We start from the raw sequence: 72,089 nt of genomic DNA on the forward strand, positions 1-72,089 counted from the left end.
TGTGCGTAGATCAGTTTTTCTCTCTTGACTGTTGGTCATTAGCCAAACACAAGCTTGAGATGTATGATTTCCTTGTGACCATTTGCGTGATGCAGTTTTTCTGTCAGAAACAAAGCTCACTGAGAATTCTGTGCCAAACATTCTTTCAGCCATTCCCCAAGGCTTTGCGATTGCAAGATTGTATAGGCAATCACAGAACGGGGTGAGAGCGCCATTATTTTTAAACAGACTGTGCTCTGCACTTTTACTGAATGATCCATTTCATGGTGTGAGGCAACCTTTTTCTCTATAAACGTTTCCAGTAAATTCAACCTAGGAGGGTCTTTGGTCTATTACCCTTCTGGCCTGACATCTAGCTTCATAAAATCCCCAGCTGATGCACTGTAGCCATTTCTCCTGAGCTATTTTGACTTTATAGTAATCACAGACCTTATTTTCTATTTTGATGATACCAAGTGTCCCATGGCAGCCGCTTTGGTTACAGATTTGGAGTGCCTCCATCTCTCTCAATCAGTCTCTTTTACCACTCATAGGCTTGGAGACAGCCTTGATCCAATATTTTCCAACATGACCAACATATCCATTTATCCCCCTCTTCCTCTCCTGTGGTCTGATTACTACACTATTTCCTTTAAGGGTCACCTTGTTAAACCCTCACCTGTCTTCTCTTCTGGTCAGAAAATAAGGACACAGAAGTGGCCCAGGGTGACCCCTGCCAGTATTACCCAGGGGTTGGATGTGAATCATCCTACCCTTTACAGTTGTGTTGACACTGCTAATCTGCAATTGGATAGTTGGATATCTGGTACACTGGATCAAATTGCTCCGCTGGCAGATCAAATAATACGAAGAGCTAAACCTTAGGGTGATTGGTTTATTGACAAATTGCTTTCTCCTAAAAATAACTGCAAGTGCCTAGAGCATGTGTGGCAAAGAGACTTTGACCCTGCCAGCAAGGCTAATTATCAGTCAGCCCTCAAAGTATTTGTTGTACACACTTTACAGGTAGACACAGAGTCTGTCACATTTTTCGTTGCCCCCATTAGTTGTACAGACCATTGACAGTCCTTTTTGTATTTTTATATTGTGAATAAGGGGTTAGTCTGTCCTTTGGTCTTTAAATAATTTTCCCCTTAGACCCTCCACCAACCTTGTTTTTGACGTTGATGAAGTCCTCAAAGTATACCACAGCCGCATTAGGCATATCCGTTGTAATTTTTATACCAACAAAATAGCAGCTGTCCACAACTAACCTTGATAATATTTTTCTATTTTTAAGCATTTAGCTTTCTTGGCCTGAGTCTCAGCCTCTACCCCACCTTCAGAGGAGGACTGTAACACTCTTGCTTAGTTCCTATTAGCTAAAGTGGCAACATCTAGTCCTTTTTTTATGAGGCTTCCAGAGAAATTCTGTCCCTCAACCTTTGGTTCGAACCCTCAGCCGACAGCACCAGGCTGTTACAGTTTAAGTCTATTGAATCTGATGGAGTTTCCTCCCTGATAGCGTCAGTCAAGTCTGGCTTGCCACTCAATCCAGCATCCCGCTCTATCCAGGAACAGGGAGTGGAAGTGGTTCTACCTGTGTTTTGTGAGTTACTTAATAGGCTGTATGCTGCGACCAGGTTCCACCTCTGCTAGACCCAACTAAGCCTGAAATGTATTGGCTTATCTCACTGGTCCTTTTCTCTTCCAAGGTTGCAGGAAAATATGTCAACCAGCAGCTTCTGATGTTTATTGAGGCCAAGGAGTTACTTCACAGAACACAGTTGTGCTTCAGCCCCCTTTACAGGATAGAGTCTGCCCTTTTGCTTGCCTCAGAATTTACCTGTCAAATTCTTGACAAGGGTTATACCACAGAATTGCTGATGTTGGACCTCAGTGCGCCTTTCGGCACAGTGTCTCGCAACTTCTTAATCGAGCGGTTGATGAGCTATGGTGTTGTCATAAGTCATTGCAGTGGTTCGCCTCCTACCTGCAGAAATGAATCTTTAATGTGTTTCAAAAACCTTTCCACTCACAGGTTTTTCCACTGTAGCAAGGGGTGCCTCGGGACCCCTATCTTATTCCTACCCTATTCAACCTTTATATACGCCCCCTGGATGATATCATTGAGCTATATGGCATCAACATTATAACGTATGCCGATGATACTCAGCTGATCATCACCCTGTCACAGAATGCAGTTAGCATGGATGCCTCACTGAGGACCTGTCTGTCATAGGTCATTCAGTGGATGGATATCAATGTCTTAAACTGAATACAGGGATAACCGAGGTCCTCATTGCAGGCAAACAACCCTTGATCTGGTCCTCTCCTGGATAGACAGATTTGCTCGAGCCACGACCTCTTACAAAGCCTGAGGTTAAGAACCTATGCATTTGGATCGATGAGAAGCTCATGTTTGGCAGCCAGATCACTGCTTTTCATGAAAATGTTTCTGAATTTTGAAAACTCTCAGAAAAATCATTTGCCTCCTGCCTAAATCCTCTATGAAATAAGAACCTCAGGCACTGATTACTTCCAGGCTGGACTACTGCTATGTCTTGTACCGATGATTATCACAATTCCGACTGATGAGACAGAATTCTGCAGACCATCTGCTGCTCAACATCCCTAGATGGGCTCACATGGGGTCTCCACTTTCAAAGCTTACTGGCTACCTTTGAAGAAGCTACTTTCATGCAAAGCCCTGGCCCACTCCTACAGTATTGCTACAAACAAGGGTTCCTGCTATTTGCCCCCCTTCATCAAGTCTTACTCTCCTACAAAGAGCCTCAGGTCCTCTGGGGCCTTGCTGGCTTGTATCCCCTCTCTAAAAAGAGTTTGCATTGGGGGCAGCTCCTTCAGGTATTTCGCATCTAAGCTGCAGAACTCCCTTCCTCGTCAATCACAACAGGCTCCGGAGGAATCACTGTTTCGCAAAAAACTAAAAACTTGGGCCTGATTACGATGGCGATGGCGGTAATACCGTCACATGTAGGCTGCCAGAGGTGGGTTCACCGCCATCGTAAGTCCATTCACCGACCACCAGATTGTGATGACGGCCAGTGTGATGGCAGGTGGAAAGCCCGACCATTACGGGCCCAACAGAGGCAATCTTTACGATTGCCTGTCGAACCCGCCCGCATCCTAAGAATGGTGGCAGTGCCTAGCAGGCACCGTCCAACAGATTAGGATGCTGCATCCCTTCCAGCATTTCCATGGCGGTTCAACCACCATGGAAAGGTTGGCGGGGAAATACTTTAGGGGCTCATTGCAGGCCCAAATTTGTCCAAGCTGGTAGTTTGTGCACTTGTGCCCCCCTACATTTCCATGCCCCATGTGGCAGGCACGTAGTGCAGGGAAATATAAAGAGTACATATTTAACATTGCAGCGGGTGCTACAGCTAACAGCACCTGCTGCAATGTTAAAAATAGCAGATGCGACCGCCAAAGTGGCATCGTAATAACCCCTGTGCGACTGCCGCGCTGTAGGCGGGCGGTCCCACTCCCCCACACGATGGCGGACAGCCCATCTGCCATCGTAATGAGCCCCTTGGTTATTTGGAGAAGTCTGATTCCTATACTTCTTATTTCTGCTATCTTCTGGATCTCCGTGAGGTAGACCTTCTGTGCTGGGACACGTCATTCGAAATAAGTACGTGCTATACAAATCACATTATTATAATATTTATAATGCTAAGGAATCAGAAACGTATGTTTAGCGATGATTTCCCATGGTGAAAAATCCTGGAATCACAATTAGCATACCAGCATATTTTTAATTGGTACATTTTGTAAGTTGTATATTTTGGTATCATCCATTTCATTAATTCTGCCCCAAAAAAAGCATTTTGCCTGTCTGAAGAGGGTTGGGAGAGGCCTGTGCCCTCCTGTAACTGTATCCAATGGAGCTAAAAGAGTATGTATCTCGAGGTGCCTGCTTAGGACTTTAATAGCAAGTTTGCCAGATGAAGTGTAAAAGTGGACATGAACTCTGTGTTCACAACATAGGCAATATACAATCTTCTTGGCAACTCATATGTGATATGAATACATTAACAATTATTTGCATGGCAATTCCGTGATGATAATAGATCTTAACTATTTCAACATACAACAAATACATTCATCTCAGTTGCCAAATTGTATTGGATGTCAATAATTATTAAAAAATACTGACTTATGTTTGTTTATGAAAACAAAATCCACAGACACCATTGTAAATGTATATAATTGTTGCTGTTATGAACTTGGCGTTCTCTTCTGTGCGAGAATCACATTACATCAAGCAGATTGTGGCCCATACTCATTCATTACTGACCAGACCTGCATATCTGCCTGACACATGCATTCTTAGGCAGTCTGCACACCCAATCTCGCTTCTATTATTTGTTGTGAGTTTCTGATCATCTTTTAGTGTTTTGTTGTTACGTAAAAATAGTAACATGAAACATGGACTTTTCGATGTTTTGCATATCTTGATGTTCCATGTGGGCCAACAAGATGATATCGCCCATTAGAGGAGCCATGAATGGCACAATAGATGTTATCTCTTACCCAACATGTGGTAACATCATTACTCCAACGACACTGTTGATGTACACCTCTAGCTAACACGTGTTGTTCTCTATTTAGATGCTGTAGACTGCACCAAGTGCCACGAGGACGAATGGCCGAACGACGCCCAGGATCTGTGTTTTCCAAAAGCAGTGGAATTCCTCTCCCTCCAGGAACCTCTGGGTTTGTCATTATCCATTGTGGCTGCAGTGGCTCTGCTCCTTCCACTCGTCATTTTTTTCATCTTCATAAAGCACATGGACACCCCAATTGTGAAAGCCAACAGCAGAGAGCTCAGTTTCCTCCTCCTTTTTTCTCTCCTCCTTTGCTTTCTTTCCTCCTTTCTTTTCTTTGGCCAACCAGGTTCGGTCACCTGTCTGCTGCGCCAGGTGACCTTTGGCATCAGCTTCGTTCTCTGTATCTCCTGCGTCCTGGGGAAGACCTGTATGGTGCTTTTGGCTTTTCATATCAGGAGGCCATCAAGTCAACTTAAAAGATGGCTTGGACCTGGCTTCCCCAAACTAATCATCACTGGCTGCACTTCCGTCCAGGCTGTGGGGTGCACTCTTTGGCTTGTCATTGCTCCACCTTTTCCTGTAAAGAATACTGCTTCTGTACCAGGCACAATAATCCTGGAGTGTAATGAGGGGTCCTCTGCAGCCTTCTGGTGCATGCTGGGAATCATGGGATTTCTGGCCATGGTCAGCTTCCTCATTGCCTTCATATCCAGGAAGCTTCCTGACAGCTTTAACGAGGCCAGGTTCATTACCTTCAGCATGCTGGTTTTTGTCAGTGTGTGGCTGTCCTTCATCCCTGCCTACCTCAGTGCCCAGGGGAAAAACATGGTGGCTGTAGAGGTTTTCGCCATCTTGTCATCCAGCAGCGGCCTGATGTCCTGTATCTTCATCCCCAAGTGTTACATCATTCTCCTGAGACCTGACATGAACACGAAAGACTTTCTCATGGGGAGAGGTGCGTTGAGGCCTCCAAAAAGTAACTAACATGGAACAGTGACTTATAAATAGGATGCAATGCAAAGTGCTATACAGTATAGGTATTTTGCAGACCACCAAAACATTTTGCATTGGTAGGGCCAAGGCCAATAGCTGAGTTCCTTCCTCAGGGCACTAGACTCTGAAGTGAATTGCAGTATAATTTTTGTGAGCGGTATTGAGCATTTTGATCCTTATAATTATTATTCACACTATCAACCTTCGTCTGGATGTCTTATACATCCTAAGGGCCAGATGTAGGTAAACTCCAATTTACCACTTCTTAAATACCGAATCATACCGATTCGGTATTTGAGAAGTGGTAAATTGGAGGGGGGGAGATGTGGGTATTTCAGAATCGGTAAATACCGAATCTGTATCCCCCATTGATTCCTATGGGCCTTGAAGCCCATAGGAATCAAAGGGCATTACCGAATCGGTATTTACCGATTCGGTAATTACCGATTTCTGCAAGGGTGACACCCCCTAGCACCCCCAATACATGCTTGGGTGCCATGTGGCAGGCATAAATGCCCTAGGGGCAGGTCTGCCTGCCACATGGCATAGGTGTGCATGCACACATGTGCATGCACACCAGAATCGGTATTTTACCATGAAGTTGTATTTCATGGTAAAATACCGATTCGGTAACAGCTGTGGGACTCAGAAGAGTCCCACCTACATTAGGAATTTACCGAATCGGTAGAATTACCGAATTTGTATTTTACCGATTAGGTAATTTTACCGATTCGGTAAATGTGCATTTACCTACATATGCCCTTGGAAACGGGCACCTACATACCAAATGGCCATTTACCGGTCGGAAACGGCGGGCCCAAGTCTCTTGCTCCATCCTATGAAACTTATTAGATGTGTGCAATGGACCCTCTTAGAGCCGTAAAACTTTATTTGCATCCAATAATGCCTCAATTATGCATCCAAAAAAGGGCTTCTATCAGGCATAAAAGGTTTTAACTGCACGTCATTCTTTGCTACTTTTGCATACTATATATATTTTTTTTGCAGTTTTATATAGCCCAAACTCCACTCGGAGGTATCAGAGTGTTTTACGTGAGCACCAGTTGCACTGCAGACAGACACATTCAGTTTTTTATGCACAGTGAGATTAAGTGATTTGGCACAAACTACAGGATGTTTGAGCCTTCCGCCAGACTCGAAGCTGGTTCCCCAGCTTTACAGGCAGCCGCTCCGGCTTTTGAGCCACAGCCTCATTACCAAGCCACTTGCAGGTAGAGGACGTGGGTGACTCAGCCCATGCATACCCTGTAAATTAGTGAAAACCCACAAAAATGTGTTTTTGGGAAGAATTTTACACGTCAAATGAAATGTTTTCTCTGAGGAGAATAAACATCAAAAAGAAGCAGTGCTCCTTGCACATTGGTATACAGTCCACAGTTATGCGAAAGTGGCAAAGAATAACGTGGATTTAAAAATTTTTACCCTGATATAAGCCCTTTTGTTGATGCTTAATTGAGTAAATTCTGGATTTAAATTTAGGTCTGCCCTTCCACAGTCCGTAAATACACACTGTGTACGATTATGAAGTAGGGAAATCACATTCCCTACATTAATGTGCTTTCGGCAAAGCACATGACTCACATAAAAGTATGCCCAGAAAGCTGCGACCGGTGAAGCTGTCCAGCCTTCTACTCTCTTTGTGAATCAAGCCACACTGTGTACTGGAAACATGTACATACCAACATGCATCATGGCATTTTCAGATGTTTAATGTTAGTCACTATTAAAACTGGCAAAAAAACATACTCGCTGGCATTTTCTAAATCTTGAGATATATATTATTAGACTTGGCATCTTTTGGCGTGTTTCCCCAGAGATTTTGCTTTCTGACCTCCCGGTTTTTACTCTGTTTGTGCTGGCTTAGTGTTTCTGCACACTTTTCTCATTGCTGATCAGTGGTAAAGTGCAAGTTCTCCTGTGGTACACTGTTTTATGGATTGGTGTTTCCATGATTGGCCTATTTGATTTATGTGTCAGTCCCCAGTAAAGTGCACTGCGCGTGCCAGGGCCTGTAGATCAAATGCTGTTGGTGGGCTGAAGCACTGGATTGTGCCACCCACCCAAACAGCCTGTAAATGTAACTCTGGCCTGCCATTGTAGAGCCTGTGCGCAGTCTGGTACTGCCATGTCGACTTGGCAAGTGCACCCACTTGCCAGGCCCTAACCTTTCCTTTTCTTACATGCCAGCCACCCCTAAGGTAGGCCCAAGGTTTCCCTGTGGGCAGGGTGCAGTGTATGTGAAAGGTAGGACATGCCCTGGTGTGTGCAGCATGTCCTGATAGTGAATTACTGTCAATTTCGTTTTTCACAATCGCAAGCCTACCTGTTCCCCATAGGACAGAAGGGGAAGTTTGTTTATAACATCTTATAAACAACTAGCCCTGGGAACTAGGTAGGAAAATAAAGTTTAGTATGCCTGAACTCAGAACCTAAAGATGCATCTTTTAGTAAAGGTGATTTTTACATTCTGTGTTTGAAATACCCCTTTTAGAAAGTACGTATTTACTTGCTCAGTCATCCCCAGTGCCTCTGCTGGAATGTGGATTGCCTGTCTGGGTTTTGGATGACAGAAGGCTGGGGAGCAGGAGTGGCTCCAGATAGTCTAGGTGGGCCAGGAAAGGGCTGAATACACCTGGGCTGCGATTGGGGAAGGGAGAGGAGATTTCCTCACACCTCAAAGGGGCTGGTCTGCCTCTGACAATGCTCTCTTCACCTCCTGCCAAGAGCACACCAGAGAAAACAGAACTGGTGCTGGCTGGGCACAGACACTCTCTGCCTAAGAGATCAAAGGATTTTGGGATATGAATATTGAGGCCCAGACCGCTGAACTTTAGAACTCTTTTGGATCAAGAAGACTGCCAAGAAGAAGAGCTGAAGAAGCTGTGAGGAGGAACTACCACTTTGCTGTGTGCTTTGCTGTGTTGGCCTGCAGAGGCTGCTTCTGTCTTGGTAAGTGAAAGGACTGGACGGAACTTTCTGTAATCTACATTTGTTAGTTTCTCCAAGGGTTTGAGGTAGAACTTGCCCCCTGTTCAAGAAGTCTCAGGAACAACAAAGACTTCAAGCTTTTCTGCCCTTAGCACTGGGGACTGTGTGTTTCTTGCTGCAACAGAGGAAAAAGCAACCCAACGCTGTCTACGACGCCTCTGATGACTTCGTGTCCTGAAGGCACCGTAGAGGTCACTGCCGCAATGCGGCACCGTGACCCTAGTCTCACTGATTATGCCTGCTGACGCCGCCACCAAGCCGCCCCTGTGGGCCCACACTCCGCACTGCCATGCTTCCTGACAATGCCTTTGTATCCCCAATGACAACGCTCCACGCCGCAATCTATGCCGCAGCTTGCACCGTGGTTTGAGAGCACCGCTCGTAAAGTTACAAGATGCACCGCTCTCATTCCGCACCTCAGCCTTGGCCTACTGACGCCGGCACCATCAACTCCAGTTCGTTAGCTGACGACAGTGCTTCAGCCACGACAATGCCACTGCTTGCACCATGACCTACCCGCACCGCAACGAGCACTGCCTTCACCTCACACCGTGACCCTGGTCTCACCGATGAAGCCATCTCACACCGCCACCAAGCCGCTGCTAGCACCGTGACCTCAGGGCACCACACGCTGCATCGCTGCACTTCGCACCACAGCACCCGACTCTTGCCGACACCAGGGCTCCTGACTTTAAAAAAGGGTATTTTGACCAGCAACATGTGTGACTTCAAGGGCCTGACGACTCCTTCACGGAACTCTGGAACTGACGCCTGCAGACGCCATGCTTTGGAAATCTCAACGAGAGGTCATCAACGCCCTGCATTCCTAAAAGATATTGTTTGCGGGTCTTCCTGATACTGCAGCTGGCCCTCAACGCAGCGGTCAGTCAGAACTAAGCATGGACGGATTTCGCGGATCCACGATCCGCGAATTTGCGGATTTGCGGATCCGCAAAATTCTCGAATTTGCGGATTCGCGGATTTTGCGGATTTTTTTAATGGGGGGGGGTCTTCTGTGCGAGTTCAAGTGCCTCTTGTGTGTATAAATGGTCAGAGACCGATCAGAGCAGCAGATGAAGAGAAAGAAGCTCCTGGTCACAGGAACAGCACGAGGATTGCGCTCGTGAAAGTCAAGGATACAAAGGCCTCTATCCAGCATCACAGCTGATTTTCGACGGTAGATTTGGGAAGAAGGCACACCTGTCCAGCCTCGACAATGCTCACGATTGTTTTTGGGCTGATGAATGAGTCACTGAATTTGAGCTTCAACTAGTTCCAGCGGCCATGTGTGTGTTACTATGTAATCGCCCGGAAAGGTCCCTTGAGTGAGCTGTCCATCCATCATCCTGGGCTGTGCTCGAGCACCTGCTTTATTTTATCTATTAGTGCTTCCTGTTGAAGCTAACTTAGTAACTATTTTAGGATGGCGCTGGCAGCTTGCCGGCGCCATCCTAAAATAGTTACAACAACAACTTCAAGCTTGAAGGCTTAAACTTTTGCCCCCCGAATCCGCCGCTCGCGGATTCGCGGATTTTCGGTAAATTCGCGGGAGTTCGCGGATTGCGGATTTACTGAAAATCCGCATTATCTGCGAGCGGAACGGATTTTGCGCTCACACTTAGTCAGAACAGTTCGGATTTTTGACATCCAGGAACTGCTTTTCAAGCATATTTTGATAACTGAAGATTTTTAGGTACTATATTGTGGATTTTTATCATTTTTGGTATTGTCTTAAGTATATAAAAATATTGGATATTTTTGTAAACTGGTGTGGTATCCTTTTTGTCGTGCTTACACTGTATTATTGTTGGTTATGTACAAATGCTTTACACACTGCTTTTAAGATGAGCCTGACTGCTCGTGCCAAGCTACCAAGGGGGTGAGCAGGGGTTATTTTAGGAATGTAACTCCCTTATCCTGACTAGAATGGGGGCTTCTGCCCGACTTTGGCACATGCCATAGCCGACCAAAAATCCCATTTCTAACATATATTGAATAGCACTACAAGATAATCCTGTTTTTCTGCAACTTCTTAATTTCCCAATAAAAATGGTCTCTAATGGTCAGAATTTGTTGTCCAGCAGTCTACTGTATTTTATGATGCTTTCTCTTTTATGGTTCATTAGTGCATAAACCGAATAAAGATTTGTGTTGAGTTCAAATTTTGCTTTGATTGTCGCTGTCAAAAGATCAGGAGATCTCAACCTATGAGATTTCCCCATAAATCTTTAATTCATTTTCCCATTGTTTGAAATGGTGGCGTCTAGTTGGCAGAGGTAGATCCCTTTGTCCAAATGGGGACCATTGCTTCTAGTGACCTTGGGCATGGTGGCGTAGCAGTACTACGCGGAGGTCCATGTAGTTGGGAACAAACTCCGCTCCGCCACCTGCCTCCACCCCCCTTATTAACAATTAATCCTACATTAATACAAAAAGTAAAATAAAAGACACTTACCTGTATGCAGCGTCCCCGGGCTACCTTCCTCCTCTTTCACGCCGTAAGGGTAATTCTTGCAAAAACTGCGCATGCATGCGCAAGCGCACATGTGCATTTCTGGCAAAAAATGCGCATGTGCGCATGTGCAGTTTTGGCATTTAATAAGAATTTGACTTTAAAAAAGGTTTCAAACAATTCGGCCCATAGAATACTATGGATGCATGATTTCTCTCAAAGTACCTGTAGTTGCGACAAAATTCACAAGGCCAAACAGCTGCAGAGATGGAAAGCGTTGAAAAACAAAGTGATGCATCAGTTCCTGAGACCATGGGGAGGCCACGTGACAGTTCTGCGGCATGCAGGAGAACTGATGCTTCGAATCCGGTCTGTAGGGGTAGGAGATACTACGATTCTGAAACGTTTCTGGTCCGCTGATGATGGGCAGGTAAAAACTTGCCGTACAGGTACATTGCATGGAAATCCAGGATGCGGCGTCCATCGATGCAGCAGCTTCGAGCTGCACTTTGTCGGTTTCTTCAGCTGCGACCCCTCTATGTGATGGTTCTTGCAGCGGCTATAGGGACTGCATGGGTTTTAGCAGCAGCTCATTGATGCATGAAGATTCTTCTCCCACAGAGGTGCGCCATCGGAAAACCTGCAGCAAGAAGAGCAATATGTCGATTTTTTTGTAGTTGCGTTGCTTTTCCACTTCCCAACAGCAGGAACAATCTCCAGAGGCCCATAACAGTCACAGGCAGCTCTTGCAGGTAAGAACTCCCAGCAAGGAAGTTCAGGGCAGCTGGGTTGAAGTTTTTGTGTCCCTGAGACTTCATAACAGGAGGCCAGCACACACAGGCCCTTGGACATCTTCCTCAAGCAGAGGACACAGCACACAGCAAAGTCCTAATCCTTTCCTTGGCAGAATCAGCTGCTGAAGGCCTAACCCAGAAAGCACACAGCAAAGGGGCAGAACTTCTCCATCAGTTTCTCTAGCCCTTCTCCCTGGCATAGGTTCCTTTTGAATTCCAGAAATGATCTAAAGTTATTTACCGATTCAGTAATTGACATTGATTCCTATGGGCCTTGAGGCCCATAGGAATCAATGTCAATTACCGAATTGGTAAAAACCGATTCGGTAAAATTACCAAATTGTCAAGGGGGACAGGGTGTCACTTTGACACCCTGTTGCACCCCTGATTCTGGCTTGTGTGCCATGTGGCACACATACATGCCCTAAGGGTGTCCATGCACAGATGTGCATGTACACAGGAATTCTTTATTTACCATGAAATAGTATTTCATGGTAAATAACGAATTCTTAAGGGCCTGTAGCACTGTTTTCAGTGCCACCTACATCTAGATTTACCGATTCCGTAAATTTACCGATTCGGTATTTTACCCCATCGGTAAATATTAGGCCCCCTACATCTCAATCTCCAAATACCAGTCGGTAACGGACGAAATCGGCCGTTATCAACCGGTATTTGGCGACCTACATCTGGCCCTTAGTTGGGATTAAATGAAAAACACTCCAGAAATATGCTGCTAGGGACAACAATCCTAAGATTAAATGTCAGTATTTAGGAGGTACCTTCGTTTCAACCACATTGCCTGGAGGAATTCAGAGATTACAGTCACAAACAATGGGTCCATATCGGATTTTAAAATTCTGAATATGACGGAGTAATCCCTTATGCCCAAATTCCTACAAAGTTGTATAATCCATTTCTCCTATCCTGTTTGTAAGCCGGGCAAAAAATGACCACATGGATTTCAGTTTCCTCCTCCACATGGCAACCGTGGCACAGGTAACAAGCCTCGTCAAACCACTTATTTGTTGTTGCAAATAGTGGGAGGGTGCTAAATCTAAATTGGAGGAAGAGCCTCCTAGTAAGCGGAGGATGTATTGTGTCCAAAACCTGTTCAAAGCAGTATTATGATTTAAAATTCAAAAACCCATAGGTCAAACTTGAAGTGGTACCCACTTGATTTAGGCCGACAAATTATAATCTTTCAGCTGTTCAGCTAAAGTTTTTTTTGGGGTAGCTAAGCATCCCTCGACCGGAGAGACCCATAGATCCTCTCTGCCAATGAGGCGGAAGGAATCTCTCACAAAGGACAGCCATGGTATATTTCGCACAGCTCCTGGTATCAGTAGGAGTGACTTGAGTTCCTCCCTGTAGTGGCTCAGTTCAGCTGCGCTCCATAGCCGATACCAGTATAACAGCGGTCAGCTCACAATTAGGTCTGCTACTGGGAGGATACCCAGGTCCATCCTAAGTGGGACCAACGGAGTATTAGTCGGCAACGCCATAATACTTCTGAGATATTTATTTTCAGTGGTCGTTAATGTATTTATTTTACTGTGCCCCCAAAGCTCCGCCCCATACATGGCCGTCGAGCATGCTTGAACTTTATAAATCTCCAATTGGGGGCTAATTGCCTTCAGTGCACTACCATTATGCACTTTCCTTAGACCCCCTATTGTGTGAGCAAGCCTCAAATTTGCCTTTTCGATTTGGGGAGCCCAAGACATTTTATCATTTAAGGTCAGTCCCAAATATTCGAAGATATGAACTCATTCCAACGGAATAACATCCATTACTGGATGGGGATAGGTAAAATATTTAGCATTAAACACCAAGGGCCAGATATGGGTCCACAATTACTGGTCGGTAACGGCCGATTTCGTCCGTTACCGACCTGTAATTGGTTTTTGAGATGTAGGGGCCCTTATTTTACAGAATCAGTAAATTTACCGATTCTGTAAACTACAGAATCGGTAATGTTACCGATTCGGTAAATCCCAGATGTAGGTAGCACTGTTTACAGTGCTACAGGCCTTCAGAATTCGGTATTTTACCACCCAATACAATTGGGTGGTAAAATACCAAATTCAGGTGTACATGCACATCTGTGCATGTACACCTGTGCCATGTGACACACAGAGATGCCCTTAGGACATGTATGTGTGCCACATGTCACACAAGCCTGTACTTGGGGTGCTAGAGGGCGTCAAAGTGACACCCCCTGCACCCTTGCAGGATTCGGTATTTACCGATTCAGTAAATACCGAATCGGTATTTACCATTGATTCCAATGGGCTTCAAGGCTCATAGGAATCAATGGGCAATACCGATTCGGTATTTACCGAATCATACCGATTCGGTAATTCTAAAATTAGAATTACCTACATCTGCCCCCTTCCTATTTACGGACTCTTAAATACCGAATCGGTATGATTCGGTATTTAAGAGTAGGTAAATCGGAATTACCTACATCGGGGCCCAAGTATTTTGCTTTATTGATGTTAACTAAAAGTTTTCTCTTTTTTTACAGAACTGGGTAAATTCCCTTAATACTCGCTGCATCCCCATGGGTGTCTTTGAGAGGAGCAGGGTATCATCTGCAAACATTAGTGCAGGAAATTTACGTGGACCTATCTTTGGGGAATCCAGATCTTTTGCACAATACAGATCTTCCACAAGGCCATTGAGGAAGAGTGAAAAGAGGGTTGGCGCCAGGACACAGCCCTGGCGAACCCCCTTATCAACAGGAAAGGGGGCAGTCAATTGTGCATCCTTTCCATATCTCACTCTGGCATAAGTGCCCTCATGGAGGCATTGCAATTGTAAGCAGAGGTAAGGAGGAACCCCCATGTTTGATAAGATATTCCATAACTGGTCTCGATCAACTATGTCGAACGCTGACTTTAAGTCAACGAAGGTGAGATATAGACTCCCCTGTTCAAGGACCACTTGCTTCCAGTGGATCAGCTGCAATCTAAACAGCTGATCCACCGTAGACATCTTGGCACCTGAAACCCGCTTGTAATGGGGTGAATATATCTTGATCTTCCATCCATTCCTGCAATCTCCCTAACAGCAACCTCCCATACAGTTTTTGAGGAACGTCGATAAGGCTAATAGGCCTATAATTTGACGGTTCCAATGGGGAGCCTTTCTTAAAGATTGGGACAATCTCAGCACCTGCCCACGTCAATAGTGCAGGTAGACCATACTGGATTGCATTAAATAATGCTAGGAGATATGGGGCCCAAATTAGCTGCTCACTTTTAAATAAATCGCCCGGTATTTTTTCCAATCCTGGGGCTTTATTGGGCTGCAATTTGGCCAAAGCAGATGTCAACTCTCCCATAACAAATGGGGGTGCATCACATAGGTTTTGAAGATTAAAGTTACAAAATGGAGCTTTATTAATATTTGAGTCAAGAAGGGAGCAGGAATACAGATCCTTAAAGTACGAGAGCCAGGCACCTTCATCGATATTAGGGTCAAGTGTGGTTCTACCTTCCACTTTCCCATGGTGGACCAAATTCCAAAAACTTTTGCTATCTTTTTGGTCAAGGGCCATCTTGATCTCTTGCCACTTTCCTGTTTCCCATTCGATTTTTGCATTTAAAATAATACTCTTGTATGCCTTCCTAGCCTCCCTAACACGGGAGGGATCAGCCCCTTTCAGTTCGGCCAACAGGGTTTGTTTTGCTACCCTACAAGCTTTCGTGTGCCATAGTTTCCTAGCACCACCAGATTTATGATTCATGGTGCCACTCTTAAAAAAGAAGCCAGCCAGAACCTCAGTCAATTCTTGGTGGAGCACTCCTAACTCACTATCGAACCCGGGATATGTTAGTTTCCCAGCTATATCACTAGTTCTCTCTAAAACTGGAATAACACTGGCATATCATTTGGACACTAATTTGTCGGATTGTTTTAACTTAGTCCATCTGATACGCCTACCTCCCTCCACAATCGTCAGATTGTTTTGGAACACCTCATCGCTAGCTCCTCTTTGACCAGACCACTGAAATTCCCAGAACATAACTACAGGGTTGTGATCACTCTCACATCTTTCTCCTACAGCAAAATCCACCACATTGTGCCATAGCTCCACACTGATCATAATATAATCGATAACCGTGGTCTGGCCAGACCTCTTAAAGTTTGGTCGACCAGGATTATTGCTAGGGAAACGGCTATTACAGGCCCTCAGTGAGAAACTCAAAGTCAGGGAAGTTATCTGTAGGGCCAGCGGAGTCCATCGATTAGCAGAATACATATTGGGAGGGGGGATTGACCAGGTAGAGTCCTCTACATCAGTAATTGTATGGGTGACTCCGTTTAATGGCGCAAAGTGACAGTTGAAATCTCCACAGATTATAAAATTTAGATTTCCTGCCAGTCTATCTAGAACACTTGACAAACTGACTATCGTTGGAGATGTCCCACCATACTGGACCAGTCGAGAATAAACATTTACAATAGCAAGTTTTTTCAAGTTCTTATGGGACAATAGGATGCAGGTTATATCTAAAGAGTATGTCTCAACTCGTTTGACCTTGCATCCTAGATGTGAGGCAACCCATATACAAAGACCCCCTGACGGTCTCCCCATGGTACCCTTAACAGCACCCTCGCAATAAGCCACAAAGCCTGCCTGTATTGTGGTTCTACCGCCCAGGTTTCCTGGAACACACATATTTCATGGGAATCAATGTCTTATATAATATGATGAAAAGAATAAAAGAAGGGTACCATCTAGATTATAGATACCTGAACAGTTTCACAATAAGAATGAGAGAAGAAAGAGGAAGAGAAAGGAGAAGGAAAGGGAAAGGAAGGAAAGAGAAAGGACTATCAAATAAATATCAGTGAGAAGAAGAGTATGTAGATAGAAAAGTAGCAAAAGGTAGCCATAGTAAATCAGATATGATTTTTTGAGGTACAGATAAAGATGAAGCAATAGAGATTCTATGTTTTTCACAAATAAGATTCCAACAAATTAACATACACAGTTTTGAATTATCTTTCAGCAAGTGAGAATAACTTTAGATGCAGGAGCAATAAAAAGGTCAAGCAATTTCAATTTCAATACTGTTTCATGAAAATCATCTGATAAGGAACCAAGAAACTTATTTTGAATTGATAACTGGGTGCAAAAAAGAAAAATCTTGAAACACTTGGCCCATATGAGTTAACACAATTTTCATACAATAGTACAACAAATGAGGCAATGTACCATTTGAGGAAAGACATGACAAGCAGAGAGGTAAAGACAAAGGAGTGATTGTATGTATAAATACTGGTGTCTTAACAGCTCTAGTGTATAGAAAGAATAGAGATTGAATAATGTTAGTGGCTTTTGAGGTGAAAACTATTTTTTGCCATAATTCATCCAATTTTTTAGATGAGAGAGTGATGGAGAGATCTAGTTCCCAAAGTAATTCAATTGGGGATTTAGGTCTCACAGAGATAGAGGTGAATACAAGTTTGTATATAAAGGAAGCTTTATGGTTATAATCTGAGGAGATGTTGCGTAAAGGGGTTGAGTGAGTAAATGAGGTGATACTGGTAGGGAAGTTTTTGGTTGAAATGAATGATTGAAGTGCCTGTGACAATTGAGAATATTGAGAAAAACAAGAAGAAGGTAGATCATAACAATCTTGTACTATATTAAAAGGTACAACAGAATTGTTAGATACAAGCTGGTGGACATACAGACTATTCTTTTCTTTACAGTGTTTGAAAAAGAAGCATTTATGTTGAAACTTAATACATTTATTGTACCAAATTGAAGATGCAAGGAAGGCGTGATAATAATCAGAACAATCATAAAAAGTGTATGTAGCAAGTGTTTGGAGTATTTTAAAATGGGATGTTTAGATTTAAAGGTACATTTGGACATGAAACAAACATCATAAAAAGAAAGGTCATCTAATAGAGAGTGTTCTAAACAAATCCAGCTAGGTATCAGAACATCGTGGTGTTGTCTGTCAAGTGCATACATCTGCCTGAGTAAAAAAGCAGTATTATACAGTTTGAAATTAGGAAATCGTACACCACCTTCATTTTTTGACTTGACTAATTTAGTTAAATCAATACGTGCAGGTTCGTTATTCATTAGAAATTTAGTACAAATGGAGTTAATTTGATTAAAATAGTAATTAGGAATTTTAAAGGGCAGCATAGAGAGAAGGAATATAATAAGTGGTACAATAATCATTGTAATGGTACCTAATCTGCCCCACCAAGATACAGCAGCAGGGACCATGAGGAGAGTGATTTTTGAATTTTTCTTTTCGAATCATTAAAGTAATGAGTAAGGGTTTGAGAGATAGTAGAGGAAAACCACATGCCAAGATACTTAATTTTGGATGGGCACCATTTACATTTAGTATTAGAAAACATACGTTGTTAGCATATAGAATTTAAGGGTAATATTTCAGTTTTTGAAAAATGTAATTTATAACCTGATATTTATTAGTATAAGTCAATTCCCTGCAGGAAGGGGGGGTAAGGAAATTAAGGGATTAGAAAGGTATATCAGGATATCATCTGCATAAGCACATAATTTATTTTGTGGGAACTGTGGCGGAAACCAGTTATTGAGTGATTCTGTTGAATACATTCCTGAAAGGGTTCTAGAAATAGAATGAATAAGAGAGGAGAAAGGGGACCTCATTGCCGAGTGCCTCTGTATAGTTTAAAATAAGGGAATACGGCACCATTAACAAATATACATGCACGGGGATCAGGATACAATAATTTAATGAATGAAATACATTTGGGGCCGAATCCAAACCACTTAAGGCTTTTAAACATAAATTGCCAATGTATGTCGTCAAAAGCTTTTTCAGCATCAAGGGACAATGCAGCTAAGGGATCAAGATCACTTTTCCCCAATGAGAGGATATTAGAAAACATTCTAGCATTTTCTGATTAAAGCCTACCTTTGATAAAGCCAAACTGATTGTGTTAAATGATTTGGGGAATAACCCCCTCCAGCCTAGAGGCAAGACATTTTGCAAACATTTTGCAATCATAATTAATTAATGAGATTGGATGGTAATTATGACAAAGAGACAGATGTTTATCAGGTTCAGGGAGGATCACAATAAGAGCATCAAGGCAGGAACCTTCAGGGTTCAAATGCAATAAAAAGGATGTAAAAAGCTTGAGTAAGTGTGGAGGACAAATGGACGAAAAAGAGGACATATGTTCAATAGAGAAGCCATAGGGACCAGGAGGTTTAGCTCTTTTTAAGAATTTTATTGCATCTCAAATCTCCTAAAGAGTTACATATTTTTCCAGGAGTGCCATGGCATCCATAATGAGGCATGGAGAGGGAAGACTACTATCAAAGAATTACTGAGTATCATTATCAGCGGGATGTGTTTCTTCCATATATAAAGAATGTTAATAAGACTGAAATGCCTCAACAATGCCCGAGTCAGAATGTAATAAGGTATTAGTAAGAGTATTAAGGATGGGGACAATGGTTTTCCTTCCTGATTTGAATTTAAATAATTACCCGCTTTTTGTTTTGTTCCCCCATGTTACTTAGATTTTATTTTAAGTCGAATGTTGCAGTGTTCATTTGTAGCTAATTTGTTTAAGTCAGATTTAGCTTTGATTAAGTCGCAGAGGTGCACAGGGGATTTGGAAGTATAATAAGTGTTTTAAAGCGTTTTTATGTGGTTGCAGGAGGAGAAGTACTGAGAGTTCAACAGTTATTTTTTTAACAGTATATTTGATGGTAAAAACTCTGAACGAGGACTTGAAGGCATCCCAGTTGTTATGCACAAAAGTATCACTTAATTTGTGAAATTGAAAGAATTATTGTATAAAGGAAGTAGCATTAAAAATATAAGTCTGGTCAAAAAAAAAGGAGTTATTAAATCTCCATCTAGTCTGTTTGGAGGTGGCAAGAGACAAATCAAGCGAGGGAAGTAAAGGTTTTGAAATTAAAACATAATCAATACGAGATATAGTGTGGTGAACATTAGAGTAGAATGTAAATTCATAGTTATCAGGATTACTAGTCCTCCAAGCATCATAGAGTGGACAAGAGGCAATAGCAGATTAGAACATTCAATAAGATTTATCTGGTTTAAATTTATAATCAGATTTCCTGTCAGAGAAAGGATCGAGAGAATATTAAAATCTCCAGCAAAAAAAATACTGGGGTTAGAAATTGAAGATCATTTTAGTTTGATATTATACCAAAAAACTGTGTCAGATTTAACTGGCCCATAGATGTTAAAGAAGGTGATTATGGCATGAAGTATTACCCGTCATCCACTCGCATCATTTTCAATTGACAGAATTTGCAATTTCAAAGATTTATGACAGAGGATGCAAACACCAACTTTACGGTTAACAGCTGGGGAAACACAACCTGGCCTACCCATTGATGCTTAAGTTTGAGAGATTCAACATCCTTATAGTGGGTTTTCTGAAAATAAGCAATCTGACAATCAAGTTTTGATGGTTGATAAAGTACCTTTTGACGCTTAAGGGGGTTACCCAAACCACGAACATTCCACGTTACAAAATTAAACATATTAATGTTTCAGAGACTGGGGATAATAACAATGATGACGAACTGCAAGAAACAGCAATGAACGCAAAAGACATTGGTCATAATGGACAGGCGACACAATTAATAAAACCACACTCAAACAAATAAAATAAGCAGTCAAATAAATATAAATATAAAGAGGGGGAAGAAGAAAGAGATGAGGAAGGCAGAAGTGAAAAAGAGGATACAGGAGAAAATGAAAGAAACGAGAATAAATGAAGAAAGGAAAAACGAGGCCAGATCAAGGACAGGAAGCCAGATCTGTAATGTAAAGAGGAAGAAGCGAGAACTGGGCATGTCAGCATCAAGGAGATCAACAGTGAAGAGAGATGGAACTGAAAAAGATGAGAAAAATATAGAGAATAAGATAGTACAGAATATGTTGAGAAAATAAGATAATATACAGTAAGATAATTACACCGCGTACGTCATCATAAAAGTATAAAATACAGCAAAGACCTTAACAATAACAAAAAATGAATAGTAAAACAATAACATTATAATAATTTAGTATTACATCTTTTTATTGTGCAGCACTGAAAAACACAGCATCTCACAACCCAAATGCATCTGTCGGGGTACGCGGAGACAGTTCAAGAGCGTGAATACGGCCAGTAGCTGCGTCCAGCACGAGTGTTAACACAGCAAGCCGCCTACAACCCAGCTGGGCCGGCCGCGTCATAAAAGCTGAGGTGCATATGCAAGCGACTCTGACAATCGAGGACAAGTCTGCAAGAATAACTGAGGAAAGAAAAAACAAGCCCCAACCCCCACCCCCACCTCCCACAACCACCCAACTCCTTGTCCGCAGCGCAAAGACTATTACAATAGGGGATCACAACCCTAGTGGGTGCCATCGGTTGTGCAGCTCTCTCGGCGCCCTGCGTTTGTGTGGCCGCGTCTTGGGCTCCGGGAGCGACTCGTCTTTAATTCTGAGCCAGTAGATGTGATTAACGTCTGCTTAAACGAATATTCCGCTTGATACTAGATGTGCTAGCGGCGTGCATTTACTTCTTGTTTATCCAAGAAGGCGGGAGAGAAGAATACTCGATCCCACTTGGTTTGCGATAAAACACTCGACCACTCGATGATGGACCGAGACTGGAATCGCTCGGAATAAAAGACGAGTCGCATAACCGTTGGATTTCCACTGCTTTACGCGCAAGTACTGTCCCCAGGTAAACTGTCCTGATGAGACCCGGTATCTAGAGAGGGTCGAAACGCGTCGACGAAATAGAGTAAAGAGACACACAACAAACAAAATCGTCTCATTTTATACAGTGTCCTTTTGCTTTTTTTGTTTCTGTACTGATAACCTTGATTTGAATATGTCACAACTTTTCACTGTAAATATGGTTACGGTCACCACACTTGGGGTTATGTGAATGTTTTTTTCAAAACATTTTTCAATGTTTATTCAATGGTTTTATGTGAAATGTATATAAATTGCTGATTTTTGTAGAAATAAACTGCCTAGTTCGGTGAAATAGGCTATAACCATTTGGTTGTCTAGTGAGCTTGTCAGTGTAAAATGTAATGATTGAATCATAGAAATATACAGAAGAGATAACCAGTATATAGTTTTCTATCAGACAGGGCAATTAATCAAATTGCCACAAATCTGTTATCTAAAATTCTTAATGAGTTCCTTGTGAACGCTGTTTCTTCAGTACAACTGTACTTACCCAGTTTGCAAGGACATATGGGTTGCTCTTGTTTTGTTTAATATTGACAGTGGAGAACGTCGCCGTGGTGGTCCCTCCTCAGCCACCCACCCCTCCCATTATTAAAGCAAAGTGTGGTGGTCAACCCCCCATTGCGCTATTCATGGAGGAACAGTGGTGTCGCAAACTACTTCCTGGAAAGCTGCCGCTTGCTCCTGGGCAATCGTCGCCGGGTCCGGTCTCAGGCGCGTCCCTCGCTTGCGCCTTCTTCTGACCCTCTGCCAGCCATCTTGGTTACGCTGCGTCAGTCTGTTTGGGGACCCCTGGGACGAGGCATCCTCCATGTCCGTGGGGTCTGGCATGTTAATGTTTAGGAGGGTACAGGTGTCGCTGAGATAGCGAAGTTGATGCAGTTTCCCCTGCCATTTGAAAACAATCCAGAAGGGCTGTCCCCATGAGTACGGTACCTCCTTCTTGCGCAGGAAGGCCGTTACCACCCTGAAATCACGTCTTTTTTGCAACGTGATGGCCGACAGGTCCTGATATAGAGCGATGGCAACCCCCCTGAATTGCAGAGGCTGTTTCCGCCGGGTGTCCTGGAGGATACGTTCCTTTGTGGGAAAATCAGGGAGGTATGCCAAGATGTCTGGTGGCGGGGCTGGTGCACGCTTCGGCGGGCCCACTCTGTGTGCACGATCTATGCGAATGATGAAGTCCTCTGACTCCCCCAGAATTTCCCGGAAAAGCACCTGTAGGTATCCTGTGACGCTATTCCCTTCGGCTCCATGCGGTACATTTCTGACCCGTATATTGTTTCTCTGAGAGCGGTTCTCCAGGTCCTCTGCATGCGCCTGTAAGCCTACGTGCTGCTCCTGGAGATGGAGGACCTCCTGTTGCAGGTGCACCAGTTCCTCGCTGCGAGTGTGACCGGCATCCTCGACTGAAGCCACTCTCTCCCCTAAGCCGTCTACGTCCCTGCAGAGCTCCTGTTGTTCCCCGCCAATGTCCTGTTTGAGGGCCTGAAAATCGTCTCTGAGAGTGTTGAACAGCGATTCTAAGAAAGTGTGTGTGATGGGCGCCTCTTGTATCTCCTGCTGTTGCACCTCAGTGTTCCCTTGAGTAGGGGGGGTGTCTGAGCCTTCCCTCCCTTGGACGTAGGCTTGTGTAGCATTTCTGTGATTGTGCGGTTCGCTCTGCGGTTTGTTTTTGCCATGTTGCTCTCCAGTCTGGGGGCGTGCTATGACTCCGGGTTCCCCACGAGGGCCCTGGGTGGTCTTCGTTGCTGTCCGTCTGTGCGGTAAGTAGGTTCCTTGTGGGCCCCGCTTTTGTCACTCGGCCAGCCCAGGGGCCTCTTTCTCCCGGTCTCAGCCCACAGTGCTTGCCTACCCCTGTCTCTGCCCAGCTCAGTCTCCCGGCTCGGCGCCGGTAGTGCCCTTTTCTCTTCCCCCTGGAGGCCCGATCTCCCTGCCCCCGAGATGGCACTCCGCACTCCTCAACTCCACAATGGGGCCCTCCAGGGACCCGGTCCTGGACGGCCACCCCCTGGCTCACCGCGTTCACGAGCGCTGGATCGCCTGTCTCAGCGGGGGTCCGCTTCCACTCCGTCAGGCCTGGAGTGGGCCCCTGGGCGACACGTGGTCATTGGGTTATCAGGCTCGGTGTCTCTGTTAGAGGGCCTCCCTCCACTGCTGTTGGCCCGCTGCCCCAACTGGCACTGTGCCTCGTCCCTCGGTCCGCAGTGTCCAGCAACCCACGCTGTGTCTCCCCTTAAGGTGCGTGGAGCCACCTACGCATGCGGCCTAATTCGGCCCTGCCACATGGGCCTCGGGCCCTGTCCTGCCGGCCGTTCCACCTCTGGGGCTGGTGCCCTCCTGTCCCCCGGCGCCTCTCTCCTCCTTCGGGGGGGCCGTCCGGCCAGGCACTGCCCCCGGGTGCCCCCTTGTGGCCTCGCCGCCGTCCGTCCAGGCCCGAAGCCAGGGCCTCAATTTGCGCGGTCCGGCAGCCATTCGATGATCAGCACCGCCTCCTGCCTGCTATGTCGCAGCCGGCCCCCCTCCTTCTCGACCAGGGTGGCTCGGGTGACCGCCGATGCTGGTCTTTATGCTGTGGCCACTCCACTGTCTGCCTAGGCCCAAAGCCGGGTTCTCCGTTGGGCCGGCTTGCCTTCCGGCTGCACCCCTGTATCACCACCTAACAGTCCGGGCTCCTCTGCGCAGTGCACGCGTCGGGGCCCCGTCCACTCACCGCTATTGGCCTCTCTCCATCAAAAGGACACCCTGACGTTGTGCACTGCCTCCAGGCAGCAGCCCCGGTCGCCCGCGCTGTTTCTCCCCTCAGGGTGTGGGTGCGCTTCAGGCCGCTGCCTAGTTCCGGCCCTGCCGCGCGGGCCTTGGACACCGCCCCGGAGGCCACTCCACCCCTCGATCTGGTGCTCTCCTGTCCCCGGTGTCCTTCTCCTCTGCCGGGGAACCGCCTGGCCGGAAGCCGTCTCCCGCCGGCACTCCTGCGCGGCCTCGCCTCTGTCCGTCTAGGCCCGAAGCCGAGGCCTCAATTTGCTCCGCCCGGCGGCAGGGTGCCGGAGGGTGCCGCCGCCCGTCTGCTATGCTGCCTCGGGGCATCGCATGGGGAGCACAACTGTCGGAGCCTGCCTGCCCCCTGCGGGGGCCCGTCCTTGTGCGCCCAGACCACTGCTGGCAGCTCCATTGCTCTACGCCAGGCCGCCTCGCCTCTGGAGCCTGCCTTGCTTGTCCCCGTGTCCCGGTCCAACATGTTCTCGGGTTACTCCCCCGACCTCTCGCTCTTCCGCTGTGGGTGACCACTGTCCCACAATGCTGGGGGTCGAAATCGCCTCCTTTAGGGGGTCCCAACTGCTATTTTAAGGCTTTTATGGGTCTGGGGCCGGGGAGCCGAGGGAAACCACGTCCGTTTAGCTCGCCATCCTGGCCACGCCCCCATTATAATAATTTAGGAAACATTTAGCATTATTAAGAAGATGGAACATTTGTGTCCATGGATATTCTAGTAATAGAATGCAGGAACTGTTTTAGTTTGAGAGGATCTTCAAATGAATGAGATACTCCTTCATGGGTAATTTTACAAAGACAAGCATGTAAGGATGTAAGATGCCATAACAGATGTTCATCGACCTCAATTGCGGGCGAAGAGCTAGAAATTCTTTACGTCTAGCATTGGTAGCATTAGAAAGGTCTTGTGAGATGTAAATATTATGGCCGGACCAAACAAGACAGTGTTATTCCCTGGCAACTTTGATTACATGCATCAGGTCGGTGAATTCAAGAAAGAGCATTATAATGCCATGTGGTTTGTTGGAATGAGGTAAAAGATGACCAAGATGATGTTCATTTTGGATATTGAGAGGAGATTGAAGATGGAGAAGGTCAGATAGAAATTTCTTCAGGAAAGAGAGAAGATCCTGATCCTCAACATTTTCAGGTCGTCCATACAGTCAAACGTTTGTTCCTTATGTTACGATTTTCTAAATCCTCAACATGGAATTTGAGCTTATTAATTTCTTGCTCCAGTAGAGGGATTTTAATAGACACATCCTGAAGGTTACTTATACGCTGTTCCATTTTGGACATTTTACCTTCCATATTGATCGAACAGTCCTCAATCAGTTGCAATTTTTCATTGGTGGCATTCATGAATGGCTTTAACGCACAAAGTTCATCTAAAATTGAATCCAGGACAGGATTAGAAAATGACTGGAGCGGAGAAGGAAGGTAATTTTATGCTCTTTTTGGTTTAGTGCCAGATGAAGATGACTTCGTAAGAGAAAGTGAGTCACTAGCCATCTTGACAAAATGTTCTTGTTGATGAGGATGTTTTTTAAAAGAAGAGATCCGTCTCATAAAATGGATTTGCAGCGTTGTATGACACAGTAAGCATGCTCAACAAAGTTCGAGGGTCCCCCTACTGGGAGGGGAACAATCTAGTGCACAACAAATGGACCGTAGTCTTATTCCATAAACAGATTGTACATCAGTCTATATGTATGATTTCATAATTTTAATCTTCATGTTGTGAATATTCTCTCATATTCATGTTCAAAGTTGCAAGCAGAAATCAAAAACGTGTTACTGCACAATTTTTAAATCGACCATTGTAATGCTCAAAAAGATCCCGATGCATTTCGGGCCAGAGCCCTCTGTCAAGGGATTACTCTACAAAGAAAAGTAAACATAACCAGAATCAATCAACTGTCAAAAACAAAATGTTTAACCTTGAACTGAATCATATACTTAGCCGAGCATTAAGTGCCTAAAGGTCCGTGGCGGAAAACTAAAATGGTGTGACCAAGTTACGGAAAGTCAGCCAGATAATAGACGAAATCCCAAGGTGAACAACTGGAAGAAAGCGTGAGACAAAACGCAAAGTGAGGAAACGATGGGAACACAAATATCTTCAAAAGGGTGCCAAACCAAGATTGCGTGTGTGAATACAGCGAGCGCTGCAAAGTGCGCGGAAGAAAACTCCCAAAGGTACTTACTGAAGGAGGTTTACGTGGTGCCTCGGGGCGTGCCTGCGGGACAGTGTTACAGCTAGTCTGTGTGCTCGTGTTAGTTAAAACCCATAGCAATGAACACAAACGAAGGGTGAAGCACCTGAATATAGTGAAGATAAAGAAAGGACTATGCGGTGAAGTCTGAGTAGGGAAAATGAATCGCCATATTGGCAGTGTCAAAGAGACAGTTATGAAAAGTGAAAAAAGAGAAAAATGAAAAAAGGCACAAGCTGAATATATGTACAAAAACAATAATAAGGAACGTTATAAATAACATAAGAATCCAATGCGATCATTCAACCCGTTGGGCGCCATCGTGGAGAGAAAACGGATCCAGAAATTTTCTCGCTTAAGCAAAGTGTTCTTGTTGTTCTGGGTGATTTGTACTTGTTCCAAAACCTGGAATTTCGGTTGGGCAACAGTGTGTCTGAATTCGGTAAAATGAGAAGCTACACTGGACTTAAGATTGTTTGTGCGGATGTTACTTTTATGTTCTAAAATCCTGGTGCGGATTTTTCTCTCAGTGTGACCAACGTAACATTTGCCGCAAGGACACTTCAAAAGGTAAATAACATTGTTAGAGTTGCATGTGGCATTCACTTTGAGTTTGATGGAGTGTCCTTTCATAGGGTGACAAATGACATTTCCAGTGATGCAATTGTTGCAATTGGAGCAGTTGTAACAAGGTTTCAGTCCTTTATACACCTTCTGTGTGTCATCCTGGCTGGGTTTACATAAGATTTCTTTAAGGTTTCTTCCTCCTGTGAAAGCAAAAATGGGAGGTTGGTTGAATAACCCCTTGAAATCTGGTTCGAGTGTCAGGATGGAACAGTGTTTTCTTATGATAGCTTGAAATCGGTTAGAGGTCTTGGAATATTTGGATACGACGACCAAGCGTTCTGATTGATCTTTTGTCTTCGGTTGCAACAAGGCAGACCTGCTCTTTTTGTCACTTCTTGTCATTGCAAGGTCCAATATTGGTGTAGGGTATCCTCTGGCTTTCAACCGTTCAAGGGTGTATTTCATTTGTTTTTTGCATTCATCTTCTTTTGAAACAATACGTTTTATCCGAAGAAGTTGGGCATAGGGTAAATTGTTCTTAAGGCCAGGACGGTGAAAACTTCTGTAGTGGAGGGTGGAATTTCTATCCGTGGGTTTACGGTATACAGTTGTAGACCAATCTCCTGGACTCCTGTGAATTTCCACATCTAGGTAATGTACTTGCCTTTCACTGTGTTCCCATGTAAACTGGATTCTCTGATTGAAATGGTTCCATGTATCCAGAAAGGTATTCAGAGACTCTGTTGTACCCTCCCATAGGAGGAAAATGTCATCGATGAAGCGTAGATACAATCTGCCATGTTCCTGCCAAGTGTTTTGGCATAATATGTAAGACTCCTCAAATTGCTTCATGTAAATGTTCGCATAGCATGGAGCTGCCGAATTTCCCATGGATCTGCATCTAAATCTGATGCGGAAAGAACGTTCTCAATGGATTCAATACCTCCATCATGAGGAATGGAGGTATTGAATCCATTGAGAACGTTCTTTCCGCATCAGATTTAGATGCAGATCTGAAAGTTTTCCTAATGCAACTAACTATATTCACATTGTACCACAGTTATTTCACAGTCAAAAACAAATGGATACTACAACTCAATGGCACCGCCATGGGAAATTCGGCAGCTTCATGCTATGCGAACATTTACATGAAGCAATTTGAGGAGTCTTATATATTATGCCAAAACACTTGGCAGGAACATGGCAGATTGTATCTACGCTTCATCGATGACATTTTCCTCCTATGGGAGGGTACAACAGAGTCTCTGAATACCTTTCTGGATACATGGAACCATTTCAATCAGAGAATCCAGTTTACATGGGAACACAGTGAAAGGCAAGTACATTACCTAGATGTGGAAATTCACAGGAGTCCAGGAGATTGGTCTACAACTGTATACCGTAAACCCACGGATAGAAATTCCACCCTCCACTACAGAGGTTTTCACCGTCCTGGCCTTAAGAACAATTTACCCTATGCCCAACTTCTTCGGATAAAACGTATTGTTTCAAAAGAAGATGAATGCAAAAAACAAATGAAATACACCCTTGAACGGTTGAAAGCCAGAGGATACCCTAAACCAATATTGGACCTTGCAATGACAAGAAGTGACAAAAAGAGCAGGTCTGCCTTGTTGCAACCGAAGACAAAAGATCAATCAGAACGCTTGATCATCGTATCCAAATATTCGAAGACCTCTAACCGATTTCAAGCTATCATAAGAAAACACTGGTCCATCCTGACACTCGAACGAGATTTCAAGGGGTTATTCAACCAACCTCCCATTTTTGCTTTCACACGAGGAAGAAACCTTAAAGAAATCTTATGTAAACCCAGCCAGGATGACACACAGAAGGTGTATAAAGGACTGAAACCTTGTTACAACTGCTCCAATTGCAACAATTGCATCACTGGAAATGTAATTTGTCACCCTATGAAAGGACACTCCATCAAACTCAAAGTGAATGCCACATGCAACTCTAACAATGTTATTTACCTTTTGAAGTGTCCTTGCGGCAAATGTTACGTTGGTCACACTGAGAGAAAAATCCGCACCAGGATTTTAGAACATAAAAGTAACATCCGCACAAACAATCTTAAGTCCAGTGTAGCTTCTCATTTTACCGAATTCAGACACACTGTTGCCCAACTGAAATTCCAGGTTTTGGAACAAGTACAAATCACCCAGAACAACAAGAACACTTTGCTTAAGCGAGAAAATTTCTGGATCCGTTTTCTCTCCACGATGGCGCCCAGCGGTTTGAATGATCGCATTGAATTCTTATGTTATTTATAACCTTCCTTATTATTGTTTTTGTACATATATTCAGCTTGTGCCTTTTTTCATTTTTCTCTTTTTTCACTTTTCATAACTGTCTCTTTGACACTGCCAATATGGCGATTCATTTTCCCTACTCAGACTTCACCGCATAGTCCTTTCTTTATCTTCACTATATTCAGGTGCTTCACCCTTCGTTTGTGTTCATTGCTATGGGTTTTAACTAACACAAGCACACAGACTAGCTGTAACACTGTCCCGCAGGCACGCCGCGAGGCACCACGTAAACCTCCTTCAGTAAGTACCTTTGGGAGTTTTCTTCCGCGCACTTTGCAGCGCTCGCTGTATTCACACACGCAATCTTGGTTTGGCACCCTTTTGAAGATATTTGTGTTCCCATCGTTTCCTCACTTTGCGTTTTGTCTCACGCTTTCTTCCAGTTGTTCACCTTGGGATTTCGTCTATTATCTGGCTGACTTTCCGTAACTTGGTCACACCATTTTAGTTTTCCGCCACGGACCTTTAGGCACTTAATGCTCGGATAAGTATATGATTCAGTTCAAGGTTAAACATTTTGTTTTTGACAGTTGATTGATTCTGGTTATGTTTACTTTTCTTTGTAGAGTAATCCCTTGACAAAGGGCTCTGGCCCGAAATGCATCGGGATCTTTTTGAGGATTACAATGGTCGATTTAAAAATTGTGCAGTAACACGTTTTTGATTTCTGCTTGCAACTTTGAACATGAATATGAGAGAATATTCACAACATGAAGATTAAAATTATGAAATCATACATATAGACTGATGTACAATCTGTTTATGGAATAAGACTACGGTCCATTTGTTGTGCACTAGATTGTTCCCCTCCCAGTAGGGGGACCCTCGAACTTTGTTGCTTTTGCTCACACTGCCTGGCCAGACAGTGTCTTAATCCGGTCGCACACTACAATCCATTACCATAAGCAACCTCAAGTAACCAAACGCTGTGCGAGCTCCCACCCACTTTTGAACAGTAAGCATGCTCACAATGAATGAGTGACCATTTACTTTCCCTTAGGTTCAAATTATTTGTGAAAAAAATCAATGTTATTCAGCCTCAGCAGGAACCAGAGTAATGGAAGTAAAGGCAGTAGACAAAAAAGATAACAATATCATCTTGAGATAGTGCTGCACCATTAGACATACGCTAAGCACAGGAGTGGTAAGAGAGATGATATCTCATGTTCCTTCACATTTTAAGCGTTATGTCAAAGAAGCTTGCAAGAGGGAACATACATACATAGAAAACTGTTTTTTAAGTCACGTGTCTTCCTTGAATAAAGGCAGGTTGCAGAGGAAGGGATAAGGCATAGAAATTCTGATATCAGTTGACTCAGAAAGAAGTGAGACGCCAGCAGCCAACCTATAGTGAAATTGAGTACAGTGGCAGTATGGTATTACCACTGGAATGGCCATTAATAAAACCGTTTTCTGCCATATGACCCATTTCTCCAAACAAAACATTTCCCACAGAGGACGCGGTGGCGCGTGCACAAAAATGGCTGCCGGTCGCGTTAGGAAAATGAAATTGAGGTAAAACCGGCTGAGGGGGCTAGATAAAGACTCACCCTCCTTATTAAACGTAAGCGGCCATATCTACAAGGTCAATCCAGCTGGTTGAAAGCAATGCAGGGCTTTAGAGCGGTCAAAACCTTCTTCAAATGCAGCAATGGAGTTCAGCTCTGAGCTGACATCTCATCCCGCTTGTAAGCCACGTCCCCTTTGTGTATCATTTTGGTCTCTCTATTGTGTTGCATTGCTTCCCCCTTAATATTTGAGCTGAGGTTCGGACATGATCTTGAAGAGTTTCCACTTTGTCTGCTTGTGTCCACTGGAGGAAAGTGCCGACAGTCAGCCATGGAAAGATGCTTAAACAGTGACCACTGTAAAAACAAAGATGGTGGATCTCATAGGCAATGATGGCATTATCTCTGCTTATCGATCCGAAGATGGCTGTTGCCTATGACACTAGGGACCAGTTTGATCTTTGTTCTTCTGCCCACAACAGGTTGAATTATTTTGCGGATTCAGGAGAGAGAGCTGGTTGCCTGGCAACCTCTATACTGGCAGGTGCAGCCATCTCCTTTCATTCTTTGATGAGAGCACAGCTGGTGGGATGCCTGCAAGACAGCTTGCAGCAAACTCTGCATGGAGACGGGCAGCATTGGCCCCTCCCAACTTCACTGTGCTTGTTGAGGGGTCCACCCAGGGCAGCAGAGGAAAGTCCCCCATAATGGGCTCTGTTGATTACTGCCATTTGGTGGTCAGCTCCTTCCTCTCTACTCATTTCTCTGAGAACCTCTTTAAACACTTGTGTCAGCTGATACCAGAGACCGCACCTGTGAGTTCCCGAGGAATTCCTTAAGTGGATTAGGCAGTCTCCAGACTCATGTAAGGGTTTTTCCTTATTGATAGTTTCAGGGATGGATTGGGAACCCAAAGCAGCCTAGGCAATTTTGTAGGACCACCTCTCCCCCGAGACTAGGGGCAGAGGGGTACGAGTGTGAAGCACTGGTGCTTATATTATACAGGGACGATATTGCAGCACTGCTGCAAAACCGGACCCCATTAACAAAAAAACAGGCTTCACTGCTGCAAAACTGGCCCCAATCCTACCAGCCTCCCAGAAAAAAGCCTCATGCCTGCTTCGACCAATCTGGCCCTGCACAATTTCACGTAGCAGCAAGTCCTTGTGACGTTCCACTAAAGGATGTCCATTGTCATTCGCATGCCGTTTTTGCATCATGCAGGTGTGGTCTGTGACCCATGTGCCACGGCAGTGATTCTCCTCCTCTAGACGCAGGGGCCACCATTTTAGGTTGTGTCACTTGCGGTAAAGGTTTTCTTTTTCCCTCTTCTTTTTAATATATTTTATTACTCCTTCACCTCGACTGGTTTTTACGTCACTGGGCCAGTATTTATGGGATATACATCTTTGACCTGGCTAATGCAGCAGTGATTTGGCTCCTTCTGGCTATTTGATGTTTCCTCAGTGAAGGGGTTTCTTCCTAACATGTCTACCTACAAGTGACATTGCCTATTTGCAGCCTGGGTCTGCTTCTTTGATGTTCCTATTGTTGGAATTCTGCTATGGTCCGTCTTTGTGATGCCTAGTAGCTCTTCACAAGTGTGTCGACACTGAGGTAATTTGGTTCTGTGACCTCCTTCTTACTGGATATCTCCTTGTAATCTGCTATTCACCGAACCATTTGAGCTGACAGTCTCCTCTCTGGTGTATAGGCCGGATTCGTTCCTCACAAATCCTTACGCAGCGTCCAACTCATCATAGCAAGATGGCCAGCAATTTACATACATCCTTCAAACCGTCTTCATCAATTACAAAAGCAAAGAGTGTGAAAAACTTCCTTCATTCTCCTATTCTATCTTCCCAGAATCCTGTCTTGAATTCTATCTTGGAGAAGGTACGTGGACTTCAAAAAATTGAGGAATAATAGATTGTTATGGAATAGAAGATTTCGGTGTTAGAACAACATGTAAGTGACCTCCAAGATATAACTACCAAGATACCTATGTTAGAACAAGAAATTCAAAAGCTTAAACTACACACAGAAGAACTCAAAAATCGAAATAGATGGAACAAACTTCACCTTTACGGTCTTCCAGAAACCTTCTTCTATTTGTAATCCCAATATCATTGATGCTGGTGATTTTAGTGATTGGTCAGACCCGTTCACTGTTAGAAAGTCTAAGTGTGAGTTTTAACCTGAAGTCCCACAAAGATTTTCCATCCGCCATTTCCTCTCGTCCATTCTTTGATGTATGGAAAACTTGTAACCCAGGTATATGTGAATATATGTGAATTCACATTTTTTTTCCAATGTACATAGCACTATGTCTCTTATATATATGTTGGTTTCCAAATCACTCCTCCCTTCTATTCAATCATTAGAAAACTGTCCTATTTTTATTTCTGATCATGCTCCTGTTTTGTCTTCCTTTGATATGTCCCTCAACACCTCTAAACAGGGCTTTCAAATAATCAATCTAAAGATATCTCTGTTCATAATAACAGGGAGATTTTTAAGCCTTCCTTCAGGGTCTTCACTGTTGCCTACACTACCAGAAAGAAAAAAGCATTGAATGCTAAGTACCTCTCAATTCTCCAACATATAAAGGCTCTCAAACATACCTAATTCACCTCCAAATTCTCCTCGAGTTTACAGGGTCTGATTAAAGCCAAGTCTGACTTGAATAAAATTGGTACGGTTGACGCTTGTAATTTCCTTCTTAACATTAAGTCCAAATACCATGGAGGCCAAAATAAGGCTGGTAAAATGTAATCATGGGCTGAAAATCCGTTCCGTTCATGGAATTTGCTGATTTTTGGCAAATTCGCGGTTCGCGAATCGTGCAAATTTGCCCACAAATCCGCAATTCGCAAGCTGGCGGATTTTTTTGCTTGGTTGCGCTTCAAAAATACAATCTTGCTCGCGCGGCATTGACTCACCGTGATTCTGAGTCCGCCGAGTTTCATTGACTCTCCAACACTCGCTCCATTCCTGATACTATCTTACCCCTTGAAAAAGATAGCCCATATTGTCATTATCCCCCAGCCAGATAAAGACTATACACTTTGAAAAAACCTACCTGCCCATTTCATTAATCAATTATATTGTAAAATATTTGTAAAGATTTTGCCATCTTGTTTAGAGGACATCGTCCCCCTTCTTATCAAACCTGACCAGGCTGGTTTTATTAAGGGCAGTATTGCATCTGATAACTTCAGAATATTCACCAACATTCTTGCCGTTGGGAAAAAATATTTCTCTCCCCTAGCAGCCTTGTCACTTGACACTGAAAAAGCTTTTGATCGTATAAACAGGCAATTTATGTTTTCTACTTTTCACTGGTTTGGTTTTGGCCATAAATGTGTTTCTTTTATTAACACCTTGGCTGCTCATGAAATTCCCCTGCTGTGCTGGACCATAATGTTAATGGGTGTGGTCATGACGCTCGTCATGCGCACACGAGCACCGTGCCTCGCGACGAGCTGCGCTCGTCATGAGCACGGAAGGGGTTAAACTGTTATATGTTGAACCACGTTCTTGTGTGTTTGTTAATGTTCATTTTTCTCCCTATTTTAAACTGCATTGAGGCACTAGACAATGTTGCCCCCTCTTTCCGATACTTTTCCATCTTTATTTACAACCTTTTCTTGAATGTATCAGATGTAACCCCGGTATAACTGGTTTTAAATTAAATTCCCAAAAAATCAAACTCTCTGTTTATGCAGATTATATTCTGGTCTACATTTCGAATCCCTCCACTTCCCTGGATCCTTTTTCATAAAAGAATGCTTTATTTTCCAATATCTCTGGTCACAAGCAAAATCTTTCTAAAATTGAGTTTTACATCTAATTTCGTCTTGTTATCGCTGTTTGTTTGACAATACTAACTTTAAATGGTGTCCCCATAAGATTAAATACCTGGAGGTCTATTTTTGTCCCACCATACCTAGTACACTAGCTCATAATTTTAATGTTTTAAAACTTAGTCTCCAAAAGTTTTTATCTTCCTGATCTCCTCTATTTTTATCCTGGTAGAGTAGGTTGGACACCATTAAAATGATGATTGTCCCTCATGTTCTTTTTATGATTTCTATGTTACTCTTTAAAATATATATTGATTATTTTTCCCAAATCAGTTCTATCTGTGCTAAATTTCTTTGGATCAACAAACGTGTTTGTCTTGCTTTATCTAAGCTAATCCGACCAAAGACTGAAGGCAGTGCAAGATTCCCCAACTGTAAGTTATATCATACCACCTTTTTAATTTGACAATTTTATGCTATGTCTAAAGAAAACTATGACTCTCCCATACCAACATGGATTGTTTTTGAACACTCTTTATCACATGAATTTTCTTTTCGAAATTCATATCTAAAAACCCAATTTTAAAGTACTCCCACTATTACACACACTTTTTACCCAATGATCTGATTTTGGTCAATATTTCCTTTCATCTTCTATATGTTGCCATAAATCATTTAACTTCATTTTACTTCAAGCATTGGAAGGGAAAGGGTATTGTTTATGTGTATGACTTGGTCTCTCAAAACTCTGGGGTATATTCACAAGAACGTGTGATAATTACCGTAAGAGTAGCGTAACGTAACTTTCAACATCGCAGACTATTGCGGGAAAACAACCCAGTGACAACGAGGAATTCACAACATGGCGGTAGCATGCGATAGTTTGATGGGCCAAAGCGCGATGAGAAAATCAGCAATAAGCAGTGCCAGGCCTGCAACACACACCTGGCAGGTGGGAAAAATCACCATAAAAGTAGAAAAACACTCAAACGCAAACTGACCTACACCAAAGCACCATGAAGGCAGCTGGAGCAGGCACAGAGGAGGAGCGCAACCCCACAAGCCCCCCGGATGACCAGCCCAGCACCTCAGGGACAGGGAAGGGCAAGGACAAGAAGAAGAGGAAGACATAGTTCAGTCCGCAGGAGAACAGGATAATAGTCAAGGAGGTGATGGAACACCATCAACAACTGTTCGTCACCTCCAACGTGTCATTGGGCACCAAAAATGGAATATGGCGGACATCGTGAACAAGGTGAATGCCGTCGGAGGGGACAATGGACGAGGTCAAGAGGCAATGAAATGACATCAAGCGGAAGTCCAAGGAGAAACTATCCACAAACCAGAAGGCAGCAACGCAGACTCGAGGTGGGGGCCCGGTACCACAGCTCATGCTAGATGACATGGAGGAGCTGGTGTCGATAGTCATCATTGTGGAGACTGTGGCCGGAGTTGGGGGATCAGACACTGCTCGACAGGACACAACACAACCACAACAGGGTGAATGACCACCAGGTACTGGGGGGACGGGTGAAGATGGGCACAATGGTACACATGCACAATCAAGCAGAGCACAGTGCACACCCACAATGACTCTGGGTCCTCGCCCAGGTCTACAGATTGTTACAATGTACAATGCCATGCTGTCTGAATGTCAACATATACCTTGCGGCTACATAAATGTGGACACATTGTAATACACCATCTCCCCTTCACATTGCAGGGGCACTGTCAACACCTCCTGCACAGCAGTCTAAGCCAGTGTTCACTGATGATGAGGGGGACAACACCAGCATCAACACCCAAACCATCCACGACATCATTGACCTCATCCGCCACTCACCTCCAGGATCAGGGCAGCCCAGCTGGATCTAGGAGACCCCACCCACTACCCAAACCACCCAGGAGGAGGCACCCACAGCCTTGGCACTCTCCCAAGACCCCCAGAAACAACACATGGCCTTCAAACACTGTGTGCTGGAGTGCCAAAGGGAGACGGCTGAGCAGGTGCGGTTGGACTCCGGCATCATGGCAACCAAACTTGACCCTTCCTTAGGTGTGTAGGCTCACTCCATGGTCTCCAACGAGCCCTTGACTGACATCGCTGGAGTAATGACGTGGAGAGAAGAACACCTGTCCGCTCAGAGTGGCTCCAGCGATACCAGCTGTGAGGTGGCAAACATGCGGAGGCTCATGGAGGACATGGTGCGGATGGAGGCAGTAAGGTTGGCAGCCACCGCTGCACATCAGCGGAATGTAACTGTGATCTACCATGCCCTGCAGATCCTCATCATGGCTTTGCTGCCACAAGGCATGACGATGATGAATGCTCCTGCCCCATACCCTCCACATCTCTGCCCCCTGGTGTGCGGCAGGCCTATCCACTCCAGCACCTGATGTGTCAGTGGGACACAGTGCGGCTGACAATCCTTCTCCGGTCCCTGATGTGTCAGTGGCACACAGTACCTTAGCCGGTACAGAAACACCCACAGGTGGGGCAGAGCACTCATCCGGGGACAAGGACGTGGATGTTTCAGTGATCAGAAGGACTCAGTATCATTCATTTCTGCCAACTGGCCTGTTACTGCTTGGTCCCGCACATGGCCTCATGACCTTCCACTGACCCCCGATTCACTCAGATGCACTCACCTTGGATAGCGACATGTACTGCCATATCCTGTTTGATGACCAATGACACCGCGACCAGACTGCGGACTGTACCCTTGCTCTTCCCCAGAACTTGTCATCCCCAGATGGACTCTGGCTGAGCCTCCACGGGCCCAAATTGTGTAGTGTGCTCGGCATTGCCCTGTAATGCTCCAGCTGCAGAATTACATTGGATGTGCAATAAACATCCAGTGACACACTGCTGTATCATGTCTTTCATTATTTATGTATGTATGTGTCGATGAATGTAGGGACAGTGATTTCCCTTGAGTCAATGATGCTCATCCTCTGGGATGCCAGTCAGAGGGTGCCACATAGCAATTTGTGTAACGGGTCCCCTGGACACCACAACAGGGACACACACATCAGCCACTTACTTGTCCGGGCATGGACTGAACCACCCCCAGAGCCCGCAAGTCATTGTTGCAAGTCTTGCGCTGTTCCGGCGTATGGAAGGCCAGACCACTCCGCTAACGCTCCGAGGGGGAGGCCTCACTGGTACCAGTCGCATGAATACTCGCTGGTGGTGTGCAGGTCACTGGTCTAGTTGTCAGCATGTCACAGCAACTCCCTGAGGGCGGGTTTGCACACACACCACACCCATCTAGCACAGGCATCACAGGCCATGTGAGCCCGCAAATATAAGGGACCGACCACATCACATTCCCATATGCAGGTGGTTACTGGATGACGGGCACTCCACAGTGCTCAATCATAAATGACCCTTGATTCGCTGCGCACAGGGTTTGTGGCACATGGTGCATTGCGACCGGCACGGACCTACAAGAACGTGGCACTGACTGGGGTTGAACAGGGTAAGTGGCACAGAGAGCATTGGGGATGGCACGGGCACCCTGCCACGGGACGCTGACTGGGGTTGAATAGAAAATGTGGCACATGGAGCATTGCGGCCGGCACAGGTACCCCACCGCGGGATGGTGACTTTGGCTGAGTCATTGGCACCTTAAGCTACTGAGCGGGTGTGCAGCCTGCGATGATGCCCCGGACAGCTGAGGTTTTGTGTACCCTGCTGGGCCGTAGTGTTAGCCAGAGCCAGCGGGCAGCGGTGGGCCTACTGCCTTAGACCTTGCTACCTTGCTTCCGGGATCACAGAGTTAATGGCACCCATTGGGCTGAGCGGGTGTGCAGCTTGCGATGGTGCTGGGTGCACTGGTATATCCTATGCCATGGTGTAATCAAGACCCAGCACCAGACCTGAGACCTGGTGGCCTGCGCAGCGTGGCTGCATGGTGTGGAGGGTGCCATGTCTGCGGGCCCTGGGCTTGTGGCAAGTGGTGGGACCTCATGTCTACACTGGGTGGCAGAAGGTGAGTAGTGAGGCCCGGGCATGCATCTCTCTCTCTCTCTTTCTCCCCCTCTCTTCTCTCTATCTCTCTTCCCCTCTCTTCTTAACATTTTCTCTCTCCCCACTCTCTCCTTCACTCTCTCTCTGTCCTTTGATGTGCGCAGGACACACCTTCTCATCATGTTTTTTGTATTGCAGGCTGTGACCTACAGATTGTCCCGAGGGGAGCCGCCATGTGTTGTATTTGTATAGCGCGAACAGTAACCCATAAGCATCCCGGCGCTTGTACTCCTACCACAAGGGAACCCATCCTGGCTTTTCCTTGTGAGGTGTCCACTCCTGGGCATCCCATGGTGAAACCAGGCATCCCTTGTGTATCGGGGGCCCTTGTGGAGACTAAGCAAGCTATTGCCCAGAGTTGCAGCGTGGGGCCCATGCTTAGATTCGGCACTGAGGCGAGAATATCCGGTCAGAGGAATTTAAGCCCGATCCCGCCGAGGCGGGAATCGAACCCTGGTCCCTGGCCAGCGCTCTGCATCAAGGTCTGCTGCTCTAACCATTGACCCACACTTCTCCATGTGTCTTCATTTCATTTCAGTGTTCATTTCAATAAAGTTTAATTGGTTGCTTTGAAAGTGAATGTGTGCTGCTCAGTTCTGTGACGACACATGCATGTCACGAGTTGTGATTGTGCGACATCAGGCGGATTATTTTGTACACGTTTAGGTGTAGGTGATGTGGCATGTCTTTGGTCGGGGTGCAAGGGAGGGGTGGTCCTGGTGTTGGTGGGCTCTTGAGTGTCCGTGCTGCATGTTCAGTTGCTCTAGGGCATCTGTTTGTCTTCAGGTGTGGCTCTGGGCTGTGCTACCTTTTGTGGTGCAGGCTTGGTCGGACTTTACACCAGGTCAGAGGAGGGGTTAATTTCCTGCTGCTAACGGGCCTTATCATGTGTTTTGTGTTCTTATCGCCGATCTGGCTGGTCGTTAAGAATGTTGCGGAGTGATGTTGTTGCTGCTTTTTGCTTGGGAACGCCTACTCTGCATCTCATTAGCGATAGTTGACGGAGTCATTTGTGGCGTTGTTTGTTGCAGAAGCTAAAGCAGGAAATGTGGTTATGTGGGCTGTTTGCATCGGCTTGTGAATGGGGAGGTAAATGTATCACAACTTTGGCTGCGTTAATGTGCCGTTAATTCGGTGATAGCTGCTTGTGAATATGCCCCTCTATTTTATCCTTTCCACGATTGCAGGGGAAATATGGCCTCTCTGATTCCTCCCTCTAACAATACAATCAACTAAATCCTGTACTTCAATCCTTTTTTATTAAACAATAACTTTATATCTGATGTCACTCCAATTACCCCTATGACACTGTTTTACAATATTGCTAATGATACCACCCCCAGAGCTTCGTTCATATATAAATCTCTGTATTCCCCTATCACTGTGAGGATTAAATCCTCTATCAAACTTTTATAGGAGAAAGATCTATCTCAATAATTATCTTATCAATCAATAGGATCTACTGTGGCATAAAAAATGTAGTTCCTCTATAACTGCCAATATAACACAATCTTTATTTTTTGTATGCAAAAGAGCTGTTATTACGGATGTATGACGTTACAACGCATGCATTTACATTGCATGCCTTTACAACGCAATTATTACAACGCAGTCCATTACAACGCATAGTGCTTTAGGGCGCTGGATAGTGAATAGTTTAATTTACTATTCCAACTCCAGTCCCCGTGGACACTAGGGAAGGTTATTGGATAGTAAATTAACCTATTCCCTATCCTAGAGCGCCCCCCAAAGCAATGCGTTGTAATAGCTTGCGTTGTAATGGTTGCGTTGTAAAGGCTCTGCGATTTAAAAGTTGCGTTGTAAGTGTTGTTCACCGTTATTACTCCTTCTTTCCTTCATAAAATTGACTCCTCTATCCCTCCCTTATGCTGGTCATGTCTCTCCTCTGATGGTACTTTGACTCACCTACTTTATTATTGTCCTAAAGTCAATGAATTTTGGCAAACGATATGATCTAAATGTTCATTGATTTTCTCATGTTACATTCCATTCTCTATCCAAAATATTTTGGGGTACTTTATCTGCTTATTTAATCATCTGTCTTCAAAACCTGTTTTACCTGACCTTATTATTGCTCTTGCTTTCAAAGTTATATTAACTTTTTGGAAAAATATGTATTTTGGTGGAAACTTATTTGTGATGAAAATAGAATATCTACTGCTTTATCTTCTTCGTTATCTTATAAGATTAAATATGATTTGCTTTGGTTACCTTTTACAATTTTCCTATTGTCACACTCGTCACCTTCCTTTCTTTTTCATTTCTTCTTGTTCTCTGTCTCTCTTTTGTTTCTTCTTTTTGTTCTCTCCTTTTCTCTCTCTACCTTTTCGTAAAACAATCATAAAACATGAATAATGATTATTTGTTCATTCCATTTAACCCTAATTTTGTATTTTATATTTTCATGTTCCTAAGGGACTCCTCGTCCAAATGAATTCATCAACTTTGTACTCAGTTTAACTTGTTATATTTTGTTATATTTTGCTCAGTTTCTGTACTATTTACTATCTTTTACCTTTAAATAAAAAGTACTTAACAGTAAATAAACAAAAGGCAGCAGTCAACCCAAAGCTGTGGCAGAGACTGTTTCTTATCCCCTTCGGTGCGTCGGACGGTGCGCCAGTGCTCATGTACGTCGGAAGGCCCCCGGCCGTACTCGCACATGGCATTTGAAAACTCTCTGGTGCGGGCACCAGAGTTATTTCCTTCCGCCACAACAGCCTCAGGAGCTGGCGAAGAGATTTCCCAGCTACCGAGGCTACCAAGGCTGTTTGTCTGATTTCCTTGAAATGACGATCAATCAATCAATCAATCACAGCATTTATATAGCGCACTACTCACCGGAGGGTCTCAAGCGCTGGGGAAGGGGGGGTCCACTACTGCTCGAACAGCCAGGTCTTGAGCTGCTTCCTGAAGGCGAGGTGGTCCTGGGTCAGGCGGAGGTGGGTCGGGAGGGAGTTCCAAGTCTTGGCGGCCAGGTAGGAGAAGGACCTACCTCCTGTGGTGGCTCTTCGGATCCGGGGGACGGCGGCGAGGGCATGGCTGGTCGATCGGAGATGGCATGTGGGAGCATAGAAGTTGAGGCGGCTGTTGAGGTATGCTGGTCCTTGGTTGTGCAGGGCTTTGTGTGCGTGGGTGAGGAGACGGAAGGTGATTCTCTTGTTGACCGGGAGCCAGTGCAGATCTCTCAGGTGTCCGGAGATGTGGCTACGACGGGGGATGTCCAGGATGAGTCGTGCTGAGGTGTTCTGGATCTGCTGGAGTCTCTTCTGGAGTTTGGCGGTGGTTCCGGCGTAGAGGGAGTTGCCGTAGTCCAGACGGCTGGTGACGAGGGCCTGGGTGACCGTCTTCCTGGTCTTGGTGGGGATCTGCCGGAAGATCTTACGTAGCATGCGCAGGATGTTGAGAAGCACGACGAGGAGACGGCGTTGACTTGTCTGGTCATGGAGAGTGAGGAGTCCAGGATGAAGCCTAGGTTGCGTACGTGGTCTGTTGGTTTGGGTGCGCAGCCCAGGGCGGGGGGCCACCAGGAGTCGTCCCAAGCGGAGGGTGAGGATCCCAGGATGAGGACTTCCGTCTTGTCAGCACACATGTCACACTGACGTCATTTCAGTGAAACCAAAACTGAAATGAGCCAACAGGCTAATTTCAGTTTCGCTTTCCACATGCTCAGGTTGCTATCTTACCCCCAGGGTGTGTCATTTTCAGAAATGTGTGGGTTTGGTACGTTTTCCGAGATGGCCGCTGAGCCTGGGGCCAAAAATCTGTGTGCCCTCTTGCGAAACCAGTTATTTTTGATGCCTCATCAATAAGTTTGGGGCCCTAACCTGTCACGGGTACTTGGCCCATCCACACAAGTGAGGTACCATTTTTATTGGGACATTAGGGGGAGAGCTGGGTGATAGGAAATTTGTGTAGGCCCAGTAATCCCATATCTTTACCACACGGAATTTGAGAAAAATTTGATATTTTCAGCTGAATTTGAGGTTTGCAGGGGATTCTGGTAGGAAAACATTGGGGAATACACGAAAGCCATACCTCACTGGACTTCTCCAGGTGTCTAGATTTGAGAAATGTATGGGTTTGGTAGTTTCCTAAGATGGCTGTCGAGCCCGGGGCCAAAAATCCAGTGTCCCCCCTTGCAACACCAGGTTGTTTTTTGATAGGTAATTTTGATGTCTCCGCAATACTTTTTGGGCCCATGCCTGTCGCGGGTACTTGACCCACCTTACGCAAGTGAGGTACCATTTTTTTCAGACGACCTGGGGGAAACTCTGGGTGGTAGGAAACTAGTGTCAGCCCAGTGATCCCACACATTTCCCACGCAGAAATGTAAAAAAAAAATCGATTTTTATCAGCTAAATTTGAGGTTTTAGGGGATTCCGGGTAGAAAAACTTTGGGGAGTACATGCAAGCCATACCTCCCTGGACTCTCCCTGGTGTCTAGTTTTCATTAATGTGTGGGTTTGGTTGTTTCCTGAGATGACCGCCGAGACCGGGGCCAAAAACCCAGGTGACCCCCATTGCAAAACCAGGTTGTTTTGTGATGGAAATTTGGATATCTCCTCAATACTTTTTGAGCCCTTGCCTGTCACGGGTACTTGGCCCACCCACACTAGTGAGGTGCCATTATTATTTGAAGACTTTGGGGAATGCAAGGAGGGTTGAATTTTTTTACAAAGTTTGAGATTTACGAGCGATTCTGGGTAACAGATCCTAGTGCGAGCCACACAAGTCACCCCTTCCTGGATTCCTCTGGCTGTCTAGTTTTAAAAAATGTATAGGTTTGCTAGGTTTCCCTAGGTTTGGCAGACTTAGGATTCAAAGCCCCCTGCTAGGAACTTTGCGGAAAAAAGGTCAGTTTTCACTGTACAAATGTGGTGTGTCTATGTAGCATTTTGGGCTGCATCCTGTCGCTGGCATTAGGCCTATTCACACATGTCAGGTACCATTTATATTGGAAGATTTTGGGAAATGTTTGTGGGTGGAATTTTGTGGATCCACGTACATTTCAGAACTTTCCATCACAGAAATGTGAGGAAAATGTGTTTTTTTACAACGTTTGAGGTTTGCAAGGGATTCTGGGTAACAGAACCTGGTGAGAGCCACTCAAGTCACCCCTCTGGGTGTCTAGTTTCAAAAAATGTATAGGTTTGATAGGTTTCCCTAGGTGCCTGCTGAGCTAGGGTTCAAAATCTACAGCTAGGCAGTGTGCAAAAAAAGGGTCTGTTTTCATTGTAAAAATGTGGTGTGTCCATGTTGCATTTTTGCCCGTTTGGTGTCGCGGGCAAGAGGCCTACCCACACTAGAGGTACCATTTTTATGGAGAGACTAAAGGGAACTCAGAACTGTAGAGCAACTGTTACTACCTAGTGACTTTCTATGCATTTCTGCCTTCCTAATGTAAGACAATATGTAAAAGAGAAGTCACTTTGAAAAATGTCCTAAAATTCACAGGTCAGTATGGGTAAACACAATTTTTGAGATGTGCAATAGCTACTGTTTCTAAACTCTATATTTTGGTTCCCATTTCGAAAATACATAGGTGCCTTTGATACATATTTTATACTCTTTATATTTTACCAAATGAATTGCTATTTTCCCGGTACACAATGAAAAACCACTGCAAGATGCTGATCAGTTATTGGCACAGGGTCCTCTGGTTTTTGGTGAACCTACAAGTACTATATATCACCACAACCAGAAGGGTGCAGCAAATGTAACAGTATATTTCTTGCAAACATCTGTCATACTTTGAAGAGTTTACAGCTAAAAATGTTGGCACAAATGGCTATTTTTGTCAACTCATTTTCAATTTTTCTTATTTTCAACTCTTAGTTTCTAAAAAAAGCCTAGAAAAATCTACACAAATGACTCCTTGCTGAATTCAGAATTGTAACTTATTTTCATAAATGTATAGCTTTCTGTGATCCATTATTTCTTTTACACCCATTTCTACTACCAACTGGAAGGAGGTTGAAAGCACAAAAAGTAGCAAAAATAGGTATGTTCCATGTAAAATGCCAAAAACTGTGTAAAAAAGTTTGGTTTTCTGACAAAAGTCTGCTTGTCCCTGAAAGCTGGGAAGATAATGATATCAGCACCACAAACCCTTTGTTGATACCATTTGCAGGGGGAAAACTAGATGCTTTCTTCTGCAGCACTTTTTCCCCATGTTTCCTCCAAAAAATAAAATGTTGCTTTATTTTTGCTTATTTCTGGGTCCCCTACAGGGGAATCCACAAACCCTGGTTACCTTTGAAATTCCTATGATGTTGGAAGAAAAGGGCGCAAAGTTTGCGTGGGTACCTTATGTGGACAAAAAGTTACAGGGGCCTAAGCGCGAACTACCCCAAATAGCCAAAAAAGGCTGAGCTCATGGGTGAAAAGGCATAGCAGCGAAAGGGTTAATTAAGCGCTCCCAGTGCACAATTTATTGGTTATGGCCCCTACTATTCACTGTTTGTATGTACCCTACTGCAGCTTGTCAAATCATGGAGTTTTGTGTTCTAGCTTAGGAGACATTTGATAACCAGAAACAGCCATGTATGTATGTATGTTGAAAATTATGTGGCACAAATCTAGCCAAAGAGCAGTGGACCACGTTACACATAGGTATAAAAAATGAGATTGGCAACAGGGAATATGCGCTCTCAACGTGCTGTCACGGAGTAGGCTCCAAGTAGTTTCTGCCAATGATGCACAGAATGTTCCTTTAGGATACAAGTTCCCAGTTCCTTTTAAAGTGGAGGAGTAGCAATCACAGATGCCGGGTGTTGTAGTCTTTTTCCTTTGCAACTCATGTTTACTAAAGGCCTTCTTTATTTCGTAATGTTGGTGCCTCACAAAGTGGCATGATTGCATGTGAAAATCAAAAAGTGCATTGCATTAAAATGACTTCACAATTCACAAATGTATTTCCGAACTGAAATGTCTACTCTGAGAATCCCAGAGAAGATTGTGGCAGTGCATTCGCCTTTCAACATGCAAAGACATGTGTCAGTGTCTTGTGACCCTTTTTACATTCACATTAAATAGTTAACAGTTGGTAAGGGTAGTCATTAGCCATTTACAAATGTTAAGTTGTCCATCACATACAGCTTCTACTGTGTCAGTGAGAGGTGCAGGTATGAGGAACAGGCAGCGATCCCATGGAGTGCTGCATACTCACTTCAGTGTCCGTTTCATGAGATTTCAGTTTTTTAGCATAGCTCCTCCGTCTCTTTAACCCAGATGTGTCCAACCAATGGCCAGGGCACCACTACTTGGCCTCCAGTGTATTTCAAGCAGCCCAGTAGCCCAACAACAGCTATTTAGTTTGACATTTTGGGTCTGATTTTGATGTCGGGTGGCATCTCTACAAAAGAGCTAAAATCCAGGGGCCTTTTACAACTAGCTGAAGAGAGAGCTTCAGGGGAGCTTGTGAAACCATGTGTGTTGAAAGATCACTTAACACTAACCACTGGAGGGATGGAGCCATACCTGTCCTTTGTTACAAGTGGGTTCGATAGAATGCTGCTTTTTAGATTCAGTTTAGGATCTATTCACAGGCTACTGCCATTTCCTACTATGAATGACTGGTCGCATAATCTACCAGCCTGCCCGTGTGATTCTCAATCAACTCAGACAACTTTACACACGATGTTCTTTTGTAAATTATATGCGACACAAAGAAAAGCACTACTGATACCCGTATTAAGGGAGCTTGGTCTAAGACAGTGCAGTATTGCACTAATTTGTTTGCAACGCCTTGAAAATGTACATATTGCATGGAGGATCGGTGTGTACCTTAAAAGAGTGCTTCAAATCAGGAATATAATGTGTTGCGACAGTGAGGTGCAGAGGAGGTCGGACCATGAGCGATGATATGTGAGATGGGGATTAACTCTTCAAATTCTCAATAGCCCATTTGTATCTCATAATTGATCTGTTCCTGTCCTAGCCTGTATTTTATTGTCGATAGATCTAGTAATGTTTTATTAGATGGAATACAGAGAACTTGAATTGTTTTGAATTTGTTTCAAATATTTGCTCTTGTAACTGTTGTTTGTTTTTTATCACCATGCTTTTTATGATTGCTTTTCTACAATGGAATACAGTTATTTTGATTGATTGATTGATGTTGTGTGAAATTCCTTCCACCCGACTCAGTCTTGGGACCGACCGGCACCTGGACGGCAGTCCCTACTGGCTCATTAGGATGCGACTGAACACTATTCAGTCACATTCCTATATTTCACTATGGGAGCATACATTATTGCCATAAACTGGCCATAATGCATGCTCCCTTAGTGAAATGGAAGGTGTAGTTCATCCCTGCACCCTGTGACAGGCACCTCAAAGATCAACAGGGGGCACCTCAGGTGCCTAATTGGCCGCCAAACAGAGGCCAGGCACCCAATGGGGCTCTACTGGTGGCCCCCCGAACACGCTCTCTCACATGGTTTCCATGTCGGGCAGGCCGGCATGGAAACCATGTTAAAAACTGTGCATTCTAATCTCAAGGGCGGAAAGGCCTGCCCTTGATATTTCTAGCTGACTTCCGACTGGCGGTTGGGCTCTCTGAGGCCATCGGAAGCGAGACGGAATGACCAGCCATTTTCCTTTGCGACCGCCTCCATCATAATGGTAATTTACAATGCGGCCCTGAAGGCTCCGATCCCATCCTTTATGGGTCGCATAGTAATCGTCCCCTTAGTCTGTCCGTACGCACCTGACACTAGATTGTCTCTTGGAAACAGACTCTGATTAGTGTAAAAAGAACAAAGCAGGGCAGCAGCCCACCTATTTCCTAGACGCATTATTTGATTGGCAGACACTCACAATTTGTTAGTGGAAAGGTTCATAGGAAAAGGAAGGTGCACTCCAATAAAGTCAGTTGCACAAAAAGATTTTTTGAAAGTTCTCTTTATTCGTATTCATTCTTTTCATAAAAACAGCACAGCCAACGCATTTTGTTCCCCTAGTACCACAGGAACTTCATCAGGGCTGTAATAATCATGATATACACAAACATAAATATACATGTATAAAACATATATACATGTATAAAACATATATACATGTATTGTGTATACGAATACGAATAAGGAGAAGAACTTTCAAAAAATCTTTTCGCGCAACTGACTTTATTGGAGTGCACCTTCCTTTTCCTATAAACATTTTGTTTCTTATACATCCTCTGGCAGTGGGTGTTGGGAGAAGTTGCACCAACATATAACTGAAACTGACGAAATTGATGTGCTTGACCTTGGTCTGCTGCTGTGCTTTTTGTACCTTTCTTGTTAGTGGAAATGCTGGTGGAGTAACAGTGGAAAGGGGCGACCAATCGGTCCCCCCGAACGTATGGTCGAGTGCCACGATCCCCCCGGGAAGCCATCTTGGGCGGGAGGCGAGTCTCGGCTGGTATGCCCGAAGCGGCGTAGCCGGGGTGCGCCTTTTACCCGCCCTAGAGTGGGCTGGCCTAGACACCAACACGGCCGGCCACGCCCTTGGAGGCAGGCGGGGGCGGGTTCACGCCCACCCTGAAGACGGATATAAGGAGCGGAAGCCAACAAAGCATCCTCTTGTTCCTGTGCTCTGAAGCTGCACCTCCCCGCTGCACGTGAGCTCGAGACGGAACGAAGAGCAATTTTGAGCGTTGTAATCCCTCTTTTTGTCTTACAGATATCCCGTCTAAGAATGCCCAAGAAGGTCGGAAAGCGGGTCGGTACCGAGGAGATGCTCCGCATGCTCATGAAGGAGATAGCCGATCTAAAGAGAAAGGTTGAGGCTAAGGACGGGGAGGGAGGACCGAAACGGCCTTTACAGGGAACAATTCCCGGTGGAAAGAGCAAGAGGCCCAGAAGGGGAGCACTTGGGGGGGAGACCCCGGTTCCCGAAGCGCCACGAGAGGAGCCAACCCCGGCGCCAAAGGAGGGGAACCCAATCCCGGTGGTGGTCACCCCTGCAAACAGGGAGGATATGCCCCCCGAGTTAGCGGCGCAATTGGCAGCGTGGTTGGGAAACGATAGCGAGGGCGCCACGGCTGACGACGCCCGGGCAGTGATGAGGCAACTGCGGGAATCTAGGGAGGCTGCGAAGACTCCATCTCCTGTTCCCCCGCAGGGCCCAGCGGTTGGAAGTACGGCAGGCCCAAGTTCGGCGACAAGCGTGGGGTCTACTTCAGGTAAGCGGCCATTGCCGATTGCGGGGGGGGAGTCTGCACCTTCTCGAAAGGAGAAGATTGCCCAGCACGTCCCACTAGAAGTCAAGGAATTGATTTGGGCGGATAAATATGTTAACATGTTTTCATTGCTTACCGACCATTACGAGATCGAGCATGTAAAGAGTCAAAAGGAGCTCATGCATCCGAGTGTTTGGCGCGCTAAAATGGCCGCCTTTAAGGTCGACGAGACCATTGGTACTTGGGGCAGAGCGTGGGGAATTTTTACTTCCATCATGGGGGAGCGCAGACCTGAGTTGTTGACCGAGTTACCCATTTATCAGTCACGTATTATGGAGTATTCTGTGGCATATGGGGGCAATCAGTGGTTCTGCTATGATAATCTGTTTAGAAAAGCTAAAGAACACGACCCGTTGTTGTCCTGGGATTGTTACGACTCTGTGTCTTGGCAAAAAATGGAGAGTACAGGGATGTTGAAGGTGCCATTAGTGGGGAGTAACGGGGGGGAATCCTCCCGCCAAAACTCTGGGACGCCCTTTCGGACGGGTACAGGTAACGAGTTCCACACGAAGCCGAGTGGCAACACAGGTAAAAGGGGGATCTGTTGGAATTTTAACAGGGGCAAATGTACCAGGCCCCAGGGGTCATGCAAATTTAGACATGAGTGTGGGGGGTGCGGGTAGCCATCCCATCCTGAGTCCATGTGCAGAGCAAAAACGGGTGATAACGGTGGTAAGGGAGGCGCCAAACAGGTCTAATATAGTCCGAGGGGCGCCTTTACCGACCCCGATTGATACCATGGCAATGATTCCTTGGCTCAGCGAATACCCAGATCATGCTTCCGCTGGGGTGTTACGGAACGGGTTTTCATATGGTTTCCGCATCCCAGTGGGGGATTTTCAGGGGGTACCGGACTGTAAGAATCAAATGTCGGTCTTACAGCACACGGCGGTGGTGCAGGTAAAGATTGGGAAAGAGGTGACTCGAGGTCGTGTCGCCGGTCCATTCGATTTGCCACCAGTTGCTAATTTTGTGTGTTCTCCTCTAGGGGTGGTTCCCAAGAAGGACCCGGGTGAGTTTCGGCTGATACACAATTTGTCAGCCCCACATGGTCTTTCCGTGAATGACGCGATAGATCCGGAAGTATGTTCGGTGCGGTACGCATCTTTCGATGAGGCCGTTGCCATGTTGAATCGCCTGGGGCCCGGGACGCTGATGGCCAAATCGGACATCGAGTCAGCGTTCCGGTTGCTCCCGGTACACCCAGACGATCAGCGTCTCCTTGGTTTTCAGTTTCAGGGTCGCTATTACATGGATAAATGTATGCCAATGGGATGCTCGATTTCATGTGCCTATTTCGAGAAATTCAGTTGTTTTCTGCAGTGGGTATTCACGAGGAAGACAGGTTTTCAACATGTTATGCACTATCTCGATGACTTTCTGTTTCGGGGGGCAGCCGGGGATTCTGAGTGTGGACAGGCCTTACATGAATTTTGTGTCCTAATGAATCAATTTGGTGTGCCATTGGCGCCAGGTAAGACGGTTGGTCCCTCGACCTTGATCGAGTTTCTGGGGATCGAGCTCGACTCAGTGGAAGGTTGTTTTCGTTTACCTAAAGAAAAGGTGTTAAAATTCAGGTTATCCCTTGAGACATGTATTCGTGCAACGAAAGTGAACTTACATCAATTGCAACAGGTGGTGGGTCAGTTGAATTTTGCCCTAAGAGTAATGCCGATGGCACGCCCCTTTTCCCGCTCGATTGCACAGTCCATGGTCGGCTTGAAGGAAGGACATCATCGTACGAGACTCTCGGCGGAGGTTCGCCAGGACATGCGCATTTGGATTGCATTCCTGGCGGATTTCAATGGTCGAATTGTCTGGAATAAACCAGCAGTGTCTTCCGAGGAGTTGGGGCTATGGACAGACTCGGCGGGGAGTGTGGGTTTTGGCGCCATATTGGGTACACAATGGTCGGCTCAAAAATGGCCGTCATGGTGGCATGAGTGCGGGTTGACGAGTAACATTGCTTTTCTCGAACTGTTCCCTATTCTGGTGGCCTTGAAAACATGGCCAGAAGGGTTTAGGGGTCACTCTGTGGTTTTCTGGTCTGATAACATGACCGTGGTTGAGTGTATCAATAGTCAGGCAGCACGTTGCAAATTGATTCTGAGACTACTCAAGGAAATTGTGTTGTTATGCATGCAACTAAATGTACTGTTTAGGGCGCGACACGTGCCGGGGGTGATGAACCAAGCGGCTGATGCGCTCTCTCGTTTCCGTATGCAGGCCTTCTGGGGTTTTCTGCCCACAGCGGACCCGGTGGCGGCACCCTTTCCCGAAGCTCTCTGGTCTCTCGGTGCCCCGAACTACAAGACCTCGTGGGAGAGAGTTTAGCACCCAGGACGAGGAAGGCATATGAAGGGGCGTTCCGTTCCTATTGGGCCTTTTTGGGTACTGCCGGGAGGGAGCTTTGGGGTCTGGAAGAGTCTGTAGTAAGATTCCTGCTCTCTTTACGTCACGCAGGCAAGTCAGTAGCTACGGCCCAGAGGCATCGGGCCGCCATTTCCTTCATGGCAAGGGCTCATGGGATCCAGGACCCAACAGCGTCTTTCGTTGTGCAGAAAGCGCTACGTGGGTGGCAACGCCTTGAGGGTCGCAGAGTAGACGATAGGCCCCCGATAGGTTTGGATAGGTTGGCCCTGTTATTATCCGTGCTACCGGTAACATGTTCATCCCAGTATGAAGCAGTGTTGTTCCGAGCCGCATTTGCATTAGCATTCCACGGGGCTATGCGGGTAAGCGAATTAGTGGCAAAGAACAAGCAGGATACGATGGGGGGACTGTGCCGGGAACACATTCAGGTCAGAGAGGAGACGATGACGGTCTCGTTTGTAAAGTCCAAATCCGATCAGGATGCAATCGGGGACTGCGTAATCATCCAGAGGATCCCCGGGTCTGCCATGTGCCCTGTTGGGTGCGTAGAAGCATATTTAGCGCAGAGGGTGGCAGCATGGGGGGGGACCTTGTTAAGACACGCTGACGCCACCCCACTGACGAGGTTTCAGTTTCAGCGGGTGCTTGCGATGTCGATTTCTGCCGCGGGCTTGAACCCCGGCGACTTTGGGACCCATTCCTTTCGGATAGGGGCTGCTACGGAAGCTACAGCCAGGGGTCTGAATGTTGAACAAATAAAACGTGTGGGGCGTTGGTCCTCGAACTGTTATAAGAGGTATGTACGGTTGCACATGTTGTAAAGCTGTAACGATGTACTCACGCTTCTTGTTTTTGTTTGGTTTTTCAGTTGCGCAAGCCTACGAGGCGGGGCGGACTGTCCAGTCGACCCGACACCGGGGGGCCAGCGGTCAGACATTACCGGCTGTGAAAAAGGAGGTGTGGGTCGTGGGCCACTCATACGTGAGGCGTGCCGCGGACGTATTCAAAGCAGGTGACATGATTCACGTGGCTGGGGAATACGGGTACAGTGTGTCCTTCTACGGAAAGGGCGGGCTCTGTATTGACCAGTTTCGATCATTTTTCGAGGGTTTGTTAGGGCGGACAAGGTCACCGCCGTCTGTAGTCATAGTACATCTTGGGGGCAATGATTTGGTGACCACTGGTAGACGACTTCTTCTTGAGGCGATGCTTTCCACGGTAAGTTGGTTGGCGAGAAGAGTTCCAGGGTGCACAATTGCATGGTCCCAGATGATCCCACGAAAAGTGTGGCGGGGGGCTATTTCTGTTTCTGCGCTGAATCATTCAGTAAGGAAAATTAATAATAAAATGAGTAGATTGTTTCGTTCAAGTACACTGCATTCTGTTTCGCATGGTTGTATTAAAGGGGACAGTATGTATTTGGGGGACGGTGTTCATTTGTCCCGGGTGGGGAACGAATTACTCATAGGAGACTTCATAGCATGGTTAAGGAGTTTACAGCATGACCTTTAGGTAGGAGTGTTTTGTGGGGGGTCCGGATAGCCGGTCAACTATCCGGCCTGTGGCGGTAAGGTCATGATCGGTGAGCAGTAATTGGAAGATCCCTATGAGGGGGCGTCACCCATTACGGATGGGAGCGCGCGGGGGAGGTGGCCAATTGGCCCCTCAACGGGGAGGCGGTCCTGTCTAAGGAGAGGCCGCCGGAAGGAAAGGAAAGGTGGTCAAGGCCCCTTCCTGGATAGGAGGGGCTACGGCCCCTCCTGGGGAATTTCCCGGGGCCAGGACATCTGCGACGGCAGATGGGTAAGTTGTGTGGGGTGCGGGAGGGGGTTTACGCTACCTTTTAGACACCTCACACGAGTCCTCGAACGACCGTTAAATGGCGTCGAGTTTATTTGGGCCCCCGTCAAGTACAAAGGGAAATTGGTAAATGCACTTGAGGTACGCCTCTGTGCGGTCGCCCCTCTCACAAGTGAGGGGGGTATTTCTGGTTTAGGGATCTGACACCGGTTACGACCTTGCCATTGGCCCTTAACGTTAGGATGTACAATTTCAAGTCAAATGTTTTGTAGGATGTTAGTTCGGCTAGGAGAACCTTTGTATTAGAGATCTGTTAAGGTTAGCCAACATCGTAATGTGGAAATGAAATTGTACATTATATGAAACTGTTGTTTTAATGTTTTCTTTTGTTTCATATTTTAATAAATACGGCCGGGAAGGGTGACTCCCTTCCCGCCTTCCAAAAGTTCAAGAACTGTTTCCGGTTTCCCAATTCTTGGGGATTGTGTTGAGAGGGGGTGGCGGGTATCTCGGCCATATGGAAAGGGGCGACCAATCGGTCCCCCCCGAACGTATGGTCGAGTGCCACGATCCCCCCCGGAAGCCATCTTGGGCGGGAGGCGAGTCTCGGCTGGTATGCCCGAAGCGGCGTAGCCGGGGCGCGCCTTTTACCCGCCCTAGAGTGGGCTGGCCTAGACACCAACACGGCCGGCCATGCCCTTGGAGGCAGGCGGGGGCGGGTTCACGCCCACCCTGAAGACGGATATAAGGAGCGGAAGCCAACAAAGCATCCTCTTGTTCCTGTGCTCTGAAGCTGCACCTCCCCGCTGCACGTGAGCTCGAGACGGAACGAAGAGCAATTTTGACCCACCCACCAGCCCCTGAGGACAGCGATTCGTTGTAAATACAGTTGATATAGTATCTTTTGGTTTTTTCTGCTTTCTTACAGGTTGTGAGGATTGTCGTGAAAATTCTTAACGATGCAATAAAGATTGATTATTTTCAGTATGTTTTGCTAATAAAGTAATTTTGAACAAGGATTGATCAGTATTTACGCTTGATAATAAATGTTGTTTTGCTTTATAGATCTTAGTAATTTAGGTAGAACTGTCGTATTTATTTTGGTCGGGCGGTAAGGTCATGATCGGTGAGCAGTAATTGGAAGATCCCTATGAGGGGGCGTCACCCATTACGGATGGGAGCGCGCGGGGGAGGTGGCCAATTGGCCCCTCAACGGGGAGGCGGTCCTGTCTAAGGAGAGGCCGCCGGAAGGAAAGGAAAGGTGGTCAAGGCCCCTTCCTGGATAGGAGGGGCTACGGCCCCTCCTGGGGAATTTCCCGGGGCCAGGACATCTGCGACGGCAGATGGGTAAGTTGTGTGGGGTGCGGAAGGGGGTTTACGCTACCTTTTAGACACCTCACACGAGTCCTCGAACGACCGTTAAATGGCGTCGAGTTTATTTGGGCCCCCGTCAAGTACAAAGGGAAATTGGTAAATGCACTTGAGGTACGCCTCTGTGCGGTCGCCCCTCTCACAAGTGAGGGGGGTATTTCTGGTTTAGGGATCTGACACCGGTTACGACCTTGCCGTTGGCCCTTAACGTTAGGATGTACAATTTCAAGTCAAATGTTTTGTAGGATGTTAGTTCGGCTAGGAGAACCTTTGTATTAGAGATCTGTTAAGGTTAGCCAACATCGTAATGTGGAAATGAAATTGTACATTATATGAAACTGTTATTTTAATGTTTTCTTTTGTTTCATATTTTAATAAATACGGCCGGGAAGGGTGACTCCCTTCCCGCCTTCCAAAAGTTCAAGAACTGTTTCCGGTTTCCCAATTCTTGGGGATTGTGTTGAGAGGGGGTGGCGGGTATCTCGGCCATATGGAGCAGGTATTTGGAATGGGGAGCAAGACAACACACTCTATTTAATGCTTAATGAAAAAGTTGTTTCTAAAATGTGGGGTAAAGAGGCTATGCTCCATGAGAGGGACAAACACACACAGAAAGTGGCACACCATCAAATTAGAAGCAAGCAAATGTAAGTGACAACAAAGTCAGTCAATGGTAAGTAATGACAGGTGGTAAGCCCATTGTGACCTTTTGGTATGTTCCACAAGAAGTCTTTTGCAATTAGACCGCTGTCTGGAGGTAAAACCTAATTAAGGATTTTTTTAAATGTGTCTTATTATGCAAAAAGAGTAAGGTTAAGCAGAAGCTGTAGTTACTTGCAGATATATATGAGATGCTTCATTTCTTCAATACAGGGAAGAATGCATGCCTAGCCAAACAAACTAAATATAAAATAATGGACCATATGTAGATAGGTGTTTGCATATGGGTATGATAATCATGAGCATTTATGTATCACACAATACAAAAATAATGTTTAAGTTAGCCATGCAGACATAAATTCAGTTCAAATGTGAGTTTTATTTTATGTGTTCTCTCCCATAAAAAATAATATTGCATAACAATTGCATATATTTTCAATATCACATTTGGATCACAGAATTTGAAAAAAAAGCTGATTTAAGAAAATCACCCATCCAGACAGGACTCAAATCTATGTTTTCCTGGTTCTGTGCAGATATCTGTGTCAGGCGCATAAGCCACTGAACAATTGAGCAGCATTATTTGGAACTCATGATCAATGAATTACAGAAGGATTTCTAAAAACATGGCTAGACCCACTGCGATTTATTATTAGGGCGCAATCAAGTGGCTGAGTTACTTGCGGAGCTCTACCGCAGTCATGTAATATTAGCCCCCGGCAGCCCCCAGTGCGGGGGCACCACCTGCACTGTACACGGTCGGTGGGACCCTGGCAGTAACGGCTGGCATGGCTCATGGGTAGGGGGGCAGGTGCGGGGGGTTTCTAGTGGAGGGGGGTTTGCCTTAGGGGAGGGTCACATTTTAAAAAAATACTACCTTACTGCTGGGTCCCGTGTCTTCCCTGCTTCTGCTTTCCTGCTCTCCCGTCTCCTGCAGGAAGCAGACAGCCAGGCTCCTTCCCCAAAGCCAAGGGAAGCCAAGAGGGACGACCAAACATTCTTTGTGCACTCAGGAGTGGCAAACAACTCTCCCCCCCCCCCCCCTCCCCCCCCCCCCCCCCGCCCAGCTCAGAGAGCAGAGCAGCCCCGCCTGCAAAGCAAACATAAAATGGTAATAACTAAAAGTTATTACCATTTTATGTTTTAGCATCTCGCACTGCGATAAAGTATTGGGGCAACGCCCCCCCCCCATAGCGGAGGAGCCTCCCATGCACACGGGCCAGAGAACTCCTGACTTGGTCAGCGGAGGGGGTGGACTCCATGTACTTTGCAGTGGGTCCACCACAAGTTTCCTTACGTCTCTGCTTTGCAGCAGGAACAGTAACCCTCCAAAGTGTTGAGAATAAAGTTTCTCATTCCTGAATTATGTCCCGAGTTTACATGTATTCATACAGTAATTTGTTTGTTCAGACCCCTCCTCTAATATGACAATTCTGAGACCTTCATAGGATCCCCTGATATTTTTAGACATTCACACAGCTCGAACAAGTCACCCCCGTCCCCCATTGCACGATAATTGTGTTCCAGTAATGAGAATTTCACAAGGATTAGATAAGGCGCATCTTTTGCAGATCTGCACCCTTAAAAGCTAATCAAAAATGTATGTTATATTATACTAACTACTGCACATCTGTTGTTTCTAAACTTTGTAACTAACAGGTGTCACTATTACTCACCTACGGTTCTGAATTAACTTACCTAAGAAGGATGGAAGGCTTACTCTGTCTTGTTTGGATTCAAATTCATGACCTCTGAAATCCTTCATATTTTCCGCGTAGCTTTCATTTTCAACATACATCTGGAAGGAGATTGGTATCATTTTATAAAACTCCTTCATAAATAAATAATAAGCTGTTCCAGATATAGAAATTGAGACATCCACATAGATATAAAAGGTAACACTCGCATTTTTAGTAGGATTTCTATAATGTAGTTCTACCCCAATACAGACACATGACTGATTTTCATAAAACATCTCTGTTCTCAGGGTGCCCATTCAGAAATGCATTTAAATAAAACTACGATTTTTCTGGAAAATTGCAGAAAATGTGGCCTAGAAAATGCAGCAGTTGGTCTCAATATGTGTACATGTTTTTGTGTAAGAACACTATTTCCCCCTCACATCCCCAGAGCCTTTCTTAGGAGGTTCAGGCTTGCTTGCTTCGCTTTCACTCACTCGTGTGGCAGATTGACTAACAAAAACATTGGAAAATGACTCTGACCCTGTGTTATGTAATCGGGTGTTTATGTAAAGAACTGTTATGCTTTTGTGTCAAGTTTGCATAAATATAACTGCAATAGCAAAATAATGTGCCCACCTCTTAAAAATATTGGACACTTATTTTAACACATCATCTTTTGTGATTGATTATACTTTTTAAAATATTGTTCTCTGAAGTTTTGAGTGGTGCACCCTTGCTTTTGTCTAGTAGAATCTAGTTCCCTAGGGAACAGGCAGAGTTACGGTAGGTGCTATACAGTGTGCACACAAACCCCAATTGTAACTCCAGGGGAAGACAAATACTTGGGGAGAAAGGAAGTCAGGTGCTGTTAACAAGAAGGGTTCACCGTCAGGCTTTTATTACTTACTTATTTTAACACATTTTTAGAAGACAAGCACAATGATGTACAAATCAATTTTGTATTCACACGTCCTGCGATTCGCACAATCATGGGGTTTGCAACCACAAAATGTTTTTACAATGTGTGAAATCTCTTTTGTGATTCGGAAAACCCTTTCTGGATGATAAAAGAGGTTTAGGTACTTATTGTGGATAGCCTTTAGTGTTGTCAAAGTTCATGCATGTTGAAAATATGGCCAGCGTGCTTGATGATTAGCTCTTTTAAAATGAGCAAATAGGTCCAGGACATATTGGGGCATTGGGCTGCCACCGGTTGCTGTCTCAGTCCTACTAAGAGATCTGAAGCCTGATCAGTTGGCATATTGGAAGTCGTTGTTTATTTCATGTGCATCTGGATTACCACATTTTTTTCTGTTATCTTGTCAAGACAAAGTAGGTATTTAAAATACATTAGTTAATACGGCCATCAGTGTCAAGGCTAGCTTTTTTCATATGGCAGGATCTGTTCACTTCTCAGAGCTTTTGAGAACACGAGATGAGTACGGGTGCCTTTTTAGTGTTAAGGGTAAGTCTGAGGGCATGCTCCTGAAAGAGATTTCAAGATCGAAGAGTGGATAATGACTTCATAAGAGGGGACCTGTTTTATTGATTTCTTTGATGAATAAACTATTGGTGGCATTGCCCTTGCAGGCAGAATGTGATATTAGTGGACGTCGGTTGGTTTAAATGCAGTGCTTGAATGCTTACATGAAGACTCAGCTTCTGTTTTAGACCTTGTTGACAGAAAATATGTAGACAAGAACGTTTGTTGTAGGGATGACATTTCAAGTTTAGCAGTAGAAGGTTTTAATGTGATGAGCAGAGCAAAATAATGTTAGAGTGCATTCTCCTGTAATAAAAACAGCAGTACCATCAAAATTCACCTGGACCAAAGCTTCTGATTGATAAGCAATTCTAGTACCTAAAACCAATCACCTTGGGAATCAAGTTTGAAACACAGTTAACATTCGTCTCTAATGCCTAGATGCATCAACCTTTTTAGAAAGTGCAAACGGTGCGAATCGCAAAAATCGGCCGTTTGCACTTCCTAAATTGGTTTCTGGGATGCATCAAGCATTTTTGGAAATCGCTATTTTTAGCGAATTCCAAAAATGCGATTGCTTTTAAGGAATCGCAAATTTGCGATTCCTAAAATGCAATGCATCATTCTCAAAACATTTGCGATTTTACAAATTGCAAGTGCAAATTACAACGAAGTTGAACCTCGTGGTAATTTGCAAAATTGTTTAAAAACGCACAAAAATGCATTTTTTAAACTGTTAAGTTACAGACAGACATGTCCTTAGGACACGTGTGTATGTAACTTACAGGTAAAAGTGCATTTCATGGGTGCAGGGGGGGGGTCATTTGGACCCCCCTCTCCACCCTTGAAATGCTTTGTTGAATTCCGATTTCAAATTGCGAATTCGCAATTCCCATTCATTCCTATGGGCATTTCAGCCCATAGGAATGAATGGGAATTGCGAATTCGCTATTTGAAACTCGCAATTTTATTGCGATTCGGTAAAAATTGCGATTTTTACCGAATCTCAATAAAATTGCGAAATAAATGATGCATTGCCATTTGCGATTCCTTATTTGCGATTCCTTATTTTTCGCAAATAAGGAATCGCAAATGACAACGTTGATGCATCTACCCATAAAAGTGTTAGATGAGCAAGCCTTAACCAAACATGCTGCAGAAGTTACTTCCTCCACTGCAGTAACATAATTCAATCATTACAGTGTTTGCAAAGTCACTGTGCGCCTAATACAATGCCCCGCTGTTTTGTTGACACGACTGATCAAATGCAAGTTCTAGAATCTATACATGGTTCAAAAGAAAAATTAAGGATGTGTCTCAATCTGAAGAACTTCAAACATATGCACAAGCATTTAAAATCTCTCTGTGGCAGAATAGAGTGGACCTTCAAGATCAAGCGTGTGCTGCTGGGACATTACAGAGTAAAGGGCCAGATGACCTCCAGAAAATGAGTCACACTATTCCCTTACCTATGATCCGTGCTCCTCTCTTTGCTGGCAAACATAAATCAGAAGTGTGAATGAGAGAGGAAAAACGTGATATTCATTCACACTGCATCAATCACAAGAACACAGACTCAAGTCACAAACACACACAAGAAGCTTCAGCTCACTGGGACACTTCCTTTGTAAAACCTGGACTTTTCCCCAGGCCTTACTTCAGACACCATTTATCATGAAAGAACTAACAAGCCACTGTTAGGCAATTCTTTAGGTGGTAGGGGATGCAAAGGGTTTATTCCCGATACCATAATACATCGAACTCCAGCATCCTCTGAGCTACTATTGTTTCCTTCGTCAGTCAAGATCCTGACCCAAACACCTGGTTTGTGGATCCCCCACAGATGAACAATATCCAAACTAAAAAACACTGCTTACCATGGCAAGGATATTACTAGAACCTTCCACATATATGCACTTATAAGTAACAATTTTACAATCTAGACTTTAATAACTCGGCATCCGATGCTGTACTTTTCCTGAAAGATTGCCTACCGGGATTTTGATAACTGTGTCTTTTTATTAATTTGGACCACCCGATTGTAGATAGAAATTTCGTAAGCTTCTTGATGTTTTCAGTTAGTTGAATTTTAAATGTGGTTAATTGCATCCTGTATTTTTGATGCTGTGCTGGATTTCGTTTTTGCTGGTTTAGATGCTTTGGACACTCTGCCACTGCTGTCCAGTGCCAGAGTGTAAGTGCTCCCTATGAAAATTGTCATATTGATTGGATGTACCTGATTGGCATATTTGTATCACCACGAAGTCCCTAGTAAAGTGTACTAGATGTACCAGGGCTGGTGATGACAGATGCTACTAGTGGGCCTGCAGCACTGATTGTGCCACCCACATGAGTAGCCCTAAAATGGTGTCTCAGGCCTGCCACCGCAGTGCCTGTGGGCAGTCAGTGAACTGCCATGTCCTCCTGGACAGTGTCCCCACTGGCTGGGCCTAACCCTTCACTTTATATACACATTGGTCACCCCTATGGAAGGCTCAAGGTAACCCCCTGGGCAGGGGACAGTGTATAGGAAAGGTAGAGCATGTACTAGTGCAGGTAACATGTTCTGGTAGTGAGCAGCAGCCATTTTGTGTGCTCACTGCTGCAAGGTTATCTTGCTCCATAGACTAACATGGGGGAGGCTGGTCCCAATGGATACCAGCCTATCTCCCCATAGGAACAAGATGGGACATAAGTGATTGATATCCCTGAACTCAGAATTTAATAACACATCTTTTAGGAAAGCTTGTTTTTAAATTCTGTGTTTGAGAGCAGTACTTTTAGAAAGTGGCTGTTCTCTTGTCTAACCTTTCTGTGTGCCTGGGCCTGCTTGTGGATTGACTGTCTTGTTTGAGGGTGACAGGGGCTGGGGAGCCCCCAGGAGGTTGTCTGAGTCAGCCCGTGGTTGAATGACTGCATCTGCCACTAGAGTGGTGGGAGGAGATAGCACCTTGGAGTGAATAGGGCTGTGCCTGCCTGCCACAATGCTGGCTCCACCTCCTGCTGGGCGGCTGTCACCTCTGCCCTTCACACTGAAAGGAAGGAAGAAGCCAGGAAGCCCAAGTGCTCCAGTAACACCCAGAACTGGTTTAGACCGGGCTCAGGGCCCACTTGCACAAAGACTTCAAAGACTTTTAGGGGTATAAGAGAAGGACCCCTGACAACAGAAAATGAGATTCTACAACCAAGAGGAACCCCTGCCAGAAGAAGGACCGCTGAAGGAACTGAAGGAAGATTGCCTTGCAGTGTGCTCTAAGGGCTGACCTGTTCTGCTGTTCAACTGAAGCTGAGGAGAAGAGGGACTTTGCTGTGTGCTGTGACCCTGCCTGCTTGACCTACAAAGACTTTGCTGTGTGCTGTGTCTCTGAATCTCCAAGGGCCTGAGAAGAGCTGACCTCCTGTTCTGCAACCCAGGGACAGAAAGGTTGCCAAAGACTGCAAGACTCTGCTGTGTCTCCTGAGGCTGCTGTGTGCTACAAAAGATCGTGGACTGCTGTGTGCTGCTGAGATCGTGGGCTGTCTGACAGAGATTCTGCCATTTGCCCCGTGTAGCGCACTGGCTGCTCTCTGACCCGATTGAGAATGCCGCGCTTATCACTGCCTGCCATGCTAAAAGATCGATTTGTTCATCGGCACGTGTTTGGTGGTGGCTGAGGGCTTGTGAGTGTCCCCAGTGTGGGGCGCGTTGATTTAGCCCAGTTGCATAACACCGCCGCGGGCCAGGGCCCTGGAATCTGCCTCGAGGTGCAGTTCTCCGCTCCCAGACCACAGAAAGAACATAGAAGGGGCCGCGTTCTGATTGGCTGCTGTAGAAGGCTGGTCGTGAGGTGCCGCGCTCGGATTGGCTAAATCCCCCCTGCAGAAGTTCCCGCATCACCGAGGGCTCGGCTGAGTGCCGTGCTGTTATTGGCGGGCTGTGGAAGGCTCGACTTGCAAGCTGCACGCTGATTTCTCCGCATCCAGGAGATCGCCGCATCATCAAGGGGGCTTGCCGGAGGAGCCGCGACCGGATTGGTCTACGCAAGGCATCATAGCCAGAAGACACTGGGAGCCTCTCCGAAGCCGAAGAGCAACGAGGGATCCACATCGATCATCCCCGGCCTACCGCCTCTGTGCCAGAAATGTATTTGACCCTTCCGCTGCTCGCTGAAGTATCAGGAGCGGGCGGGAGCTAACGGGTACGGCAGGGGCCAGGGGGAGTCCGTGTGATCAGATAGTGCAGCCGGAAAGGAGCGCTTCAGTAGAATAGCGCTAGGCACGGCCATATGATCGTTTGCAAGCAACACCAGCCTACAGCCATATTTACTGATTACTGACACTGAGACTGATGTTCATAGAGTGAGACCTTCCTAGAAACAAGACAAATATCAAGAGAGACTGAAAATATCGTGCAATCATCCTGTAACTGCTTTTTACTGCTGAAACTAGATAAAGTTATATTTTTACATATACCTACCTGTGTGGTCTCACTTTGTGATGTGTTGTAGAATTACTGTGTGTGTTAAGTGCAAATATTGTACACATTGCCTTGGGGATAAGCCTGTCTGCTCGTGCCAAGCTACCTAGGGGGTGAGCAGGGGTTATCTACAGTGTGTATCCCTTCACCCTGACTAGTAGTAAGGGTCCCTACTTGGTCAAAGGTATTTACCTCTGCCAATTAGAGACCCCCCGTTCTAACATTGTTGGACAGCGGTGTGTATTTTGAACTATTATTTGCACTTGACCTGCAGTGATTTTGTGTACGCCACTAGTCTAGTTTAGCAGCCACAGATTGCACCTAATTTGTTTTCTTTTTGGTGAAACCTATTTTTAGAAAGCCTAGGAAGCATCATGTCTCAGAATGGAGTAGGCGAAGATGTGGAATTGCAATTTGAAGTTAAGGAGTTGCTCACATACAAAAAGGAGCAACTGAAGCAGTTCTGCAAGCAACTTCGATGCCCAGTGAAGGGCAGTGCAAACAAGGAAGAGCTACAGAAAGCTCTAAGGGGCTGGTGGGAGGCCAAACATGTTGAAGCAGAAGATGTTACTGGAGAGGAAGGTACACAGGAGAATGCTTTTATATCCAGTGATTTACCAGTGAATATGCCAGCTTCTAGGGCTGGCAGCAACCATTCCAGTAGGTGCCTTTCTCCAGAAGAGCTGGAGGAAAATCAGAAGGCTAGGGACCGTGAGATTGAGCTTTTTAAACTCAAGGCTCAAGCAGAAGAGAGAAAGTTTCGCCTTGACAGTGAAAAGAAGGCGGAGTCCCGAGGCAAGATGGCGGTCTAAGCGTTAGACCGATTGTAGCACTCTACTGAGCTCCGATGGAAGTGAACGACCGGACGGCTTCTTGATAGAATCGGCTGCCGAAACTGGATTAATAGATGTGTGACCCTCAGCGCTATGAGGCATGGAGTACGGAGAGTACGGAGAGTGATGGGGGGAAACCTCTGACCGGGATCTAAAGAAACAAACACGCTGATTTACCGCGCCGCTGGGAAAACACTGACTACGAGTGATTACGGCTTCGCGGCTTCTCTTCTCTGGCTATGAGATACACTGACTAAACCCACGAGGATTGAAACAATGTTATACTGCTACAATGCAAGGAAAAATCATCAACGCTTAAACTTACTCACGCTTTGGTGGTCTCCAACTTCCTCACACGGTGTCTCCGAGGGATCAGGACAAACTCTGTCAGCAGCGCTTCAGGGGGTGTGCCAGACGCTGCAAACCTCGCAGCAATACGCCGGCTCTACGGTGTGTGGCTTTGTTTGGCGAGCACGGCAGTGTGTGAGGGGAAAAACGCTGAGTGAGAAAAAAACAGCAGCAAGGCCACCAAAAAGTGCCTCAGCTGCTGCAACCAGAGCCAGGATCGCGAAGGCAGCAAGGGTGCTTCGCAAGGAAGCAGAAAGACAACAACGAGAAAGCTTATTGGACGGGGAAGACTTTGACCAATTACAGGTAAAAACAGCACCTGCAAGAGCTAAGAAGCAAGCGATTGCGTCCCCAGTTAGCACCTTAAGGCAAGAAATCTTAGCATCACGCAGAAAGTTAAGCAATACAGGTGGGAGGACTGTGCTTGATTTACTGTTAAAACAAATACCAATTCAAAATAGCTCACAGAATGAGGCTGAGTCTGAGTTTCTGTCTACCCCAACAGTGAATGATGAGCAGAATAACTTAACCACATTACAACCAAATAACACTCTAGATTTAGAGGAAGGGTTGATTGGCCCCTCAAATGCTCCTGACACCTCTTTGACTGCATCTGGCATGGAAAACCTGAGTGCTATTAATGTTAATAATTCTACAATTACCGAGAGTTCTAAGTCCCGACAAACTGATGCATCAACAGTGGGAGTAGGGAATGGCAAGAAGCAAATTGAGGAGGGCCGTGCAATGTCATTCTCGGGCCCCGGTGGCAATATTTTAGGTGTACAAAATGACCAGACTAATCTGACTGCAGAAGCAACAGCAATCACCAATCAGAATGTGGCTATAACACCAGTACTAACTCCATGCTTAATAGCCTCAGAAGAGATATCAGGGGCATCCCCACAGCTAACCTCTGAACAGATTATAATAAGTGAAGGTACTAATGATTCATTACCGAGTACAGCCCCGCTACAAACTGGGCAAACTGGATAACAACCGGAGGGGGAAAAAGACCTCAGTGAGTTCTACTCTTACTCTGATGAAACCGGAGAGGCCGAAGTAGATGTACTAGGGGAGTGGTCAGAGAGTTTTGAATCTACGGAGGGTGAGGATGTTGATGAGGAATCAGAACCACATATATATTCCTCAGAAGACAGCTACGGTGAGGGAAGACAGAAACTTAATACTGTAAAGACTAAGCCTAAAACTAATGCTAGAACCACACAGAAGAAACTAGTTACATCTTTAGTCCAATCAAGGCGCCACCTCAGACACTCCAGACACTCCAGAGATAACTCCCACGGCAGTGGAGTCATTTTACAAGCAATAACAGCCCATAGGGAAGAGACTGCCCTAGATAGCAAAAGATCTCGCGCAGCATTGCGTAAAATGCAGGGGGTTGTCAAAAAGCTCTCTAAAACGTGTACTCATATTGGTGAACGAGTAACTGAAATGGAACTAAGGGTGATGGCAGTGGAGAAAGATTCCTCAGAAAATCATGAGAAGATCAAGCTTCAGGAAGCAGAATTGATGGAAATTAAATGGAAGCTTGAAGATTTTGAAAACAGACAACGTCGCAATAATCTTCGCATCCTAGGGGTACCGGAGAAAATAGAAGGGGAGAACGTGCGATCTTTCATTATTAAACTCTTTAGTGAATCTATGCCTGAAATACAGAACTGGAACTGGGAAGCGGAAATCCAACGGGCTCATCGAGTCCCTTTTAATCCACCACCGAAGCCAGGGGTATACCCACGTGCTATCTTAGTATATTTTGGCAATTTTTTACTTAGGCAGGCAGTGGCTGAGAAAGCGAGACCGGATCGCAAAATTACTTTTAGTGGATTTTCCTTCTTTTCAAGACCTGACTTTTGTCACGCAACCGTTGAAAGACGATGGAGGTTGCGATTGTTGCTCAAACCATTTCAGAAAAAGGGTGCTTTGGCTTTTTTGAACAACCCTGCTAGACTTAAGATTATTCATGGTGGCCAGACAACGTTTTTCCAGTCTGAGATAAAAGCAAAAGCGTATCTAGATGAAATATCTTAGACAAAAAAAAAATTTGGGATATAAGTTACTGATGACCGCAGTAATAATTTATATACTAAATGAGTTACAAATGCGCAGGGAGGGAAAGAATGAGATGTGTTTCTTTTTCTCTCTGCTTCTTTCTGATAGCTTGTCTGATGTTTTAAGAAACTGTTTGGTTTAATTTGACAGAAGTCTGATGAGTCTGCTTAGGCATAGATTAGATGTGGATGACAGGATGAACATAGTTATGATATATGATGTAAATTTTCTGTATACATTTTCTGTTATCTATGGCAAGGAGCGGTAGCTCAGTAGAAGTGCAGCAACTTCATCACACAGACTCTGGTAGAGTCTGAACGCCTGTGTAAGGGGGGGGAAGGGAAAAAGGATGGGGAAGTGGGCGGGTCGGAGGGAGGGACAGTGGGGAAGGAGGGGGGGCGGAAGAAAGGGGGGGAAGCAGAAAATAAGAAAAACAAACCAGGTTTAATAGCAGGAATAAAATTAATTTTTGAAAAGACACAGCAGAAAAGGCATATGGAGTACTATTTGAGCAATGTTATTAGACAAAGTTATTACATCAACAATGGGTAAGCTTAGTATACAAACCTGGAATGTAGGAGGATTACTGGCTAGAGATAAACGCTCAAGGTTAGAGGAATTAGTTGAATTACATCCTGTAGACATTTTGTGTATACAGGAGACTCATATTCCTTGGAGCAAAAGAGCGTTATTAAGACTTAAAGGATATAATTTAATGGTAGCTTCATCTCAATCGACAAATATTAGGGGTGTGGCAATTTTGGTTAAAAACTGTTATGGGCAAGGAAGACGCTTTTTATCTGATGCACATGGAAGGTGGGCAATTGCTAAATTAGCAAGTGGAATCACTATATGCACTGTTTATGGATCAAACCAGGATGATCCTACAATCTTTGAAACTTTGGAAACAGAACTAGCTATGTGGCAAGGTCCGCTAATTCTTTGTGGTGATTTTAACATCTCCTTGATACCACCCTTATCGCCGTATGCATCTAAACTTAAATATATAGGCCGGAAACCGAAGGTTTATCGCGCTATTAGTAGCTTAATATGTAGTCTTGGACTAACTGACATTTGGCTGCAAAATAATCCAATTGACCCTGGTTATACTTACTACTCTCATCCTCACCAAAAACATGTACAAATAGATTATATCTTTACTTCTAGAGATTTAGCACCTTCTTCACATATAAGTAAATTCCCCAAAATAATATCGGATCATAATCCCTTAATATTACTAATTGATTATTATACTAATCTCACCCAAAAAACATCATGGTCTTTTGATAGGAAACTACTATGCAACAAAGAATATATTGATCATATTAAAATCTGGACTGAGGAATTTTTTAATATGAACCGCTTTAGTGCACCAAGAAACGCCGTATGGGATACCTATAAAGCTGCATTGAGGGGGGAAACTATCAGCTACCAATCCAAAATCAGAAAAAAGGAAAAAAAAGAATATGAAATAAGGATAGCAGCTTTAGCTAAAGCCGAGGAAGAACATACTCTCAAAATTATACAAAAATAAGATATTAGTCATGTGATGATGCAGGTAGCAGTACTGAAATCAGAATTAAATTCTAAACTTAGCCAGAAAGCTGCCCAGACATATCAATCACATAGGAAACAAATATACGAAAGTGGAGAGAAAGTGGGCAGACAACTGTCACTTAGTACATGACAAAAAACTGCAAGAAAAGATATTATTACTATAATAGAAAATGGGCAGACCTTTACTCATGCAGCCGAAATTAATTCTCAGTTCCAGAGGTACTATCAGAAATTGTATACTGAGGAAGCTATAATCTCCGAGGAGGATATAAAAGACTATCTAGATAATTTTCTCATTAATCCTGAGGCCACGAAATTACTAGATGACGCCACAAAGATGATCTTGAAAGAGAAATTACACTCACAGAGGTGGGTGCCGCATTATCATTAGGAAGGGTATACTCAGATGTGAGTCCCTTGCTCATTGCACCATCAGGATTCAAGCAAGCCGGGCCGACGACAGCTGAAATGCCAGAAACCAGTCCCCGGAAGCTTGCTTCCTTCCCAGTGTAAGAATTGGCTTAGTAGTTTGGTTTGCCCTGTTCCCATCATGCACTGGGACAGGAACAGACTAATTTGCATATAGCCAGGTTCTGAACTGGGATGGTGCAGTGAGCTAAAAAACGGTGTTGGATCTAGCCCTGATCTCTTGACTGGGTGAGAGTATTCTGCTTAATTCAGAAACTCTGTCCATCACCACCCCTTGTTGTTAAATATTTTGTCCACCCTAAGCGTGGAAGGGTATACTCAGATGTGAGTCCCTTGCTCATTGCACCATCAGGATTCACGCAAGCCGGGCCGACGACGGCTGAAATGCCAGAAACCGGTCCCCGGAAGCTTGTTTCCTTCCCAGTGTAAGAATTGGCTTAGTAGTTTGGTTTGCCCTGTTCCCATCATGCACTGGGACAGTGTTATGGCCGGATTTTCCGCTTAGATGAGATCAGCCCCCAGGGGCCTCTTATAACCCAGCCAAAACGTACTCACCTTCCCTCCTTAGAATATACTCACAATGGGTAGATATACAGAAATATATACAAATCACACCTAAGGATGGGGAATAACAATACACATGCATAGATTTTCTACAATATCTTATTCACATCGGTTGGTCTCGCGGCCACCCCGACCTAGACCGGTCTACCCTAGGGCAGATATTGCGCACAATCCGGTGCGACTACACATGGGCCTGCAGAACCCAATGCTCCCGTTTCCAAACGACCAACAATCCTGTCGATCTCCACGCTAGTTCGACCCCCTAGCGCTCTCACTTATTCAAGCCACAATCCTGTGGGTATCGGCACTGGTAGTCCTCCCCAGTGTTCTCACTAACGCCGTATATCAACGACGACCACATTCCTATGAACAGTTATCGGGACAAAGTCTCAGTTACCTACCCGGGGTAAAACTATAATAATAACTTTGAGTACTGTTTCCAAATTATACAGTGTACCTCCTATTCTTGGCATCAAAGGTCCACTCACTTCCTCTTTGTTCGATCACCATTTACCTGATCGGGATTTCACATCCGCTCACATAAACAATTCCTGACTAGAAGATGCATTTACCGAGATTGAACAGGAACACGAGGCACACGATAATTCTATAAGAATTAGGATATTTATTGACAATAAACACAAATCACATTACTATGCAACATAACTTCTGCAAAGAAAAGGTAAAGATTAAAGTGGGAAAAGGACGGAGGTCACCTGGTTAATATGAAGTCTGGACTCGGCAGTCATCTAGGTTCCCTTCTCGTCTCTGTGTCCTGGCTCGCCTTGCAGTCACACCCCAGCCGTCACAAGTACACGTCTGCACCGCTAGGCTCAACCTCGTCTGCTTCCCTCCAGGGCACCGGAACCTTGCTGGTTATTAGCTACCGTCTCTCTCTCTCTCTGTAGCAGTGCGCTCCGCGCTAATTCTCCTTCAGTCTTTCTCAGAGAGTTTCGATCTTAAATCTTTCTCGGACTTCAAAGATGGCGACTGTCCGCCATAAGATGATTAATGGCAGAGATGCTAACGGCTAGATGCCGCCTACGAACTAACTGACAAACTGACTAACACCTTCGCTAATATCAAAGCCCGTTCCTTCATGGAAATTCACGGCCAGTAACCTGCCGCCCACCAAATTCTTGTACCTCCCCGTACCAAGGACACTTTCCCAGCCGGCCGGCCTGAAGTTGTGTCTTCGGAGTGGAGAAAAATACATTCCTTCGATAAGGGTCAGCCTGAACCGGTTCTCTCCAAGCGAACAACAGCTTAAAACTAAAACACTACATTTGACCTAGAAAGCCTTCTCGGCTACCGGGCAGAAAGCAAAATGGAGTCTGTCTCGTTTAAGGCCTACGGAGCCCACAATATACATAGCTCCATAGAAAATAGCCCAGCATGTTAGCAAATGAGCAAATCATAACTAATACTTATATATCTATCCCCTAACTTAAATTCATAAGCCTTACTTTAAGGAAAATGGCACGAAAATGCCCTAATATATGTAAGACAGGGTCCCTGTCTATAGTCCTAATCCCTATGCTATGGGGGTGATAGGCTGGAGTCACTCTCCATCATTCTCCTTCTCCAAAGAGCCAGCAAAAAGGCAGCCATTACATTACACCCCTTGACTCCAGTCTATTAACCACAAACTAAATGGAGCTAACATCAGTAGAAGAATAATATGAAACAAAACTAACTGATCTACGACCCTTACTAAGTCTAAAAAATTGGAGCAGGGAAGGGATGCATTGAATAAAGCAACAAATAGCTATCAGGACACAAATAGCGACAATAACCCCCCCTAAAATCTGTCGTAAGGAATGCAGGTCAGGCAGCCAATTAAAAAGCCAGTCAAAGAAACCCTGATCTATATGTTGTCTAATTTCTGCAGTCAAGTCGTGGAGTTTGTCAATATGGGATTGGATAGCTTTAGAATGGTCAGACAAATTAAAACAGCACAGACCTTCAAAATCAGAACATTCATGTCCATGTTTCAACAAAAGATAATCAATGGCGGCCCTGTTCTGCAAAATAGCCCTACGTTCACCTTGGGCGTCCAATAAGAGATCAGATAAAACAGTAGATGTTTGGTTAATGGACTTAACCATCCAGCAGGCCATTTTGCCGATTGTTTTGGCATTATAAACGGCCAATGCAGGCACACCAATAATAGAAAAAGCTAAACCAAGATATTCCGATCTGGAATAGAGATGAACAGGGGAATCACAATCTTCATGCAATGACATAGAATCACGTACAATACGGGAATGTGAAGTAGGATGTGAGGAAAACATTAGCAAACTCAATCTAGTGATGGCACATGGGCCACCAGAAATATTCGCAGGAATATAGGGCCAAGATGAATTCCCACAGGAAAAGAGCCATCCAGCTGGCAATAGCATTGAACGATAATGGCTAGTGGCTACTAATAAACGTTTACAGGTCATATTATTTTTAACTGAAAGACATGAATTCGGAAGTCTCTTTGAACATAACAAACGTTGATGGGCTGAAAAGGAAGTAGCGGCTTGGAGCTTCAGCTTCAAGCACTCAGTAATAGCTTTAGGGTCACAAGTCATGATGAAACATAGGTCTCCAGGGGTAATATTAAAAGTAGTAATGCGGGAATGAATAGGGACATCAAGGTCTGGAAGAGCAGTACATGAGGGACAAAATTCATGGGCCGCAAAGTCGCCCAGAATAACATTAGGTCGGGCATTAGATATATTAAAAATATGACGTAAAGTCTCAGTGGATGCAGGGACAGCAACCAAACAGGTCGCTAAAATGTCAGTGACGGAGTTCATGGGCGTAAGACAGAAATGTGGAGAGTTCGTCACCCGCTTTGCGAGTGTAATCCAAAAATTAGTCGAAGTTGCCCACGCAGACCGCGGGGCTCGGATTATCCCATCAACCGGCGTCGGTGGATCCTCTCCTCTCCCGGCATAGCAGGCCAAAAGGAGTCCAGCGCCGACACATCCCGCAGCAGCAGTCCAGAGAATGATCTGAAAGAATACAAACACAGGCCTTAATCATTCTCGTAAGTAACATTTATCAGCTGGGACAGCTTCCCAGCCATCTTGCCCTGGCTTCATCACCAAAACGGTGTTGTCATGACCGGTCGCAATAATATCAGCCTGTTCAGGAGGATTTTTAGGCGATTGCACCCATATCTTAGCTCCAGGAAGATCAGATGATCCGAAGCCTTTTTGTCCTCGCACAGTTAGCAATGTTTGGGCAGAGCCTTTTTTGATCTCACCACTGAAGACAGGCATAATCAGTAACTGAGCAACACGGTCAGACTTTTTAATAAACAAATCAGTCTCACTGCTATTAAGCAGGAGAACCTTAATCTCTCCCTGATAGTCACTGTCAATTACTCCACCGAGCACTTGTACACCTTTCAGG

Source organism: Lissotriton vulgaris, chromosome 7 (assembly GCF_964263255.1).
Source record: "Lissotriton vulgaris chromosome 7, aLisVul1.2, whole genome shotgun sequence".
Taxonomy (NCBI): domain Eukaryota; kingdom Metazoa; phylum Chordata; class Amphibia; order Caudata; family Salamandridae; genus Lissotriton; species Lissotriton vulgaris.